Consider the following 69352-nt stretch of genomic DNA (forward strand, 5'->3'; position numbering starts at 1 on the left):
GCGTGTGCGTGTGTGTGTGTGTGTCTGTCTGTGTCTGTGTGTGTGTGTGTGTGTGTGTCTGTGTGTGTGTGTGTGTGTGTGTGTGTGTGTGTGTGTGTGTGTGTCTGTCTGTGTGTGTGAGTCTTTGGTTTGATTCCGACCTGTTTTTCCTGTCAGAGCTGCAGAGGAGGGAGGAGGAGGAGAACAGGGCCATGGAGGAGGAGACGCTGCCTCTGGTGGAAGAGCTGAAGAAGGAGATCCAGAAACTGCAGGAGAGGAGACAGGAGGAGGAGGATGGGGGGGGCAAGAGGATGAAGAGTGGGGAGTGTGAGGCAGTGATGAAGCAGAGAGACACTCAGGTAAGTCAGCCTCAAAAAGTACAAGAGAAGAAGAAATGCTGACGGGTTTTCACGAAGGAGCGTTCTGCTTTATGTTTTTACTTTTCTTTCAGGACCTTCGAGACTCTCCTCTTAGGTCCAACATGGCCGCCAGGAAGAAAACTCCCAGAACCACGGGGAGGAAGAGGAAGAGCTGCGAGCTGGAGGTAGGGCGGAGCCTATTTAAGCCTATCGCTGTGGTTGTGTGAATAATTAAGATTTTAACCCGTCACTGCATCCCGGGTTAAAATCACCACGTGTTAGACTTTTATCGTCTTCTGAAGCGCGGCCTCATCTCGCCTCACTGTGCCAGACTGGCAGGTTCTCGCCGCCAGCAGCCTTCTCAGCACGGAGGAGTCTAAGGGCGCCGGTATACTCAGTCTATCCGTTATACAGCAGGAAGCCGCCACAGTATTCTCCTGAACGACAGGTGCCGCCACCAGCATCACCTCGACAAGCTGACGCTCCGTTCTTCTTCTTTCCTTTCGTATAAATCACCAGAGGGTGGAGCCGCCTCCCAGAGTGTGTTTGTTTGTGTGTGTCTCAGGCGCTCTGACATGTGTGTGCTGTTGTGTTTCAGGTTTTGGTGCACAGTGAAAACAAGAGGAACAAACCGAGGGGAAACGCCCGTTGCGTTCAGGTGAGCCGTCCCAGCCGACAGGTAGATGAACTCACGCGTCCTCAGAGCCCTCACCTTAAACCTCCTTCTTCTTCTGTGGTGCAGGAGAGAGGATGCGCTCTGCAGAAGATTGAAGAGGCGATCCACACCTCAACGTGCGTCCTGGGCAGCAAAGGTCAGCCACACCTCGACCACCCAGCGCCAGCAGGGGGCAGCGCTGAGCTGCCACCGTGTCTGATTTTATGTTACAACAGAAAGTTTAGCTGAAGTGTTTCTAACAGGCTCGTCAGGCCCTGCGGCTCCAGAGCGAACTCACCGTCCCGTCCTCTCTGCAGATAAAAACATAAGCTCGGTGGAGAAGGAGGCGGTAACCGTGGCAACCAAACCCCGGCGAGGCCGCAGGAAGCTTTACAATATGGACCCGTGGGCGCCGATGGTGGACTCGCCACACACGGTGAGACGGAGTCTGACTCTGAGGCGCGAAGCGGAGTCGGCTGTTTGTTTCTAAATATGAATGCGTCTTTGTTTGTCCCGTCAGACGCCCGGAGCAGCGGCGGAGGATCGGGAGAGCGACCACAGCATCATGAAGAGGAAGCTACGCTCTCAAACCTGCAGGAAGTGACATCATGATCGATCTTTAATGTGCGGCGTTCTTCGTCTGTCATCAGTTTGTTGGTTTGTTTGTTTTTAATGTTTGGACCTTTAAAAAAAAAACAGAAACCCACCAGTTCACCTTTGTGAGGCTTTAAATTTAAGGTGGAATTGTTTAAGGTGGATCTCTGTGACTGCTGTGATGTAAATAAAGGTGAGCTGAATCATGTCCAGGTGAAGCTTCTTTCAGCCGCACTCACGTGAGGTCGTCGACATAAAGACAAAGTAAATGTCTCGGTGAGCGGTGTTCGGTCCGTCCCTGCAGCGGGCGGAGGCCGGGGCGCCTCCTCGGTACGTTTGTGCTCGAGCTCAGAGTCTGTCTGCAGTGCCTCAAAGGGATTCATGCTGTAAATAAAGTTTTACTGTAGCTTCCTCAGTGTGTGACTTCACTTCCTGTCTGGTGCTGAAATGTGGAGATGTCACATGAAGGTTCAGACTCCAGTGTTTGAGGGAGTACCTGAGGCGGCTGTAGCTCAGGAGACGGAGCCGAAGGTTGCTCCACTCTGTCCCTGGGCAACACGCTGACCTCTGAGTCGCTGCTGACGTGTTCACGCTGACGTGTCGGGGTGGGCGTGTCAGATAAAGTGGCTTCAGAGGTCTTACCTGAGCCACCTGGGGCTCCTTCAATGACATAACCTCTGCTGGCAGCGAGGACTCGAGGTGAGCCGCAGAATCAGGATGAAGCTGCTGATTCCTCAGCTCAAGCTCTGACACCAGCAGCTTCTCCTTGCGCTGGCTGACCTGCTGGGTGCAGGAGGGCGGAGCAAAGTTGTCCTCGCTGTTTATTTCAGGGTAAAGCTAACGTGAGCTGGACGACCGCAGAGCTCCAGCTGATCCATGAAGAAAACGCAGGAGGCACAAACTGAGGCAAAGCTTTTATTTTCCTGTAACACGTTACAAACATCAGCATCACTCAGACTGTGACATCACGCTCTCCACCAATCAGCAGCGTTTTCAGCCCCGCTGCTCACACGCTGACATCTACCAGTACCTGTCTCAGGTACAGGTAACCTGAGTTACACCTGAAGATGATTCTGGTCCATTCACACACTCTCTCACACATAATGAGGCAGCTCAGACAGGAAGCTGTGAGTTTCTTCAACATTAAAACAAAATCATTCGTTTTCATTTTCAGCAGACTAAAAAGATTTCACTTCCTGTGAAGTCATCGTTTGATTGACACCTGTCAGCCTGTTTAGCCGTCTGCTTGGTTTTGGTGTCGAGGAATCTGATTGGTAGGCTGCGTTCACGCTGCAGGCGAAAGCATCAAATCTGACTTTTGTGACCCTGTGCGACCATCTATCCGATCATGGTGTGACAGTGTGAACGGCACAAATCCGATATCTTCACATCCGATCTGGGTCACTCTCGTATGTGGTCCTGAGTCCGATACATATCTGATGTTTTAGAAAGCTGCTGTTTGATGGTCACGTCGCATTAAATCCGTCTTTTACGTCACTGACACGAGACAGACGCCAATTATCAGCGCCGGAGAAGACATGGCGAACGCTTCCTGACCATCCAGTGAAACTGCTGGGAAGACAATGTTGGAGAAACAACAGCAATAAGGATCATTGTTTGGCCAAATGTAAATAACCAAACAACTTTACAACTTAAAGGAAAATTGGGAAACGTAAGGTCGGAAACAAGTCTTTACATTAAGGCCATCAGTCACACATACTGTTTGGTCTGGGTGTAAACAGAGCGCGTTGTGTGTGGCGTCTTCTTTTGCGCACGCGGCCGCTCTGAGCGTTCACACTAGAGCGCGTTTGCTGTAGAGATGGACCGATCCGATATTACATATCGGTATCGGTCCGATACTGACCTAAATTACTGGATCGGATATCGGAGAAAAATAAAAAAATGTAATCCGATCCATTAAATATCACGAAAGCACCTCACAAAACTTGCAACACGCCGTAATTCACCTCAGAACGTTAGCACGTCGGAGCAGTATGCATCACGTGATAGAGCGGCTGTGGCATGCGGGACCTGTCGGTGGTCTGGATAGCATGTGGAGCTTCGCTAGCAACCTGGCATTTCATCTCCGACAAAGTTATCCCGAGAGAAGTAAAGCAAGTGTGTAAGTCCATCTCTGAATGTTTGTAAAGCATTCCTGTGTTAAGCTTAACAAGCGACTGCCTCTCGCTCTCCGGCTGCTACTTCAATCGTGAAACTGATCAATGATCAGCTGATCGGGTTTTCTGTCGCGAGTCCGTCTCTCTTGTTTGTTTTTGGTCCACTTTGCGCCAGAAAGAGCAAACCAGCGGCTGAACAACAGCAGCACGTTTAAGCTTGATCAGCTGTTGTTACAATTTATTTAATATTACTTTCTACACCAGGATCTTTTTCAACGTAGCTGACGCTGGTAACTGTGCAGGGGCGGATCTAGCAAAGTTTAGCCAGGGGGGCCGATAGGGCATTAACAGGGAAAAGGGGGCACAAAGACATACTTTTCTTTCTTATTCTCATTTAAAATGTCTAGCTTTTAATAAATAATTATCTGACACCCAAAGTTTTAATTTGGTGTAAAATGAATAGAAGTCAATTACTGTATATAGTGACTATAAAGTCTAATATATATATACCCTAGTAAGCTATAGTACTTTTTACTTTGGGAAGGTACCATCTGTGCAGTCTGCAATTTTGTTGAAGAAAGATGTTGAATCTATTTAATATTTCTTGAAAAATAACTGATTTCTGTGCATTTTCTTTCACACTGCATCAAATTAAGGTTGATTATGTCGATTAAGCATCATGAGGTGGCGCGTGAGGGGTGGTTCCCTATTTTTTATTTATTTATTTATGTTGTTGCTGGGAGTTGGAACCCTGTTAGTTAGGTTGCTTAATATTTACGCTAAGTACTCTTTAAAATACCAGAATAGGGAGGATGGTGTAGGTTTAAGTTTATTAGATTGATCAGTATTGCTGAACTATGAAATATTTTTTTTGTATACAGGTATAACAGAATAGCTTTAGTGTAGTTGTTGTTTTAAACTTGAGTATGAACTTGCAGACTTGCAAAATGCAGCAAGATATTTTAAAAAACAGTTTTGTTGATTAAAAAACACTATATCGGATTCATATCGGTATCGGCAGATATCCAAATTTATGATATCGGTATCGGTATCGGACATAAAAAAGTGGTATCGTGCCATCTCTAGTTTGCTGTCGCATTTTATTTGTAGTGTGAACGACCAGACAAAACAATCAGATTTGATCAAAAAATCTGAACTGAGCATCAAGACCTGCAGAGCGAACGCAGCCTGAGGGCTGTGAGGTAACACCTTCCTGTTGAAGGTGACGAAACCACCTGATTGGTCAGACAGGCTGAGGTGGAGGGGCTCGGGTTCCCTGATGACAGTTTTCAGAAGATTGCAGCAGCACCGAATCTGATCGATGGCGGCAATGGCGAATTCCAGTGACGGCGGAAAGAATGACCGCGCTGGCCAGCAGAGCGGCGCCGCTGAGGAGGAAAGTGGCTGTGTAACTTCCTGTAACATCAACCAGCCAGCCTGCAGAAAGAGAAGAAGAGTTTCAGGTGTGACATCATCAGCAGGCGATGTCAGAGTGATGTCATCAGATTTCAAATATCCAATGACGTTTGTGAGGACAATCAGAATCAGAATCAGAATACTTTTACTACAATTAGACGCACGGTCTTTAAACACATATTTAAAATTTAGGTGGATTTAAAGTTTTTTCTCTTTTAAAGATGGATGAAGCAGGAGGGTGGAGCTGTTTCCCTCACCTCCAATGGGCGGGCTGACCAGGTAAGGTATGGCGTGGAGGAAGTAGACAACGCCCAGAGCTGAGGACAGATACGTAGTTCCGACCACATCAGACGTCACCACTGGGATCAGAGCCACGTAGGCGCCGTCGAAGTAGCCGTAGAGCATGGCAAAGGGCACGAGGAGCGGGAACGAACAAAGTAATGGCGTGAAGAGGCAGCAGAGACCCTCCATCCCCACCGAGAAGACGTAACAGGCCAGGCGGTGCGGCTTCAAACACCTGAGAGACAAACAGGACGCCCGACGGCATCAGCACTCGAATGTCAGCCATGTTTGTGTGAACTGTCCCTTTAAAAAGAAAGCGTTCTGCTGCAAAGTCGAGTGGGCGTCTCCATCGCTATCACCTGCAAACATCGTGACGCTCGCTGTGATGCTGAAGTCACGCCTGCACGAGCTCGAAGGCGCCGAGCAGCACCAATAAAGGTCAAAATCCTAAACACAGAGCGACACGCCGGACGTGTGCTTTGAATTCTCGCAAACGTATCAAAGATGAAGTAAAATCGAACATGGAGGAGACGACTCGCAGCTTGGGTCAGGTAAATGGACTGATTCTCATTTAACACTTTTCTACTCACGCGGAGTACTCGGAGCGCTCAGTCACCCAATCACTGCCATTCACACAAGCACTTTCCAACTACATCCACACTCCGAGAGCAACCTGGGGTCAGTATCTTGCCCAAGAATACTTGGCATGCCAGGGATCGAACCACCGACCTTCTGATCGGTGACCTGCTCTACCTCCTGAGCTACAGGAACCCCAAAGCACCTAGTTGAAGCACCTTTGGCAGCAGGTACAGCCTCAGGTCTTTAAGCGTCACGTGTGGACGGAGTTCATCCTCCACCAGGACAATGACCTGGTGGAGGATGAACCTTCACCCTAGTCTGAGGTCCAGAGCAGTGGAAGCAGGAAGCACCTGCGCTGAGCCCCGAGAGTCACAGGAAGGCTAATAAACGTGCTCGCGCTCGCTGTGGGTGTCGAATGTTCCCCTCTGGAACGAGGCTGTAACGTGTGGAACAGGCCAGCGTCAGTGTTCGTCCTCGCGCACACTCGCCTTACCTTCTGTCCGTCAGCCAACCGAAGGTGATGTTCCCCACGATGTCGATGACCCCCAGGATGGACATGAGGAAGGCGGCGTGCTGGTGGCTGATGCCGGCACTCAGGGCGTAGGGCACCAGGTAAACGAAGGGGAGGCTGCAGCCGCTGGCCAGAAACAGGAAGGACACGGCCAGACCCAGAAAGTCAGGCAGCAGCAGGAAGCGGTACTCCCCACAGGACAGGAGGCGCCACATCCTCCTCAGCCTGGGGGCGGAGCTTTCAGGTGGAGGAGGCGGAGCTAGGAGGTCCACAGAGTCTTTGGGAGGTTTCTCCACGTCCTGCTGTGAGATGTCACCTGCACCAGAACGCACAGGTGAGTCTGATTCTGATTGGCCCGCTGAGGGAACATGTGATTGATGAGAACACCTACCACACTGCTCCTCCTGCAGTGCTATTGGTCGGAGCAGCGCTCCACAGACGCACAGGTTTGCAACGAAGGCGCTGAGGACGAGCAGTGCCCCCCTCCACGAGTACAACTCGATGAGCATCTGCACCACCGGAGCCAGCACGAAGGTCCCGATCCCGCTGCCCGACATGGCGACACCGTACGCCAGCGCCTTCCTCCGCTGGAAGTAACAGCCCACCAGGGCGATGGCGGGGGTGTAGCAGAGGGCGAAGCCCAGACCTGCGGACAGATTTTACGTGTCAGCATGATAAAGAGCACGCCGCTGTAAGATGGGGAGGACATGTCTGAGTCTGACCTGTCAGGATCCCGGCGCTGAAGTAAAGCATCTCCAGGCTGGTGGCGAAGGAGCTGAGCAGGAGGCCGCAGGAGGCCAGAAGGCCCCCCGCCACCACCGCCGCCCGGCCGGAGCAGCGGCTCCCCACCAGGCTGCCGACGGGAGCTGCACATACAGACACGCTCAGCCTCACGTGACCACAAGAACCACTCTGTGATGTCTGATTGGCGGTACTCACCACACAGCATGGTGCTGCAGTCCAGCAGGCTGTGGATCCAGGCGGTGGCGGCGTAGTCGGCCCCGAAGTGAGCCTGGAACTCCACGAAGAAGATGGAGACACACCTGCAGACACAAGAGAGGGTTAACACTGACCCCACCTTTGACGCTCGGCTGCAAAGACACACCATGACTGTCCCTGAAAAAAGTTTCAGTGCACTACAGTACCCATCATTCTTTGCTGCTGCTCAGATTTAAATAGAATTTCTTCATCTTTTGCAGTCAGCTGACTTTGTAAGTAAGTAAGTTTATTTATTAAGCGCTTTTCACAGACAGGCAGTCAAAGCGCTGCACACAAAGATTTGTAGCTCACTGATTGGATGTTTCTTGCCTAAATGCATCTTGGGAATTGTAGTTCTCCCCCCAAAACAGACTGTACATAAAGATGGACGTAAAGTTAAGTCTTCAACGTGCATTCTCCCTAATGCTGATTAGAGTCAGAACAGGAAGTAGGGAGGGTTTAAGGCGGCACTTCCTGTAAACAAAGCATAGTCAGGGCAGGCGTGTGTGTGTGTTATGTAACGTGTGCCAGTCACACATAACTTCAGGATTAATGTGTCGTTGTATAACTGCAGTGAGAAACATGGGGGACGGGCCTGCTCTCTCGCCTCACTGTGAGGACATAACACACGCACAGACGCACAAACACACTCTTTCACAGCGAGCTGATGGAGGGGAGGCGGAGCTTTGAACACATGTTCATGTTCCACAACAAAGACTTTAACTGAACAAACACACACATCCACACATGTGCAATAATACTAAGTGCAATAATCTTTTCTGGCATCGTTGTATTTTTACTCAGTTGTATATAGCATTCGTATTCTATTTTTATCTTATTGTATATTTTTATTCTATTTTATTCTACTGTATATAGTATTTTATTTTATTCTATTCTGTACAGCTGTGTACTGTATTTATTCTTATTGTATTCTAATTTTTGCCTCATAACTTTTGCACTGTCCACTTCCTGCTGTGACAAAACAAATTTCCCACGTGTGGGACTAATAAAGGTTATCTTATCTTATCTTATCTTATCTTATCTTATCTTATCTTATGTTTCTGAGAAGTTTTCCAGCTGCAGCAGCAGTCGCGCTGGTCTCCGGTCGGAGCAGGAAATGTGGGTCAAAGGTCACAGGAGGAGGCCGCGTGTCTCTGTGTTTAACCCATTCAGCCCCGGGGGCCAGGCCGCAGCAGGGCGGACCCGGCGCCTCCGGTAAACTTCCTGTTTGGAAGAAAGGAATAGCATAGACGATCCGGTCACTGCGGGCACCGAGGACTCCTCCGTCAGACGCGTCCACCCGGGAAGCACAGCTGAGTGTCACTAATTACTGGATGGAAGCAGGTTTCCTTTGGCTGACAGCAGTGTCAGGGCGTTTCTGAAATGTCAACCGCTCTGCCTACCTCAGGGGGCGGAGTCTTTAACGACAACATCACAGATGCGGCTGGTGGTGCAGCGGTGCAGGTGTTTGGTGTAGGGGGTGTGGGGCTGTAAATCCCCCGAGCGCAGAGCGAGCAGCAGAGCTCCAGAGTCTTTGAGCTGCACGTGTCTTTCACATACAAAGACGCTCTCCTGCTGGAGAGCTCTGCTTTTAGCTTGGAACGACGTTCTGAGGGTAGAAGGTGAGCAAACACCGGCGAGGCTGTTCGGAGACGATCTCAGAGGGAAAACCGGTCACGCAGCTTACTCCTTACGAGGAAAAAGTAATCTGAGTACTAAGATTAACTGAACCTGAAACAAGCAGCCTGCACGCACTGTGGAGCCAATGCCAGCTCAGCCTCCCCCACCCATTAAAACCAGTTCACCCCGACACACAGCCCCATCTCCCAGTGAGACCAGCTACACGCACACACATAATTAGATGTTGACTGCTCTCAGATCAGTGTCACGTGCTGAGAAACGGTGTGTTTTTGAATCTGTGTGTTCTGGTTTCTGCCTGGTCTGACTGGTGCTCTGCAGGCCTGCGGTAAACATGCTTACATGCATGCTTACATAACATATTCTTAAATATTTTATTAATAATCTTAATCTGCAGAATAACGAGGAACTACAGTGTAAAATAGTGCACACCCCATGCCCCCCTGTAGACACACCCCTGTATGTGCTGAAAATACCTGTGAGGTGTTTTTCCTGTTATTATTCCCCGACCTGCAGAGTGTAATACTTCATCATAAACACGTAGCACTAGCTGGTGTGATGGTACTTATAGTGCTTTTTTACTCAGTCTGTTTTCACACACTTCATTCAAACGAGATGTCCCACCGATGACCCACTCTAACAAACAAGCCACAGGTGCCCAATATAATTATAAGTTACTTCTACTGAGCATGCTCCTAATGCAGGGCGTTCAGACTGATGGTGTGGATGTGATGGTGAATGAGGCGGAGCAGAAGTCGCATCTTTTTGTGCAGAGGGATGAATTCTGTAGACCTCGTCAGGCATGTTTGAGGCTCATACTCTTTAAAACTTTGGATGCTAAGTACCAGCAACAAACACCATCCACAAACCTGCAGCAGCTCTCTGTGCGCTCTCACTTCTGTGCAGAATTGTGAATCAGTGATTCTGAGAGGCGGTTGAACTCTGGCCCACACATCCTCTGGCTAAGTGCTGAACTCCACCCAGCTTCACGCTAGGGCTGGGTGATATGACCTAAAATCCATATCGCGGTATAATTTGAAGCACGTGTGGTAACGATATATATATATATCGCGATATATTCTTTTCTTCTGTATAACGTGTTTTCCACACTTAAAATCCTTTAATGTTCTCAAAAATCGAGAGTGTGCCTTATGTATGACTTCTGGTTGTGCTTACTGATCTCGAACCCATTTTGGCTGCAGAAATCTGTTAAAAATGTTTTGATGGATTGTCAGAGCATTACGGCTGCCGTAGGGAGGAGCTTCACGGAGTAATCTGGGTCCAAAACTCCGTCAGCTTCACGTCCCAAAGTCAAACGAACACTGAGAGTTAAAAACAGTCTAAATTCTTTCATCTTTAATTAAATCATCAGCGTTGCTGCTTTACCAGGTGTAACAATTAAGTTTAACATCCATGAAAACAGAATTTATTAAATTTAATGGAGTTAGAAGTTAGCAGGAAGTTAGCTCGCTAGTTTCCACCTAAACATGACATAGCATGTTCTGACTGAGAGATTTCTGAAGCTAATTAAAACGTACAGCTCTGCTGTCACTTCCAACATAAATGAAGACAGAAAACTAAACAGCAGTGGGCCAAACTTCACGGGCCAAAGTTCAGTCAGGAGAACAACTGAGATCATTCATCCACAATACGAGGTTAGTTATTGATATACGGCAACAACATGGGAACAAAGCAGCTGCGAGAGAATTCAACATTAATGAATCAATGTTACGGAAGCGCAGTTTTTGGCTTTCCCCATATTTCAAAAGTGCTTCATCTCTTTGCTGTGACTGTCGCCCGCCATAATTTGCAGATGATAATGGTTTTAGCCGCTGCGACGCTTTCGACTAAAACAGGCGCAGCTTGATGACATCATCAACATGCGCTATCACGATATAGTCAAAATCTCTGTCGTTGGCCAAATTTATATCGTTTCTATCATATATTGTTTATATCGCCAACCCCTACTTCACGCCACCCAGCTTCAGGCCTCAGACGCTTTTTCACACGCAGCCACGTCACTAATTAATTAGGGATGGGTATCGTTTAGGTTTTATCCGATACCAGTATCAAACCGGTACTTTTGAAACGGTGCCGGTGCTCAAACGGTGCTCGAACCGGTGCTTAAAGAATGGAGAACACAAACTTTGTCCAAAAACCTCTCATGTTCAGCTGTTTTTTTGTAAAAAGATAACAATGTTAGCCTTTTCTGCAGCTATGGGGCATATATGGCATCACTCTTGGCTGGAAGCAGTGCTTAAACAATGGAAAAAACACAAACTTTGTCCTAAACCTCTCATGTTTAAGTGTTTTCCACTTTTTCTTTGGTCATTTTAGCCTTTTTGACCAGGGTGAAGGGAGTATCTGCCATCAAACAAGAGGACAGCCGCATGTAGCTATGATGGTGTTTGCTAGTTCACCTTACATGCATTAATGTAATAACATGGTTAGCCTACTCAATGTAAATTACACACGAACAACATTAAGCTCCTCACGCAGAGAAGAACGGCTGCTGCTGCATCATCATCCTCATCATTTCTGCTACACTGGCAGGGCTAGGGGCCAGGACTCTATTCTTCGGGTTTTTGGGGGATGTTGCTAACTCCGGGTCTGATAACAGGCACCACACCCGCAGTAGATGCGCACCGGTGTGAGGTCTCGCAGCAAGCTATCAAATACGGCGCATTTCTCGGCTTTTAAAAAAAACTCTATGCGTCGCCAGGTGTTTCATCAGATTCGCGGTGTTACCTCCTTTGACAGTATCACAGTATCAGCTTAAAGCACTTGTTGCTGCTGAGTTTGCATATTTTGCTGTGGAGTACAGCCAGACTTTGCCTTGGGCATTTTTAATCTGTAGCTCTGCTCTAAAAGAACGTACGTGCCTGGACCCGCCTACTATCCTCGGAAACGTAAAATGATTGGCTAGAATCCAAAGTGTATCACAGCTCAGGAAAAAAAATAAATGTGCGCTGCTTTTCGGTCTGGTTACTACCCTTTATGTCAGAACCGGTGCCATGATACCGGGACCCATCCCTATAATTAACCTCAGTAATTGGCAGATGTTTCTCCAGCAGGTTTTTTTAAAAGTAGTACACAATGTTCCTTTTTTGTTGCATGTGTAACAAAGAGAAACATGCTGCTGTGTCACAGTGAGAAGACTGGTTTTAATTTTAGGGCAGATCTCTGGACCGTCTTCTGTTGAATGGTTAAAGGCTGTTTGGCAATCGCTCTAATTGGCCTGAAGTCCTCGTTACTGAGTCATGTCACAGGAATGTTGTCTGCATGTCTTTGATTCTTCTTTCACTGAAGATTTTGTCTCTGAAAATGTTTTGATCTCTTTAAACATGTCCACATACACGCTCAGGTGCCTCTTTAAAGGTGTATCAGGGCCATAATGAACCCAAAGTGACCTCAAAATGCAAAACAACAGAAGCGATTCTTGCCCGTCTCTTTTATGTTTGCACAAATCAGTAAACTCTGATATAACAGCCAGTCTAACAGACACCATCATCTGTAGCTACACTAACACGGCTGTGTGCAGTGTTGGTGTGGACGTCCACGATCCCTCACTCTGTGCACCAAGACTGTAAGGGTCCTCACACAGCTATAAAGACCAGTATATGGATGTGCGTGTGTGCGTTACCTGGTCACTGCACGTGTGCACACCGTCACCATGAAGCAGCATCCAACAATCACCCACCCCCACCCGCCATCCGGCGGCGTCCCCCGGCTGTCCCGCTGCTTTCCAGCAGCCATCGCTGCAGCTTCACCACGGTGGCTGACCCTGGAGCTTCTGGTGCAAACCTGAAGCTGGTCAGCTGCTTCACAACAGCAAAACAAAGGTAAAAGTGTGGCTTGGACCGCAGGTGATCAGGTATCCAGGGGCACTCAGCCCTCCCCCAATGAGGGGTGGAGATCGGCCAGGTGAAGCTGGGTGGCAGAAGGACAGAAGAAGGAAAGGAAGACGCTCAGATTGTCTCCAGCAGATTAAAAGTCTCCTTCAACTTCCTCTGAGTCGAACCCAGTAGAGTCCCAGTGGAGTGACAGTGGAGTGACAGTGAAGTCCCGCCACCCTAATTCTGTCTGTGGGTCTAAAAGTTCCTGCGGTCAATGAGTGACACCCCCCCACCCCCACCCCCCCTCAATCATTAACCACACTGTGTGAACGCTGAGGCCCCCAGCCCGGACCTGATGAGGGCAGAGTCAGCAAAGAGTACTGCTGCGAAGGGAGCGCTTAGTTCTCCACACCCTACCTCCCCCCAGGGCCAGGGGTGGGTGGGGCTGACTGAAGGGAGGATGTCTCAGGTGTCGGGTGACGCAAACAAGCATTTCCAGTCAGACAGACCAGAGAGACCACAGTGTGTTCCACAGCAACCAGTGTGTGTCACACCCGAGGGGTGTGCTATACACCAGGACCAGAACAAAGACTGGGACCAGAACAAAGACTGGGACCAGGACCAGAACAAAGACTGGGACCAGAACAAAGACTGGGACCACGTCCAAACTTTAAAGGAATATGTAGAGATCTGAGACAGACACGACCGTCTGCGGTGTTCTTTAATAGAGCATGAAGGTTGAATAAAACCAGTATTTTCACCATTTTTGTGACTAAACACATTGAAATGAAAACAATGGCCTGCTGGACTCTGTGTGGTTTTTTAAAGTCCTCCGATATTTCTGTCTGTCTCAAATTTCAGATTCTTTCTTTTTTCATGATAAATAAGATCAAACAAATTTAAAGGCTTTTATATTTAATATAAATTTAATATAAATATTTATTATAAATAATATAACTCTTCAAAAACCGGCAGATCTGAGACAGAAGGACCGAAATGTGTTTGATGAGAAACTGAATGTGTCGTGATAATCAAATATACAAAGTTCATTAATTCACTGGTTTCCACACAAATAACATTTCAGACAACAGCAAATGTTCTGGTGCGTTTAGTGTTATCACTCTGAGACAGATGGCCAGCAGGTGGAGCCCTCCACCAATTAGCACGCTGAGTGTGATCACCTGTGAAACACCTGGTGCATGAGCCATGTGTGCACCATCAGACCAGCGTCACCAAGCTTGGAGTGAAAGTTGACACAGCTGATGCAGGTAATGATGCAGGTTATGTCGGTGTGATCAGGCCTCACTGTGACGCTTACAGATGGCCCAGGATGCTGCTGCTCGCCTGCTGACAGGGACAAACACTTGTTGCTTGTTTATCTTAGAGTTCATCTAAAAATGTTATGTTTGCTTTTAAAGATTCGAATGGCCGAGCTCCTACGTACCTGGCAGGCCTTCTGCACCTGCGCACTCCACAGAGGTGTATGTTACTGTGTTTTACTGGAAAGAACTTTGTGCTTCGATTTTATAAATAAAGTTGGATTGGATGTGTGCAAACTGCAAAGACAGCCCACATCTGGATCCGTGTGCATTTGTACACGTGTGACTGCACTTTACTGCAAACTGTGTACGCACAATAGGAACGTGTTTTCCTGGATAACGTCAGTGTCTGCTGCTCTTTCTGTTTCTCAGTCAGAGCTGTAAAGAAATAAAGAGGACCGGCCTCCACCTTCGCTGGAGGATGTGAGCCGGGGTGTTGTGATCCGGCTTTCCAGGTTTAGATCAGTGATTCAGTCAGCGCACGATAAGGCTGAAGGATAAACACGAGTTAGAAAAACTGGGCCAAGTTCAAAACGTGACATTTCCACAGACACGTGCCGGCTGTGTCTGATTACGACTGCAGCAACTCGGCCCTTTGGACGCCTTACTGCTGGTCGTGTGGCTCCTCCTCAGTTAATGTTAACAGTGTCAGGCCTCCTGCTGTGAAAGAGCCAGAGCCATCATCGCTATCCTTTTACTTTGTCGTGCTGTTTGGACCGTGCACAACCACATTTCAGTGACTGATTAACAACGCGTGGGCTGCGGGGTTGTGCAGTGTCGTGTATGCAGACATATTATTGGAGCAGTTTGAGCCCTTTGACTGTTAGTTGTGTATAAATGTGTGTGTCCAAAAGCTGCTGCATCCTGTTTGAGTGAGGTTAAAGGTCAAAGGGTTTAAGGACAGGTTCGTCCCACCACTGCAAACGTTCCCGGTGTCTCCGGTGAATGACCAGACATGATCGTGGTTTTGTCCTGATCCGGTTTCTTTTGTGACTCCACTGATAAAATGAAGGGAATCCTGAGAAGGATGAACAAAAGTCCGCTGGTCTGAGATCAGCTGATTCATCACAATGTGATGATTCGTGTCTGTGGCAGGTTCACCCAGCGCGGCGATGCTACCCTGCAGCGGCCATGAATGCTGTTGCTAATAAAATCACACCTGGATGGATGGAGGGGTTAATTGGCTGGTTTACCTTAAAGTTCACGTTAACCAGGTGACTGTAACAAGCAAAGGTAAGTAACTAATGATGCGTGACAGGAGAGTGAGCCAGCTAGCATGTACCTGCTCACAGTAGCTTTACACGGCCAAGGTTTTATCTCGAGGGTTAACTGTTCTCAGTCTAGTCTGAGTAACGAGCACCAAACTGTCCTCCATGTCCTCCTGCAGCACATCCACCCGCACACTTTACACGACTTTAATGTCTTACTGGCAGCTCTGACCTTTGAACTTTGTTCAGACAATACAGATTATGATTTTACAGCTTCACAGAAGGAAGAAGATGTTTTTCCTGTGAAATAATTTGATTGTGGTTGTTTCCTGGTGTTTCCACAATTCAGACTATGAAAACAGAGAAAAGCAGCAGAAACTCAGGATCTGAATCAAATCTGAAGACCTGAAGATGAGACACGTCGTAGTTTTACTGGGTGAGTTTTCTGCTCTGCACTGATGATAAACCTGTTAAAAACAATCTTTAGATTAGAACAAACAACTCATGATCATCGCTTCACTCTCATGGTGTGTTTAGACCAAACACAAATCCCTCTTTTCCCATGATTACATATAGAGATACAAAATTTGAGCCTCAGTCATCTTTATGGACCGCCAGCCCTGTATCATTCAGCTTTGATATGGAGACAGAAAAAAATAGGAAGGGAAAAGTTTGTAAAATCAAAATTCATTCTATATCTCACAAATGTTCATTTCTGTGCAGATTGTACCTTCTTATTTTCCTTTGGCTTTGCTAAAAAATAACGTCTTATTGCAGATTATATTCTGCCACTGAGAACCTCATAAGCTCTTTTATAAAAAGGTACTTTAATTTAGCAATACACACAAACAAACAAACAAAAAAAAAGAAAACAAACAAACAAACAAAGATACTACGCACTAACAATAACATAATGGCACAGTGAAACCCGCAGATCTGCTCGGCCTAGGGGAGCTCCCCTCCACCTCTTTACAGGTCCCATGTCGTTAGGTTTTTACTACTGTCCACTCAGCACTTTGCAGTCCATCCCTGATCATATTCGGAAGGGTATTTCCAGTCTCTTTTATAAACTACCTTAAAAAAAAGTTTAAAAACTATTTTCATCGTTACAAACATAAACTTACCTTTGTGGTGTTACGGGGACCTGCTCTTAAGGACTCACTGAGGACAGGGAGACTCGTCAGGTCCCCACAATGCAAACATCAAACTTTCCTCGAGGTTTTGGGATTATTCAGAAATGTCATAAACTTTTATCTGTAATTGTTTGAAGATCTGAGTTTATTTTTTTAACTTTGCATTTGAATAATAAGGGAATAAAATGATTACATTTAGTAACGTAATGATATGAACCGTTACAAATTATTTAACTTAAAAATCTTAATTAATGTTAAACTTTAGAATAAAAGAGAAAATCTGAAGACTTTTGTCCTAAACTGAGTTTAACTACTTAAAGACCATCTTTTAGTGTTTTAACTTATATGAAAATATTTGGTCTGAATAAATATGCAATAATTCTGGTTATTTATTTTCTCCTAACTGAAAACCCAAGGCTGTGTCCATAAAAGTCTAAATCTGTGTGTGTCCAGCTGTTTTGTGGGTGTGTGACGGCGTTAAGTTCGGTCAGCTGTGCAGCAGTAACCCGAGCAACAGCCGGAGGACGTCGGACAGATGGGGACAGGGACAGTACGGAGCCGGACGGTACTCAGAGATCACGTTTTTGTTGTAAGGCTGGTGTGGACGATGTGGCACAGCTGCTCACAGCTGGATGTCTGCTGGTTACAGGGGGACCAGACTCCACCAAGGGCTGGACATCAAGTGCAGCGACGGCGCCGCTGTCTACGCTCCGTTTGACGTGACTCTTAACGGGAAACTGACCGTCTACACCGACCCCAGTAAGGCAGCCATCAACGAGGGCATCAACCTGTCAGGACAGGGTGGGTCATCACGCGCAGCCAGCACTAACAGAGTTACTGATCCTGGTACTGATTCACTGATCGAGGCGTTGCGTTTGCGTCCTGCAGGTCTTTGTTTCAAGCTGTTCTACGTGAGGCCGGACCGAACCTCAGGAACGGTGAGGAAGGGGCAGAGGATCGGCACCATTTACCACAGCTTTTTTCTGCTTCCCTGTCTTTGTCATGGGGCGATCGTGGTTCAAGAGTTGGGAGTTCTCCTTGTAATTGGAAGGTTGCCGGTTCGAGTCCCGGCTTGGACAGTCTCGGTCGTTGTGTCCTTGGGCGAGACACTTGACCTGTTGCCTACTGGTGGTGGTCAGAGGGCCCGGTGGCGCCAGTGTCCGGCAGCCTCGCCTCTGTCAGTGCGCCCCAGGGTGGCTGTGGCTACGATGTAGCTGCCATCACCAGTGTGTGAATGTGTGGATGTGTAAAGCACTTTGGGTCCTTAGGGACGAGTAAAGCGCTGTATAAATACAGACCATTTACCATCTTTGCTTTTTTATTGAGTGAAAGAAAAACGAGTGCTGCTGTGTTTTTAAACTGAGAATACGAACAAGTTGACACGTTTGATCAGAATCACATAATAAACTGAACAATAAAGTAAATAAAATTTCACTTTACTTTGTGTTGTATAATAATAAACAGAGCAACTGGGGTCAGAGACAATCATCAGTGTCCAACGTTCTCAACTAAAATTGTATTGAAGATTAAAGTTTGTATTATTGAGACTGTGCAGCTGTCAGTAGCCTGATATTGTAAAACCTGGTGCATGACTCCACCCACCAAACGCCCTGACGGTAGAACTGCACGACGAATTACAGGCCAAAGCCGTGAAAACAGTCAAGAGAAAAATGTCGTAAAATATCTGTGCTTTATATCCAAGTTCTTATTATTCATCCTGACTCTTCAATAAAGAGCTGAGGGAGCAGCTGGTCCACCACAGGTCTGTCGCATGGCGCCCTCTGCTGGCCGGTCACTGCCATTACAACCGACGTCAGCTTCTCAGACACATGAAGGAAGAGCTCAGCTGTAAAATCCTGCTCCTCACATACAAGGTCTTAAATAATCAGGCCCCATCTTATCTTAATGACCTTGTAGTACCGTATCACCCTATTAGAGCACTTGGCTCTCGCTCTGCAGGCCTACTTGTTGTTCCTAGAGTATTTAGAAGTAGAATGGGAGGCAGAGCCTTCAGTTTTCAGGCCCCTCTTCTGTGGATGGATCCACAGCCGTGCATCATTATAGCCCCGTGTCCATTAGTACCTACTCTGCTCGACTCAGAGAATCCAGTGACATCATTAGTATGCAACACGACAACAACAAAGGTGGACGTTGAGGCGATGATGTACCTGCTGCTCAGTCTGTGGCTTTTCGTCTCACTCAGGGACCACAGTTTTGTTTTTAGAGTTATTTCCTTTGTTGTCGGGTTCCAAAAATGGCAGTTTTCATTTTCCTGAATGAGAAGCTCTCACAACTCATCGAGTGACGCCACTGACCAGCCAATCGGTGGCATGCAGTCGGACGACATCACATTTTGGTGCCTGCTCGGATCACTTGGAACCCGGCCGAGCAGGTACTAAAATAGTAGCAGATACTGTGACCTAATGGGAAACTGAAAACTGTGGCAAACCGTGCCGAATCGATTCTAGTAGGTACTAATGGAAGGGGCGTATGTATTCCTTTGACCTGCCTCCTTCTGCCCTCCTCCCCTCGCCTTCACAGATGGCTGCCCCACCCTGATCAGCTCTGGGGGTCGTGTGATTGTTGGGTTTTCTCCTGTAGAGTTTATCTTGCACTATAACGCCCCTCCAGGTGACTGTTGTTGTCATTTGGTGCTTTATAATAAACATGAATCTGCCAGTTCTCCCTGTGCTGACTCAGTCTGCAGTTCTGCTTCTTGAAGTTTCTGTGCTTTTGTCTTCAGTTTGTTGTCCTGATTGTCCAGCCTTACTGTGTCCCTGACATTTTGCTTGATTTTGTGTGTGCAAGCTTCAAACTGCTGCAGTGCCTTTTTATTTCCTGCGTTTCTTCCCAAAGCTTTAATTCATCCATGACTCCTTCCTCTGGAGTCTTGCTGTCGTCCGGCTGCTTTGGCTTAAAGCAAACGGTCTCTGTCTCTGATGTGCTTCCTGTTCACGACTGCCGATACAACACGTGGACTTCCAGAAAGTACATGAAGGTGTTTCCTACAAACATTACCAGGAATGACTTCACCTGATAACAGCGCTTTGGCGGGATGATAACACTCACCGCGGGTGGCCCAGATTCTACAAACTGCACGTGTCAGGAAGTTTGTTTCTGGGCCAGAGGCTGGACCATCAGCCCCACGTGGTCTGCAGTCATGCACTGATCTGTTCCCTTACAGTTATCACACAGTACAAAACATTACAGATAACGTAGTGTGAAACTGAAAGTAAGGCCTGCGCCTGACAGCACACGTGTTCTGGGTGCTGTTTTTCTGTTTTTCAGTGGTTTACTTTCCACTCAGACCTTCATGTGTTTATTTGTGTTTTTCACTTTAATCCCAGTTACTGCAAACCACAACAGCTTCAGCTTTAGGAAAGAGTCTGGTGTTCCACATTCACAATACATTAATGACTACCAACCAACCAACCAATCAATCAATCAATCAATCAATCAATCAATCAATCAATCAATCAATCAATCAATCAATCAACCAACCAACCAACCAACCAATCAACCAATCAACCAATCAATCAACCAACCAACCAACCAATGAGTCAGTGTTTGTGCTGCTATAATAACCTGCAGTGTCCACACACTCCCTCTTTAAAGACTCTGGTCTGAGCTGTTTGTGTCAGTAACTCAGTACTAATTCTGACTTTATGGCTGATTGTTGTAGTTTTATAGCAGCGCTCAAGGAAGTACAAACGTGTTTTTGTTGGACCGATAGAAGAAAAACACAAACATTATCTTCTGGTCTAGAACGTGTTTACAGATTGTAAAGCTCTGCGTGTGTGATCAATCATTCTGATAATTTATTCCCATGTTTCTTGCTTCTGTCCGACATACTGACAGGGTTTTGGCTGATCTGAAGGACAGTGGATATCCAGAGGCTGTGCTAATGTGCCAGAATAATTAATCTAACTCAAAGCTCAAGTTTGACAATAAGTCAAAGTCCTCAAGGACCATGTCAGAGCTAATAAGGGTTATAAATCACATACAGTCATCTTACCCAGATTGAACCACACAGAGCGGATCAGTTAATTATTAATCTTTCCACATAAAAAGCCCAGACTTGAGGTTTTTCATCAGATCGTTTCAGCAGAACGATGACGATGAAGGTGAGCTCAGAACTTCAAACATCTGAAACATTCACCAGTAATTTGATATTTGATTAGATTAAAAATCAAAATCTTCTTTTTTTATTCTTTTCTTTAAATTGTTGATCTTCACCATGTTTTCATAAAATCGGAGAACGTTGGCTCTGAGGTTGAGTTTGCACTGCTGCTGAGTGACAGTCAGAAATGCAGCAGCTCTACATGATGCTGGAATAACATGCGAATGTCTGTTCCAGCTGCTGTCAGTCCTCCTCCTGTTGCCTCTGCTGAGCAGCTGTGCTCCTCTCGTGCTCCCGCTGGACTGCAGCGACATCTACAACGAAGACAGCAGCCGACCCAGCGGCGTGTACACCATCTATCCCATCGGAGCCACGTCTGCTGTCCAGGTAAACTGGAGCTCACTGGAACTGACCTGCTGCACCTCCTGAGCTACAGCCACACCACAAATTCACCAGCTTGTCAAAATATGGGAATTTTCATAATTAAACTACGTTCTAGTGAGACAATAGAGTAAAATATACTTGTTTTAGTTTAAATGTACATGAAATCTTGTTTTTTATATGAAACAAAGCACATTCACATGTGCCTAATAATATGGCCAAATACGGTTCTGATAATCAAACTTCTACTTTTATTCCATAATTAATATAATAATGATAAACCACCCAGAATTAAACACTAGCTTTAGTTTGTATAATAATCCCATAATACTGCAGTAATACAACATTACCACGTTTCACTTTGTCATATTAGTTCTTAAATATTTAAAAGTCTGCTCTGCTGTGAGAGCACTTTATCACTTTAAAACTACACATTAATTAATTCCAGTTTAGTTGTATCGGCATGGCACAAAATCCTAATAAAATCCTAATCCTGACGAGGTTTGTTTTACAGCCAGAACTCTTAAACTAACAACACACTTACTTCCTGTCCCGGAACAACGCAACAGAAAATGTAAGACAGCCAACACAACAGTTTTCTCTTCAAAGGGCTACAAAACAGGAATAAAATGAAAAACATCCAACAATTAAGGGTGACAAGAATAAAGACTCATTGACTCTGTGGAGTCCCAAAGAGTGACGCAGATTTAACTCTGTCTGTGAAACTGGATTTAACAAATAAGAGCTTAACTTTAACAAGTCAAGGTTAGCCTAGAGTCACACTAAAGCAGCTAAAGATGTTTGGACTAGAGATGGCACGATACCACTTTTTTATGTCCGATACTGATATGAATCCGATATAGTGTTTTTTAATCAATAAAATTGTTTTTTTTAAAATATCTTGCTGCGTTTTGTACAAGTTCAAACTCAAGTTTAAAAACAAACACAATTGAAAGCATATGTGTATTGTTTATGTATTTATACAAAAGCACTCATATATATTCAAATAATTTAAAAAATATGTTCATTTACCTGTTACTACCACACACCAAATCCGGTCGATGGTACTTGCTGGCTTGTGTAGCCCCGAGGTAACAAAAGCTCAACACTGCCCCCTAGCATCCTGGAGCACTTCTGTTGTGTTTTGTACGTGCTTTGTCTGTAGAGGCCACCGTAAATGTACTTTTATTTATTCTCTCAACATAAAATGTAATAAATAAATCATATAATACAAAAACCAATTATTCACATTTCAACTTTTAACCATTTAAATTTTCAGCTTTTTCCTTTTAAACAAATTTAAAGTGAAACAACACAAAACACAGCAAACAACAACACAATGAAATATAAATTATAATATAAAACAAAAAGAAGATTCTCTGTCATATGGACCTGCATGAATAAACTTTCTGAATCCTTTATCATCTGCAGCTGAAAATAGTTGTGGATGATTACTATACCTTTCTAATGTGACGATGCTGTCCCTGCTCTCTCTCTCCCTCCCGCTCTGTTCCTGTGCTACTGAGTGTAATTATCGCCCCTCCCCCCTCTGCTCATCGTTCACGTCAAAGACCCGGCTCTAAGAGCCGTTTCGTTCGTGATCGACACATCACTAGACGGCACAGATGGTACCTTCCCAAAGGAAAAAGTACTACAGCTTACTAGGGTATATTAGACTTAATAGTTACTATATGCAGTGATGGACTTCTATACATCAGATTAAAACTTTGGGTGTAAGATTCAGATAATTATTTATTAAAAGCTCGACATTTTAAATGAGAATAAGAAAGAAGAGTATGTCTTTGTGCCCCAATACGTAATTCCCATGTTATTACGCTGTATCCATAGAGATGGCCCACCCTGTAGAAAAATTGTTTGAGTTTGAGTTCATGAAAAATGGGGGCAAAAACAAAACAAAAGTTGTGTTTATATTTTTGTTCAGTGTATTTAAAATAATATTTTAATATTCTGTGAAATGTAAATGAAATAGTTTTTAATAAAATACTTTTACAGTTTAATGATACTAATTTATTTATAAAGTCTGAGCTGAGCACTCAGTAGGAGGTTAAACTGTGACCAGTTACAACCAGTTCCTGCTGATACTTCTAATCAAACTGATATCAGTATTACACACTGAGATGTTTCACTAATGTGTGTGTGTGTGTGTGTGTGTGTAGGTGTACTGTGACATGGACTCACTAAATGGACGCTGGACTGTGAGTATTTGAACTCCCAGCTTATTTTCATTTTGTGTGTAAAATTCAGTTTTATTTATGAACCAAATCACAACAACAGTCGCTTCAATGTGCTTTGTATTGTAAGGTAGACTCTCTGTATGTACAATAATACATACAGAGAGAAACCCAACAATCATTTGACCCCCTATGAGCAGCACTTTGGCGACAGTGGGAAGGAAAAACTTCCTTTTAACAGGAATGACTTAAAATGAAATGAAAATGACTCCAAGGTTCCTCACAGCGTTACTGGAGGCCAAGGTAATGCCATCCAGAGTAAGAATCTGCTTAGATACCATATTTCTAAGCTTTTCAGGGCCGAGTACAATAACCTCAGTTTGATCTGAATGAAGAAGCAGAAAGTTAGCGGCCATCCAGGTCTTTATGTCTTTAAGACATTCCTGCAGTTTAACTCATTGGTGTGTGTTATCTGGCTTCATGGACAGATAGAGCTGGGTGTCATCAGCATAGCAGTGTAAATGTATGCTATGTCTTCTAATGACATCCCTAAGGCAGGGGTTGGCAACCTTTAACACTCAAAGTTGCTGGTGGAATTTTATTTATGCAAAGAAAACATTCTGAACTCTGTAAAAAGACACCGTGAGTTGAAGGTCTCCCTCAAATGAAATAAAAAGCAAAGTTAAAATAAACATGCAGCAAACCACTGTTTTGATGGACACGTGCAGTCTGCATAACTGTCTCTCCTAACAAGACCAGGTTTCCTCCAGAAAGTTTCCCAATTACCTGTGAAGCCCACATCTTTGGTGATCACAGTGGTCGTACACAGGAAGGCAGATGATTACGGTAGCAGGTGAATGAGGTGGAACTCCTACTAGGACAAGCTGAGGCAACTGATGTGAACAGCAGTCTCCCTGAATGTCTCCTCCTGAGGAACGAGGAGGTCAGGTGGTGCAGGAGCAGGATGGGCGGTGACCAGCTCAGTAACAGGAACAGCACTGACCCTGGTGTTGAGCACAACAAGCTCATGATGACCTGACGGTGGAGAACATGAGGTGGTCGTGTGTGGAGAAAGGATACATTGCTGTAGAAACAGTTAAAGTGTGTAAAAGACTGTGAATGTACGGTTTGCTGTCATCTGAGAGAAAACCAGAGTTTCTCTGTAATAAGCAGAGAGGAGCAGCGGTGTGGGGAAAACCTGCAAACAGGCGTCTGGCTGCACTGCTGCAGGCTTCCAGATACTCACTGTTGGAGGCTACAAGGAATCAGCCCAGCTGTCTGCACGATGTCCAAACTAAAGTCGCAGGGCGTTAGTGGTACCTGTCTGTGGTTCTGACTAATCTTGAATGCCGTGTATGTCCAGCTGGTTACCCACCTTCTCGTCCCCAGGTGTTCCAGAGGAGGACGGACGGCTCGGTGAACTTCTACAGACCCTGGAGTCAATACAAGATGGGCTTCGGTAACCCTGCCAGAGAGTACTGGCTCGGTGAGCAAAGTGCAAAGCTGAAACTCTGATGTGACTTTGTGGACACATGTTGAACCAGAGAAGCTTCACATATCAGAGACTTGTGCATGTTTCTGGTTGTTTATAGGCCTCGAGAGTCTCTTCCACCTCACTCTGAGGAAAAGGTACGAGCTGCTGGTCGACATGGAGGACTTCAGTGGAAACGTGGCGTTTGCCCGTTACTCCTCGTTCTCCATCAATCCAGAGTCCGATGGATACAGACTGCACGTGTCCGGATTCATTAACGGAGGGGCAGGTGGGGAAGTATTCTGCTCTGACTCTGAAAGATGAATAAGTGTCAGGTCTTACATCTGGTTCCTCGTTTAAGCTTAGTTTGAAACCTCCAACAAGTTTAGTTCCAGAGATGTTCCAGCTGTTCCATTTACTGATGATGTCATCACAGCATCATGTGACCTTCGTGCTGTGCAAACAGGAGTCGCTCACCGAGGGCTCTGCTGACTGTTTCCATGGAAACAGATAAAAAGGTTGGAGCTGTATCCCACCACAGATCAGGTGGTGCGGAGACATACAGGATCAGCAGGGAGCTGAACTTGCTTTGAGTCCAGTCTGGGTTGTGGTCCACTGAGAACACTCCCAGTACACCTGCTAACCAGTCTGACTGGGATTAGTGGTAATGTTGGGCTCATTCATCTGTGTTTCTGCAGGAGATGCCCTGAGTACTCACAACGGACAGAAGTTCTCCACATTTGACAAAGACCAGGACAGCTGGCCAGGGAACTGTGCAAAATCATTTCTGGGGGCGTTCTGGTACAACGCCTGTCACCATGCAAACCCTAACGGGGTTTATCGTTGGGGGGCTGATGATACTATCTATGCTGTTGGTGTGGACTGGTACCAGTGGAAAGGTCATGACTACTCCCTGAAGACCATCAGCATGAAGATCCGTCCTGTGCAGTAAATCCGCAGAACAAACACAGAGGCATTTATTAAATATATAACTATAAATCTTTTACACACGACTTTTCAAATTTGTACTTTGTTCATTTGATGCATTAACATTTTGTGTGTTTTGTATGAAACTTAAACCAAATAAATCTATATGAAGGCTGTTCAAACTGTACTACAGCAGCACACAATATGAAGCAGTTACAGTAAAACGTGAGACTGTTGCAGATTTTTAATGTGTGTTTTCACAGTTTAACAGTGTAACCTGTTTATCCATACATGACATACTGTGTGCATGTTGGATTTACTTCATTCAACAGTGGACATTGGTTGCACACAGATGTTCTGTGTTGGCAGGACCTTAAACAGTTGAGTTAAATTAACACAAGTGATTCATATTCAATAAACTTGAGCATTTAGTGTTGATTAAATGTGACTGAAACATGTTTTGATGAAGTCATTTGAGCTTCTGGAATATTTGAATCCATCACAATTTTCTCACTTTGCTCCAACACTGTTCAATAACTTTTACCCCAATGCTACTTGGTCACTGAAATACTCCGTGTTATCTTCATATTACATGTTGGTATCATATTCCAGTATCAAATACACAATTTTCCAATGGAGGCCTTATAACAGATTGTAGATGGTTGCCAGGATCCACCAGTAACCTTTCAAAATAAAATGTCTGATTTCACTGCAGTGACAGCAGGTAAAGAACTGACCTGACATCACTGCTCTACTAAAACATAAACCAGCAGTAATGTACCTAGACCCGGTTTGTAGAGTACGCTTGGGGAGTGTGATCGTGTGTACAGCGTCTCTTTATGTCTGTCTCCACGTTGGTTGAGTGTGGAGTGAGTGCATATGAGGGTGGGAATGGATGTTTGTGTCTGTGTGTGCCTGTATGTCTGTGTCTATATGTCAGGTTGGGTATCAGACGCCACCTCTCTGGGGACATCTCAGGCCCTCCAAGGTTTGGAGGCCTATCTCCCCCCACCACCACTTCCCCTGCCGGTGGCGGACTCCCTCAGGTGTCGGTGTGTTGGTGGTTCTTTGTGTCTGGGGGTGGGCGTCCGGGTACACACCGGCTCACTCCTTGGCGGCCGCTTGTCGGGGCCTGGGGCCTGGGGCTCGCTCGGGCCCCTTTGGAGGTGGGGTGCCCCCGGCCTCTCGGCCTGGGGCTCGGTCACTCAGGCGCAGCTGGGGGCCGGCGGAGCTCACGGGCGCGTCACTGCAACTCCCCCTGACTTCTGCTCCGCGGCTGCTGGGCGAGCCCTCATCTGGGACTCTCCTCAGCTCTTACTGGAACAGTGGCGCGGCTGCCCCTCTGTTGGTCTTCCTTGGTCTCTTGTGTTCTGGGGGCCTCTGGATGTCTGGAGTTTTGATCTCCTCCATACCCGCTTCACACCCTGGAGGACGGGGCTGTGGCCCCCCCACACTCCCTAGCAGATCATTACATGGAGAAACCTTTGGAATGCAAGCATGCTGATCCACACAGGTATGCACACATGGGTATTCACAGACGCGGACTAAAGCTTTCTTGGCTGCTGCCTCAAAGCACACTGTGCGCTGTCTATCTTGCGTGCTGCACAATATCGTTTATTATTTAGTAAATATTGATATCTATGACTAGCTAGTTTATTGTGATGGTGCTTCGTTTTCTCTATTATTATGTTGCTCTTTGTTGTTTGCTGTCTCCTCTGTTTGTTTTTTTTGTTTGTTTTTTTTTCTCCATACAGGTGACCCAGGAGTTTTTTTTTTCTCTCTCTTCCCCCCCCTTCTCACCGTCTCTTCTCCCCTTTGGTTTTCTTTCTTTCTCTCCCCCTCTCTCTCTCATTCATTCCCCCTGTCCTATTTATTAAAAAAAAAAATGACAAAGGATGAACTGAAGCTCTGCCATCACGTAATGTCGCATACTGCTGTTTCTGATGTCATTTAGAAAAAAAAAAGACTGTGAGTGTGTTTGATGAAGCTCTGATACCTGATATGAATCATTATCAGATGCATGCTGATAATAAATGAGAAGTGAACGTCTCTTGTTGTCTCCTGTGTCATTCCTTGCTGCCCTCTAGTGGTCACAGTAACAAACTACAGCTCCACCTTCTTCAGGGGCAAAAATGCAAATATTAAGTTTCCAGATTAATTTAATATCTATTATCAATAATAAATCTATTACCCATGACTTCTCATAATTGCACTCTAGTATTAATGCGATGAATATACACAATGCTCATGGCTCCACTCCAGCTAGAAACCCTGCCCTCAGTGTTATGCTGCGTGAGCCACAGATACTCCAGCACCAGGGGAGCACCAGGCGCCTTAAACAGAAATAAACTGATCTTTTCAACATAGTTACTCAGCAGAGTGAGGTGGATCTCCTGAGTGCAATGTGTGATGTTGTTGAGTCATGTGCCATTCAGAGCAGCAGCAGTTGGGTGAGGGGAACCAGTGGGACCCCCAGCTTTTGGGCAAGGGTCTCATCCAGAAAACTCAGCTCTGCTCTGGAGTCAATGTGTCACAATCTGGCTATGAAGCTGAACATGGAGACCTGGCATACATAGAAGAACCTGGAAACATGACATGAACATAGCAGACGACCCAGTTCAAGACCTTCTACATTATCTTCTGTGGATCCAGCTGTGCATGTTCCTTGTTCAAGTTTGCTTATTTCTTTCCAAACTGTTGCTCTACCTGAGCTAGAGAAGCTCGAGTCAAATGCTAAACCATGTGGCTCTCCAAACAACGACATTCCTCCATGTTTTCTTAAAGAGGTGTTTCCTCCCGTTGGACCACATGCTCTGAACTTAATCAGTACCAGCCTCTTGTCAGGTCAAGTACTGAGTGAGTTTAAGCATGCAGTTCCCCGCATCCCTTCAATTATGACAAACTGTAGACCCATCTCTAAGCTTTCTTTTCTGAGTAAGATCCTGGAAAAGATTGTTCACACCCAGCTGATGGACTATCTAAATGTTTTTCAAACTCCAGAAGCTCTTCAGTCCGGTTTGAGCCGTTTCACAGCACGGAGACAGCTCTCATAAAGGTTATGAATGTCATTTTGTTAGCGACTGGTAAACATGCAGTGCTTGTTTTGTTGGACATGACTGCTGCATTTGACACAGTGGATCATGACCTGCTGATCTCTCGACTACAGCATTGTGTAGGAATTTCCAGCTTGGCACTTTCATGGATAAAATCATGTCTCTCTAACAGGAGCTTCTGTGTTGAGTTGGGTTCGGCTTCATCCTCTGTGGCCCCTCTGCCATGGGGTGTACCGCAGGGATCTATTATTACGCCATTACTGTTTCATCTCCTGCCACTGAGTGCGATCTTAAGAAAACAAAAAGTTTCATTTCATCTATATGCTGACGATTGCCAGCTTCATCTACCTTTCAGTCACTCTGATAGCTCCCCGATTGGACTCCAGCTTGATTGTCTTAGCGAAGTTAAGTCATGGATCGCCCTAAATTTTTTACATTTTAATGAACGTGAAAAAGAGGCAATTTTATTCCGTCCCAATTGTTCCCCTGGTACCTCAGATGTTGACTTTGCTGCTCTGACCCCTCACCTGAAGAACTCGATTACTAATCTTGGGGTAAAAATCGACACTGCACTAAGGCCACGTATATGGGGTGGTGAAATCTTCATCCTATCACCTCAGACGTCTGTCGAAGGTTAAGCCTTTTCTTTCCAGGTGTGATTTGGAAACTGTCATTCATTTCTTTTTACAACACAAAATTAAAATGTAACAGTTCTTCTAAACAACAAATATTTGTGACATTATTTTAAACTGTTCCAAAGAAAGTAAATCATGTTTACTCACAGGTACAGTTACACATACACTGAACAAAAATATAAACTCAACACTTTGGATTTTGCTCCCATTTTTCATGAGTGTTAGGTATTTTAGTACCATGGTAGCATTTACTGGATATTGTTTTATAGTGACATTATGCAGGAAAACTCTGTCATTCAATAAGGCCCCTTTGTTTTAGTTATTTTTCTCTTTGACCCAAGAATTGATGTGTGAGAATCACAGGCTGGTACAAGGTTGAAATACCACAGAGATCACTCCCTCAGCTACATTAGTTTCTAAATCTTTTAGACGCCTGTTGAAGGCCAAATGGTTTGTTTCAGATTTCACTAATGTAAGAACTCTTCGTTTTGTGCCTTGAAAATATGTCGCTGAGATAATCACAATTGTAGCTGAACTAATAAACTACACAAAGGGTGCTTCTTCACCCAAGGGCAGGAAGACGCTGCCTTATCTTGGTCTGTACTGGTTTAAACTGATAATCTGCTGTCTCATGAATTTTACCCTCTATATAAACTGTTGTACTTGTGAATAAAGTTGAGTCACTTTGGGAAGACAACCTGAAGCAGTCTCTGTTTTCTTGTTCTCCCAAGCTGCTCCCGAGCTCGTATTAACACGCTGAATGGCATGCTTGAATATTACTTGAGAATATATTTGACTGTGTTACAGACTAAGGGACATTCTCTGCTGATAGGTGAAGGTACATTCTCTGCTGATAGACGTCCACGCCTCGGAGGAAGCCGATCCACGGAGTAGGCCCTGGAAACAGTTTCCTTCAATGAGCTCAACTCAAACATCTGAAAAATTTTCTACATACACAAAAGACCCATGAATCTGAAATATTGTTCTTAAATCTGTCTAAATCTGTGTTAGTGAGAAGTTGTTGTCAGGATAATCCATCCCTCCTCACAGGTGTGCCTTAGACTGCCCATAATAAAAAGCCACTCTGAAGTACGCAGTTTGATCACACAGCACAGTGCTGCAGATGTTGCAGCTTTTGAGGGAGCGTGCAGTTGGCATGCTGACTGCAGGAACATTTACCAGAGCCATTGCCTGTGAAATGAAAGTTCATTTCTCTGCCATAAGCCGTCTTCAGGCGTTTCAGAGGATTTGGCAGTACATTGAACCGGCCTCACAATTGCAGACCACATGTAACCACACCAGCCCAGGACCTCCACACCCAGCATGTTCACCTCCAGGATGGTTGACCAGGTGGAGACCAGCCTCCCGGACAGCTGCAGCAACAATTAGTTTGCATAACCAAAGAATTTCTGCAAAAACTGTCAGAAACCGTCTCAGGGAAGCTCATCTGCATGCTCGTGGTCCTCATCGGGGTCTGGACCTGACTGCAGTTCGTCATCGTAACCGACTCGAGTGGGCAAACGCTCACATTCGATGGCGTCTGGCATGTTGGAGAGGTGTCCTGTTCACAGATGATTTTACTGTTCAGGGCAGATGGCAGACAGCTTGTGTTGCATCAGCGTATACGACAGTGAGTTCCAGTTCCTGCCAATATTCAGCAACTTTGCACAAGTATTGAAGAGGAGTGGACCCACAGCCCACAATCAACAACCTGATCAACTCTATGCAACGGAGATGTGTTGCCCTGTGTGAGGCAAATGGTGGCCACACCAGATACTGACTGCTTTTCTGCCCCCACCTTAAAGCAAAACCTGTGAGGAGGGATGGATGATCTTGGTAAAGGAAAAGTTCTCACTAACACAGATTTATAAAGATTTGAGATTCATGGGTCTTTTGTGTATCTACAGGGTGGGCCATTTCTATGGATACACTGTAATAACATGGGAATGGTTGGTGATATTAAAGTCCTGTTTGTGGCACATTAGTATATGTGAGGGGGCAAACTCCTCAAGATGGGTGGTGACCATGGTGGCCATTTAGAAGTCGGCCATCTTGGATACAACTTTTGTTTTTCAATAGGAAGAGGGTCATGTGACACATCAAACTTATTGGTAATGTCACAAGAAAAACAATGATGTGCTTGGTTTCAACGTAACTTTATTCTTTCATGAGTTATTTACAAGTTTCTCTTTGTTCACAACCATCGACATGTCGAAGAGGTTAACACGTGAGGAACGGATCGAAATCGTTAACAGCGTGTTGGGACTCTGGGATGGATTCTGGGTCATGGTGGGAAGATGTTCTGACACACTACCCAGAGCTTTCCCGAGCGGCACATATTGATTATTTTAGGACAAAGAAATCAGAAAAATATAATGCACTTAAATGATTATGACAGTGATTTGGTTCAACGGTTGAATAAGGCATCTGCACTCAGGGAGCATCTTGATTCGAGATATTTTCTTGGCTCACAGAAAGGACTCAGACTCCTGTTGCCTCATCATCGACCTCGATCTGCCAGTGTTAGCATCTAAATGTACATTACACATGTTACTGTTAATAAGAACCCAGCAAACACTGAACCAAGTAAGAGAAACTGAAACCATCACATCAGGAATCCACCCCCAGCAACATTTTTTTAAAAGACTGCTCGTGCTAAGTGTGTTACTCATACCCAGCGTCCCCATAACGATAACAGCAGTTTTAATAAGAGAAAACAAGTATTTAATTATGACGTATTAGAGTAAATATAAGATTCCCTCAGTAACACCTGTTATAATGCGATTACACTGAATTATCCATAAAAGCCCTTAATAATGATTTCATGCTATGTGAGTCATAAAGCTGTGATAAAGACCAAGAACAGTATAACAGTTCACTATCATTCTAGAAAAAATAACATATACAGCAGCGAGATAAACTCAGACTAATGACAGTCCACATTTCTTTTTCATTACGTGGCCAGCAGGGTACATGTTTGGGGTTTTCTTCTGTAAGTGATGCCCTGTGAGAACAAGACAATCAGCAGGCTGAAAGGAGCTGCTGAGGTTAGGCCACCGGGTACCACAGAGGACCTTCTGAGGTCTGGTAGAGTTCAGGGACGGGAGGAAGCTGCTGTTACCGGGCAGACCGGCAGCATGGTAGGCAGGGTTTATCTCGCTGGTGCGTGAAATAATATCCCAGCACCAAAGATGTAAATGTTTGCTTGATAGAATGAAGCTAAAGGTATTTTTCGAAAGCATGATACTAAATGTTTCTAACTCTGTGTGACTGACTCTGCTGCTCTAATTAAACTGGGCGTAGGGCAGCATAGTTGGTTTTGTAATAGACATAGAGGCCTGGGTACACAGCCTCTGTGAAGGTGGTGCGGAAGGTGTGGAAGTGACTCAGTGTGTTATGGGAGACTTTGTAGAAAGACAGAGTGCCAGCAGGCCAGTCAAGAAACACTCCGACTTTGCTGCAGCCGGTACTGGGAAGACTTTCGCTCCACACTTTACCATTATGCCAAGCACTGAGCTCTTGCTCGTACACACCAAAATACCAGGATTTGGTATTACAACCGAGCCCTGCATCGTCACTCTTCCCCTTCCTTACAATGCTTTGGTACGTAACAGCTACACCAACGTTATTACTAGAACCAGTACTCCACTCCACTTCCCAGTAATGGCACCCAGTCAGCCCCTCCCTGCACAAAACCTGAGTCTTTGTATCAAACCTCTCAGGACAATCAGAATAAGTCTGCCATGCTCCACACGTTGCCTTCTTGTTGCCCTCAGACAGAATCAGGTAGTTGTTTGCAGTGTTTGGGTCCAAGGTGAGATCACAGGCGTCTGAATGATAGAAAAAGAGTCACTTACTAATCATTATTATCCACTTTAGAACACCAGACTCACATACAATAATGTCAGCATGCACATTAAGCCTTTAATAATTCTAATCAGCATGCTAATTAGGAGTAAAAATTATATTATTGCTGAAAGATGACACAAGTGGATTAAAGTGGACTTACACCAGATTAGATTTTGTCTGTCTTTAATGTTTTCCACATCAGCGACAGCAGGCTTTGAAAACTCTTCAGTGACCCGACGGCCCTTCCTGTAGTGGTAGATGGTTGCTCCTTTGTATTTCTTATTTGTTTCTGATGCCACAATGAAGCTAAACCTGCTGCTGCTCTTCAGGCCTTTGGCGATGCTGCAGAACTCTTCAGCTTTCTGTCTCAGGTTGGCTACCACTTCAGCTGAGAAGAACCAGTGGTCTTTTGTTGGTGGAGTGAAACTGTCATGACAACGCAAGTATTTGTACATCTGGTCCAGGTAGGGGTCGTCGGTTTCCACAGAGGTGAAAACAAAGCTCAGGACATCGTCTACATCCTGAGCAAGAACCGCTCTGTCGAACTCGGACTCATCTTTAGTGATTTCTATCCCCTTCATTGCTTCCACACAGGACCTGATGACGTTGATTTCTCTCTCTGTATTATCTAACCACTTGTCTAAGTTCTCCAGACTGAATGGTGACTTCTCCTGGTCGTCTAAGAGTTTCTCCAGTGAACTGTCTTCTTTACCCTCAAGAATGGAAGGGAATGTCTCCATCATAGCCTGTCTCAGCTTTTTTCCACTATCTTCACAGAGGTTTTGGAAACGCTTCAACTTTATGTGAATCTGTGGAAAACTCTGAACCACGTCTTCATCCAGAGAGTCATTGCATCTCATTTCCATTTCTTTGATGATTTCTAGAGCATTCTCAGCTTTCCTCAGTAACCCGACACAAATCTCTCCCTTCATCTCTTCAGCGGTTGGGTCCAGTTTCTTCAGCGGTGTCAGCCACACTTTGACAGGAACTGTTTTCTCTCCATTTCCTCCAAGGAGCTTTGGAAGCTGTGAGTAGGTCTTCACTGCATCTTCAAATGTTGAAGGGTTGCTGTCGAGAATGAAGTCTCCGTAGAATTTGCAGGAGAATTTATCAGTCACAGCTTTTTCTTCTTTACTCTGCTTGACGTCAACCTTTGCCTCAGAACTATATACAATGATCATCTTAACTGCTGCCTGCATGTGGACCTTCGTCTCCTGAACACTGCTGCTCTCCAGCTTCTCGCTGTCAAACACAAAGAAAGCATGTGCCCCATATTGGATGCCTGTGACTACGTGTGTTGCGTTGCTTTTCTTAATGACGTCTTGTATTTGTGTGGTTTTTGCTTCAAGGTGAGTCATTGCCAGCCGTTCAAATGCAGTCGTAGCTTTGAACTGAAGCGTCACTCTGCTCTGGTTCTTGAACTTCTTGTTGTCATTCAGAAAGCTGCAGGACCCACTCTTTTCAGTCAGTCCACACAACCAACTAGTTTTAGAATATGTATCTACATCCAGCAGAGAAGACTTGGTCTCAATGGAGTCTGATGTAGTAATTTCGTAGGTGGTGCTGGCCTGATTCTGCCTAGTGCTGTACCTTTTAATTGTTTCTCTGTCCCACAGAGTGAAATCTACAGAAAACACAAAAAGGAAATGTTTTTGTGAAAAAATTATTAACATTTCTGTTGATTCAGTAGGAATAAAGCCGATGAGCCACACCATGCAGATATGGGAAAGAGTTTTTGGAGGTAGGGTAAGGAGTGAAGTGATGCTCAGTGAGCAGCGTTGTGACTTCATGCTGAAAAAGAGCTACAGATGGCCTGTGGCATTGACTTCCCAAGTCATGCACCAGTACCCCGGAAAGACTCCTCCTGCACCAGCTCTGACCCATCAGACCACATCAGGATCACCTTCAGTTTGCATACCAGCCCCGACTCTGCGCTGAGGCCACCATCATCTACCTGCTCAATCGTGCCTACACCCATCTGCTCCAGCACTGTGAGGGTCGTGTTTGACGTTTCCAGTGCTTTCAACAGTATCAGGCCGACCCTCCTGGGTGATCAGCTAACAGTGATGCAGGTGGATGCTGCTCTGGTGTCCTGGATTGTTGTTACCTGTTGTTACAGGAAGATCACAATATGTGCGTCTTCCACATAGCGTGTTTGACAAGGTGATCGGCACCACAGGGGACCGTCCTCTCCCCCTCCACCCTCTACACCACAGACTTCAGCCACTGCACACAGACCTCCATCATCAGTAGGGTTTCTGATGACTCTGCGGTGGTTGGATGCATCAGTGAGGGTGATGAGTCAGAGTCCTCATCACCCTCATTAGGGTCTGAGAGGTGAATGTTGTCCAAGATAAAGACAATACTGGACAATACCTCCCACCCACACCATGACATGCTGGGCAATCACAGGAGCACGCTCAGTAAGAAGCCGAGATTACCCATAATGCACCACAGAACGACCATTATCCTTGATCAATGGTCTTTGATCAGTGATCTTTGATTAGAGGTTGTTGATCAATGATCATGACAATTTGCATATTAATGATGAAGGAGCTGACCTTCCAGCCCATTGTTCCTTCAGTGGTTTCAGTCATTATACAAATGTCCTGTTTATAAGGTTGAAACCTGCAGTCAGCTGAGACTGAAGACGTCACCTGATGATGATGATGCGTTTCTCCCACTGAAAATATCCAGATGAACAGAATCAAGCTTTTGGGTCATCTCACAGTTCTTGTGTTTAGTGCTGACAGCTTCTGACAAGAAATTCTCCTTTCTGCTGTTCAATACTGAAGAAATGTAAACTTTTTAAAATGATGCCAAACTGCAAAACTCTTAGCTGTGTCTCTAATCAAACCTCTGTCACCTCAGCAGCATCAGGTAATGCTCACCTGCTGATTCATGGTTTTCTTAGTTTTTGTTCTACTGCAGAATATTTTCAAGGTTATCTGCTATAAAAAGTGAGGACAAGAGAATCTCCTTCATGTTTTTCTGTGTTTTATCCTCAGTTACTTTGACACAGAGGCCTCTGCTGTGATGCTCACACCTCTGATGAAGTCTCACAGTGTCAGCTTTGGTTTATACGTATCCACATTTTTATATCTATGTGATATTTCTGTCTGAGTCAAAACCAAATCAACTCACGACTCTGTGAATCTGACTCGAATCAGTTATAGAAATCGAAATCGATAGCCAGCCCTGTGATAGGGTGCCAAGAAAGGAACTGCAGTACCAATGGAAGCTTGTATGGAGTTTTTAAAAGCCTGGTTTAAAAACAGGTTTAGATGTGATGTTATAATCCAGGGGTGGGGAACTCCAGGCCTCGAGGGCCGGTGTCCTGCAGGTTTTAGATCTCACCCTGGGTCAACACACATGAATCACATGATTCGTTCATTACCAGGCCTCTGGAGAACTTAAAGACATGTTGAGGAAGTCGTTTAGCCGTTTAAATCAGCTGTGTTGGATGAAAGACACATCTAAACCCTGCAGGACACCGGCCCTCGACACTGACAAAAGTTTTGTTTTTTAACTGTTTACTGAAGCATATTCCAATTATAGCTTTAAAATGGACATGGGCATAATGTGCAGACACTCAGTTTTACAGCACAGTACTGCAGCTTTCATTCCAGGATATCCACATTCAAACTGTCCTGGTGTGATGGTCCGGAGTCTGTGGACTCCGTGTTCCTGTTTACATTTATTAATATTCTGTGGTTTTGTTTATTTTGGGCTGTTTGTAATTATCCTTAGTGTTTTGTGTCCTCTGTGCTCTCCTGTTCCATGTTTCGTGTTCCTATGTTCTGTCTCCCCAATCTGTGTTAAGTTTGCGTGTTTAGAGTGTTGTCGGTGTGTTTCCTGTTTTATTTTGAAGGTCCGTTTCTCTTGTCAGTGTTTGTAGTTTTGCTTCCCCTTGTCTCGTTATGTCCAATTAATCCCAGTCGTGCCTCCCTCCTGTCTTCCCTGATTGCCCTGTGTGTATTTCAACCCTGTGTTTTCTCGTGTGCTCTGCAGGTTTGTTTGTGTATTTCCCTGAGTCTCCCTGCATCTCCTTTTCAGGGCTGTTGCTGTTAGTTTACTTCAGTTTAGGTTATCCTCGGGTTCTGTTTCATGCCTACTGCGTTTCTATTTATTTCACCTCCCTAATAAAACTCACTTGCATCTGAAAGCTGCCTGCATCTTGGGTCCTTCATTAAATTCCTCACAGCTTGCCCTGCTAGTCGGGACAGCTGGTGCCAGGTGTACTTGTGGACATCTTTAAGTTTGAACATATCCCAGGGTCTTGCTCTCAAGTGAGGGGAAAGGTGAGCGGGAAATGGACAGACGGATTGGTGCTGCGGCTGGAGTGATAAGGATGCTACACTGTCAGTGGTCCGAGAGAGCTGAGCGTTAAAGCGAAACTGACGATTTACCAGGTGATTCACATCCTTCCCCTCACCTACAATCAGGACTTTTGAGTAGTGACTGAAAGAACAAGATCGTGATTACAAGTTTAGAAGATACGCTTTCTGCCAAGGGTGGCTGGTCATTCGAGTAGAGCTGCTGCTCCTCCACATTGAAAGGAGACAGTCGAGGTACTTCGGGCATCTGCCCAGGATGCCTCCTGGGTGAGGTGTTCTGGGCATTTTTCTGGCCATGTCATATTTTGTTCAATTTAATTTGATTTATGTAGCACTAAATTCTAAATTCATGTATGTATTATTGTAGGGTCTCCCTTACACATAAAGCGCCTTCAGGCGACTGTTGGTGTGATTTGGACTGTATGATTAAAGCTGAGTTGAAATTGAATTGAATTGAATTGAATGTGTGTACTGTCCGGTGTTGGTCAAGTTACTTGAAAAAAGTAATTAGTTACTAATTACCGATTACTTCTCCAAGAGAGTAATCCCATTACTTTACTGATTACCTGATTATTTTGTTTTGCCTGTCCTGTTTGGTTCTTTTGCATCAGAATTATTGTCTAAAGGCAAAGAAAGATGCCCGACGGATTTACTTTACCAAATGGACCATCCCAGCCTTGCCGTAATGGTCCATTTGATTCACCTTTTATTGTTTATTTTATTTCTTTTTTTATTTTCACTTGCTAGATACGGGACAGACTTGAATGAGGAAAAGAAAAGGGAGAAAGGAAGACGGGGAAAAACAGCGGGGAAGAGGGACGGGGATAAAGGGCAAAAAAACAAAAACCAACTAAATAAGCAGACAAAAAATACATCTATCAATCACCTGGATCACCTGTTGAGAACGAAAAAAGAAAACTAGCAGAAGAAGACTACAGCAATAGAATAAACAACATCACAATGATATATGGGAATATGACAGTAAATACTAAATGTTAAACATTATTGTGCAGCACATAAGATCAACAGAACACAGTGTGCTTTGAGGTAGGAGCCAAAAAGGGTGTAGTTTGTGGGTGTGATCACCCGTGTGTACACCTGTGAGCATGGACGCGCTTGTTTTTTAAAGGTTCCTTCATGTAATGATCTGCTAGAGGGTGTGGGGGGGCCACAGCCCCGTCCTCCAGGGCGTGAAGCAGGTGTGGAGGAGATCAAAACTCCAGACATCCAGAGGCCCCCAGAACACAAGAGACCAAGGAAGACCAACAGAGGGGCAGCCGCGCCACTGTCCCAGTAAGAGCTGAGGAGAGTCCCAGATGAGGGCTCATTCAGCAGCCGCGGAGCAGAAGCCACGGGGGGTTGCAGTGACGCGCTCGTGAGCTCCGCAGGCAGCCAGCTGTGCCTGAGTGACCGAGCCCCAGGCCGAGAGGCCGGGGGCACCCCACCTCCGAAGTGGCCCGAGCGAGCCCCAGGCTCCAGGCCCCGATAAGCAGCCACCAAGGAGTGAGCCGGTGTGTACCTGGACGCCCATCCCCGGACACAAAGAACCACCAACGCACCGATGTCTGAGGGCATCTGCCACCGGCAGGGGGAGTGGTGGTGGGGGGATATAGGCCTCCATACCTTGGAGGGCCTGAGGTGTCCCCAGAGAGGTGGCGCCTGATACCCAACCTGACATATAGACACAGACATACAGGCACACACAGATACAAACATCCATTCCCACCCTCAGGCTCTCATATGCACTTACTCCACACTCAACCAACGTGGAGACAGACATAAAGAGACGCTGTACACACAATCACACTCCCCAAGCGTACTCTAAGCCCCGGGTCTAGGTACCCTTGCCCCTGGAGGGGGGAACTGCACCCAGACCCAGGTGGTGTTACCCTTTTCCCTGCGGTGGGGGGAGGCAGACCGCCCCGACTTCGCAGCAGCAGGGAGGCCCCACACTCCAGACCGCAGTCGGACAGCCAACTCCTCCTTCTAGCCCCCCCGCTCCAGCAGGTCGCAGAGAATGGGGGTGAGAGAAGACTCCAAACCTCCCTCCACCCGCTCATTGTAGTGTTGATGCATGTGTGTTCTAAGGTGCAATTAAAACCCAGGAGGGCATGGAGCTACCTGCCAGAGAGCAGCAGGTAAGCGCATGGTCCCTCCTGCTAGCCCTCAATGTCTACGTGTATTTAACATTGAGAGGTGGGCAACGATGCCAGGGGTGGGGTGTACACCCTGATGGTAATTTGGACTCCGTGTATAGTGCCCACCCCCAAGATCCTATATGTATGTGTAATGAGAGTGTGAGTAATGTGAATGTCTAAGTTGTGGGATAAAATTGAGGCAGAGGCAGCCAGAAGGGGACAGAGGGGGGGGGGGTAGCCTCCTCTGCACCCTGGTGACATACCCCTACTCCAAGGCCCTGCATGTGTGGGTGGTTGTGGTGGAGCGGGAAGAGGGAGGCAGCTGGAGATGGGGAGGGAAGGAAGGGAGGGGCAAGTGACCCCTCCCTGGGGCCAGCTCCCCCGCTGACCCCAGTAGGCACCCCCATACTCCGCGACCCGCCAGGGAAAGGGGGCCCAGGCCCATCCAGACCAGGGCCCAGTGCAGCAGCGCCTCCCGGCCCCACAGAGCCCGGGACAGTCCACCCAACCCCACCACAGAGAAAACTGCACCCACCCCACCATCCACTCATCTTCCAGACTACATAAGACAATAAACACCCAGGCTGAGATCTTCCTCCACCTCTCCTGTATCTCCCCCTCCTGCAGAGAGAGTTCCTGAGGAGAGGAAAGCTCCTGCAAGATGTGACAATCTCCCCCACCGGTCCAAGAACCCCCCAGGTGGCTCGATGCACTGGCGGCACCCTGCGCCAGGGCCAGGCCCCAGCCCAGAGACGGAGCGCCCCCAGAACCTCACGCCCATCCCGGACCCACCCAGGGGCAGCCAGGCTACCAGGTCAGTAACCCACGTCCGTCAGCACAGACCCTCCCCTAGCCCCGCTGCACGCAGCCGCGAGGAAACAGTCACCTGAGAGCCAACAGAGCCCTTAATACGCCATGACCGCTACCCCGGGTGAGCCCCCCAAGGAAGATGGTCATGGGGAACCCCCCGACGCCCCAAGCCTGTCCCTACCCCCACACCAATCACAACAGTGAAGGCGGGACCAAACTATGACCCCCCACCCCCACTAGGTGATGGAGCTGATCAAAGGAGCCCAGAGCAATTGATCTGATGTGGTGGCAGAGGCTGTATCAAGACTAATGTAATCTAATAGATAATTTCTATATTGGTTAGAATTAAGATTGTTTTTATTTTTCCAGTTCAAGAGGACAGTTTTCTTGGCTATGCATAGGGCAGTGAAAACCATATGGGCTATATTCTTTTCTGTAGTGACATTATCTAAGCTGCCCAACAAACACACTAAGGGGGAAGTTGGAATGTTACATTCAGACACTTCGATAAGTCTTCACATATCTCGCGCCAAAACTTCTGAACTGGTGGACAGAACCAAAGAGCGTGGATATAATTGTCCGGTGAATTGGTTTGACAGTGTGAGCAGTTGTTGGTAGACGTAAAGCCCATCTTGAACATCCGATGACCTGTATAGTGCACTCTATGTAGTATTTTGTATTGAATTAATTGAAGACTGGGATTTCTAATTAGATGAAAGGTTTTTAAGCAAATCTGAGACCAGAAGTTTAGGTCTAAGTTAACTGATAAATCCGCTTCCCATTTTGCAATAGGAAGTGATATTGATTCATCTGTTTTAGAAAGCATTCTGTATATTTTGGATAGTAATTTGGGGGGTTTAAGAGTAAGAAATTGAACCACACTTGGTGGTGTTTGTAGTTCAACTTGACCCGGTTTAAATTTCTTTTTTACTATGGATTTAATTTGTTGATATTCTAAAAATCTTTTCTTGTTGATCCCATATTGTGTAACTAGTCCGTCAAATGAAATAAATTCTGTTCCTTCTAGTATATGTTCTAAATATTTGATTCCTTTATCACTCCAATCTGAAAAGTTTATCATATTATTGTTTTGTAATATGTCAGGGTTGTTCCAGATAGGTGTACGTTTGCATGGGATTAATGAAGACGCTGTCAATTTTAGAAACTCCCACCATGCTGTCAGAGAAGAGCTGATGTTGATGCTTTTAAAGCATTCATGTCGTTGGATGTTTGAGCTGATAAATGGTAGGTCTGAGATCTCTAGATTATTGCAAAGTGCTTGTTCTACATCTAGCCAAGGTTCATCTAAGAGGGTATGTTTTAGCCATCCTGAGATAAACTGAAGCCTGTTGGCTAAGAAGTAGTGCTGAAAGTTAGGTAGATCTAATCCTCCTTTATCCTTGGTCTTTTGTAGTGTTTTTAAGCTTATACGTGGGGGTTTATTTTTCCAAAGGAATTTGGACATACATGAATCTAGAGATCTGAACCAATCTTGTGGCGGTTTAGTTGGGATCATTGAGAATAAATAATTTATTTTTGGTAAGACCATCATTTTTATAGCGGCAACCCTTCCTGTGAGTGATATGGGTAGACATTTCCATCTAGCCAGATCATCTTCTACCTTCTTTAAAAGTGGGATATGGTTTAATTTAGTTAGATCTGCAAGCTTGGGAGTTAGGGACTTAGTTACTTTTTAAAAACATTATATGCAACCTGAATACATAATAAAGTTACAGACCATCCATCCATCCATTCACTTCCGCTTATCCTTTTCAGGGGCGCTGGAGCCTATCCCAGCTGTCATAGGGCGAAAGGCGGGGTACACCCTGGACAGGTCGCCAGTCTGTCGCAGGGCCAACACACAGGGACAGACAACCATTCACACTCACATTCATACCTAGTGGCAATTTGGATTATCCAATTAACCTATCCCCACAAGTTACAGACCTTTCAGCCCAATTCTGGTTTTTGTGCATAATCCATCATATAAAATGTAATCAAATGAAAAAGTCTCTTTTTAAAACTTGTTTCATTAGTTTTAATCTTTTAACTTTATGCATCAAGCAAAAATGTAATTATATGCAACTGTCTTTGACTTGAAGAAATTCTTTAACATTTAAACCTGTTGTCTGCATATTCGGAGAGAAAATAAGAGAACGATCTTTTGAGTTTGCACTCTTTCAAATAGATGCAAGTCAAACACAGCAGGAAATAAATAAAATCAAAGACTCAGCAGGCTTACAGGAAAGTAACTGTAATCTAATTACTTTTTTGCAATAGTAATCCCTTACTTTACTTGTTATTTGAAAAACATAATTGGATTACCGTTTATTTACCGTACTGCCCTTCTCTGGTGCTGTCACAACTAATACCAGTAACAGCTCCAGTATGACAACACTGATGAAGAAATGTACCACAGAAGACGTGATTTCCAGAACCTTGAGCTGATTTTCCATCCTGCTATATTTATGACCGTGTGTCTGGATCCTGCCCAGACCTGCACTCTGCTGCATTTGATAAAGACTCTGTGACACAGCAGCTATTAAAACAACTGCTTCATTTATTCATTCAACAGGCTAAAGGAAGCCATCTGTGCCACTATTCAGAGTCAAGGTATAAAGACGCTCCTGCAGAAGTGATTCCAGTGAGTAATTCATTCATATTCACACTTACCTGTGTTCAGTTTATCTCTCCTTGCATCGTAGAGCATCCCCAAAGCAAAGGGACGACTCAAAGCAGCGACCGTCACCTGATCTGAGGCCATGTCTCCAACCTGAGAGAAACAATCCAGCAAAATGCATCAAAACCAAATATTTCTTTATTTATTTCCAAACTGGTCGTGCAGCACAGTTCATCGCATTCTTTTCAAATTAAAAACCATCTAGAGCAGCACACATTGATCCACATTCATGTTTTGAAAAACAATGGCGAAGTTCTGATCTTGGTGACATCACAGCACGATGGTTGCAGCCATGGTCCTGAAACAGGTTCCTGCATCAGTCAGTGTTTAAATCTTTAAATGGTTTTGATCTCATTAGACAAAATTTGCAGATCTCAGTGAATCTCTTGTGACTACAAAACACATTTTCCAAACTGATTCATATCTCCGGCACGTCCTCCAGGTCGTTCTTAAACACAGTGCATCAAAACTGCTCACTCGAGACTGATGAGATGAACCTGATATAATTCCAAGGATGATTCCTCAGGTAGATAAAGGAGGAGGAGGAAGATCACATGGACAATAAGATGCTTACATGTCTCAAAATATGATTTATTCATGTGAAAAGTGTCCTCTTCCTCTTTCTGCACACACAAAGTAATGTTTCCTTGATCCATTCCACCTGCTTTTGTCTTATTATTATTTTGATGGGAAACTATGATTTGAACATTTATTTTTAATACTGAATTTTGTGTTTAGAGTTGAGAGAAAGAAATACAAAACTCAATATTCAGGCTTAATTTAATTGTTCTCAGTTTTTTATTCGTTATTTTTAGCAGATTCCTTTTTCTTCCTCTCTGCCTCTCGGATCACTTCCATCATCACGTCATCGCCGAGTTTCAAGACTTACACCTGTAGTTGTGTTTCTGATTCATGTGTCACGAGTGAATCGCAGTAAAAACTTGTTAGTGAGTCAGAATTTGCAGAAAGTGGGATGAAACAATTTTCACAACCTGATTTACTAAAACACGATGAAACTATTTAGAACGTGAAGAGCATGTCAGAGTCAAATGAAATCATCTCATTGTACAGAAGACAGAGCGAGTGAGAGGAGAGCATCCCTGATTACCTGCTGTAGGTGTGCAGTCCTCAGTCTTCTTGGCTCGCAGCTGCAGAGTCCCGTCACACCTGCAGGTTATTTTATAGCTGATAACGAACGCCTCCCTCCTCAGACCCACCTGAACACGTCCACCTTTTTTTATCTTCAGTTTCTTATTCAACAGGTTCCTGTGCAGGGTGTGGTATTCTGGAGAAAGCCTCCTTTTCTTTGTGATTTTCGCACAGTTTGGAGTCTGTTAGTGATGCAATAATGATAAGTGGTGTAATAACAAGTGTTTCCTTTTTTTTCTTTTTCTTTTTTTTCGTGTCCCGTTTGGATCTTTAGCATCAGAATTGTTGTCTTAAGGCCAAGAAAGATGCCAAGCGGCTTTACTTTACCAAGTGGATCATCATGGCCTTGCCATATTGGTCCATTTGATTGACCTTTATTATAATTATGAATTTATTTGATTTGATTTTCGGTTCTTACAGACGGGACAGACATGACTGGGGGACAGGGAGAAAGAATGAAAGAAAGAGAGGGAGAGAAAGAAAACCAAAGGGGAGAAGAGACGGTGAGAAGGAGGGGAAGAAAGAAAAACAACAAAAAAACAAACAAACACCTGGATCACCTGTATGGAGAAAAAAAACAGAAGAGAAAGCAAACAACAAAGAGCAACATAATAAAAAAAACAGCACCATCACAATAAACTAGCTAGCAGTAGATATCAGTAGATACTAAATAATAAACGATATTGTGCAGCACACAAGATAGACAGCGCACAATGTGCTTTGAGGCAGCAGCCAAGAAAGCTGTAGTCTGCGTCTGTGAATACCCGTGTGTACACCTGTGTGCATACCTGTGTGGATCAGCATGCTTGTATTCCAAAGGTTTCTCCATGTAACGATCTGCTAGGGAGTGTGGGGGGGCCACAGCCCCGTCCTCCAGGGCATGAAGCAGGTATGGAGGAGGTCCAGGCCCCAGACATCAAGAGGCCCCAGAGTACGAGGACCCAAGAAGGACCACCAGGGGGGCAACTGTGCCACCCTCCTGGGAAGAGCTGAGGAGAGCCCCAAATGAGAGGTCACCCCGCAGCCACGGAGCAGAGGCCAGAGGGGGTTGCAGTGGTGTGCCTGCGGGCTCTGCCGGCAGCCAGCTGTGTCAGAGAGGACCGAGCCCCGGCTGGGCCCCTTCCCCACCCCCCGGAAGGGGCCCAGGCGCCAGGCGCCAGACCCCGCCAATCGGCCACCAGGAGTGAGTTGGTACATACATGAGCACCCAGCCCCAGACACCAAGAACCACCAACACACCAACGACTGAGTGCCCTCAGTCGTTGGTGTGTTGGTGGTTCTCCGGCAGGGAGTGTGGTGAGGGGAGATAGGCCTCCGTACTTTGGATGGCCTGAGATGTTCCCAGAGAGCCTTTTCCTTTTTTGTTTTCTTTAGGTCACGAGCAGTTGTCCAAGCATTTCACTACATATCGTACTGTGTATGACTGTGTACGTGACAAATAAAATTTGAATAAAATTTGAATTTGAGAGGTGGAGTCTAAGACCCAAGCTGACATATAGACACAGACGAACAGGCGCACGCGGACACAGACGTGCATTCCCACCCCATATACACAACCAAATACTCGGCACTCACCCAACGTGTAGACAGACACAAATAGACACTGTGCACACAGTCACACTCCCCAAACATACTCTATATCCCAGGTCCAGGTAACCCCGCCCTCAGAGGGGCAAGCCGCACCTAGACCCAGGAGATGTAACCCTTCTCTCTGGGGTGGAGGCAAGCGGACCACCTCCTTATCTGCAGTAGCAGGGAGGCCCCGCATCCCGGACCCCAATCTGACGGCCAGCACCTCCTCCCAGCCCCCCAGCTCCGATGGTTAACAGAATGGGGGTGAGTGAAGACCCCAAACCTCCCTCCGCCCGCTCATATATGTACCGGTTCACTCCCGGTGGCTGCTTGGCGGGGTCTGGCACCCGTGGCTTGTTCGGACCTCTTCCAGGGGGGTGGGGGGCCCTCGGCCTCTGGGCCTGGGGCTCGGTTCACTCTGGTGCTGCTGGCTGCTGGCAGAGCTCGCAGGCACGCCACTGCAACTGCCTCTGGCCTCTGCTCCATGGCTGCTGGGTGACTCGTCATCTGGATCTCTCCTCAGCTCATCCACACACTGTTCATAGACATAAACTACACCTTTCCTGGCTGCGACCTCAAAGCACACTGTGCGCTGTCGGTCCTGCGTGCTGCACAATAACATTCATTATTTAGTATTTACTGTTATTTACACTTAGCTGGATTAATGCAATGGTACTATGTTTATTATGCTGCTCTCTATTTTTTCTCTTTTTTCTCTTTTTTTCTCTCTCAACAGGTGATCCAGGAGATGTTTTTTCTTTTTAAGTGCCCTTTCTCACTGTCCCACTTCCTCTCTGTTTTTCTGTTCCTTCATCTTTCTTCCTCCCTTTCTTATCCCCCAGTCATGTCTGTCCTGTCTGTAACGACTGAAAATAAAATAAAATAAATAATAACAACAAAGGTCGATCAAATGGAACAATATGGCAAGGCCGTGATGATCCACTTGGTAAAGTAAATCCGTTGGTCATCTTTGTTGACCTTCAGACATAAATTCTGACGGCTAAAGAACCAAACGGGACAGGCAAAAACAAACAAACAAACAAAAAAAACAACATCTGCGTAAACAAGCTTGAACGTTTCAGGTTATGTTGTGAGTGTAAGAACACCTACAGTGTTCCCTGGAATAACGGCTGCTGTGCCACAGAAAGCAAATCAGCGGTAATCACTTCTCAGGAACTTTGCACTTGATGTTTTGGTCCCAGGCGTTCCCACAGTGCCCTGCAGCTCTGATTACATCACTCCCTCTGTGTCTGTTCACCTTTGAAGGAATGAAACCATAAAGCAAACATGGCAGAGCAACTAAAGAGTCAGTTTAAGGAAGGAGTGTTGTAATGTGTGTCGACTTGTGTGGTTATCATTGCTGAGAGATCTGATTTCTTCAGAAAACTTCCAGAAAGTGCTGCATGGAAATATCTCAGTAATGATCCTGATCCGTGCACATGCACGAGCAGATCAGAGTGCAGTCCCACACACCTCCGTGCAGCTCACCTCCTCCCGTCATCCTACAGAGACTGTAGGACACTGTGGGACACTGTGGGACACAGAGACCACCAAAAGAGTCAGTCTGTCTCTCTGGACATGCTGTACTCTGTACCACCCACTGTTATCATCTTCAGTGCCCTGTACCAACACAGAGCAGCTCACCTGAGCCGTCGTTTCTTTCCTGATCTTTTCCTGTCTTCTGTTATCAGACCTGAGATGTGACTGCTTTCTGCTGTTGCTGATGACCCCAGTTAAGTCTACAAGACATGCTGTGTAAGTAAATACAAACAACAACAGTTTGGTCTGCATTTATTCAAAAATCACATCCCACAGACTTAGAGGGTCCACACTGTCTGCACTGCATATAGTGAAGTCTGCAAGTCAGTGAAATTTGTTTTGTGCCCACATTATTCTGCAGATCGTCAGAGCGAAAGTTATTGTCCATGTTTGCATAGCCCTTTTTAAAAGCATGCTTTCATGACATTATTGTGTGTGGGGTGGTGGTCAGGGCTATCCACACTGACAAGTGGGACATTGAAAGTCACCTCTCCAGTGGGGAGGGAGCCTGAGTCTAAATTGGAGTGTGTTCTATAGTAAATGCTGAAAAATGTGTTTAAGGAAGGAAATAAGTTGGTTATCTAAAAATCTGATTGTTTGCCTGCAGCAGGAGAGATGAGCCCTCCGTCACAGATGGTTACTGGGTCCCTCATCTGGGGCTCTCCTCAGCTCTTCCCAGGAGGGTGGCACGGGTGCCCCTCCAGTGCTCCTCTTTGGGCTCTCACCCTCTGGGGCCTCTGGATGTCTGGAGCCTGGATCTCCTTTATGCCTGCTTCATGCCCTGGGGGACGGGGCTATGGCTCTCTACATCTTCTAGCAGACCGTTACATGGGGAAACCTTTTGAATACAAGTGCACTGATCCACACAGGTGTGCACACGGGTGTTCACTGTTCATAGACATAAACTACACCTCTATTGGTGCTATTTCCAAGCACATTGTGCGCTGTCTGTCCTGCGTGCTACACAACAACATTCAATATTCAGTATTTACTGCTGTTTACACTTAGCTAGATTAATGTGATGGTGTTGTGTTTAGTGTGTTGCTCTGGTTTTTTGCTTGTTTTCTCTTCTTTTTCTCTCAACAGGTGATCCAGGAGATTTTTTTCTCTTCTTTCTCTTTTTAAGTGCCCTTTCTCACTGTCCCTCTCCCCGTCAGTTTTTCTTTTCCTTCATCTTTCTTTCTCCCTTTCCTATTCCTCAGTCATGCCTGTCCCGTCTGTAACAACTGAAAATAAAATAAAATAAATAATAACAACAAAGGTCGATCAAATGGAACAATACGACAAGGCTGTGATGCTCCATTTGGCAAAGTAAATCGATTGGGTATTGTTAAATCCTCCCAATTCTTTCGATCTTTGGACTGGAGGAAGGACAATACTCGGTGTATAAATGCTCAATCAACAATCTTTTATTCCATACAATACAACACTTTATGAGCATAAACCATCCGGGTGGGGAGACATGCACGAAGAGGGTCACAGCAAATCTCAAACTGGTGGAGGGTTACTCAAACTCTTATAGCCTCTATTGGCCCCCACCTAGTCGTAAAAACCTAAACATTCACATTCTTTCTAACTCCTGACTTATGGCCTTGGCTCCCTATTTTGTCTGCCTTCAACAACGGTGGGGGTGATGTGCTCTCTGTCTCCTCTACTATCAGAAAAAGCAAAGTCCTGACTCTCTGCAAACAGTATTTCTTATAACTCAGCAGTATAATGCATCATAAACAATATCATTCATTCACACTGAATCAGCAATTTAATACAAATCAGTTTAATAACTGTAATAGTTATCACCTTCTTCTAATTCAGGAGAATACTACAAACTATCCATCCATCCATCCATCTTCATCCGCTTTATCCGGGGCCGGGTCGCGGGGGCAGCAGCCTAAGCAAAGAGGCCCAGACCTCCCTCTCCCCAGCCACCTCCTCCAGCTTATCCGGGGGAACACCAAGGCGTTCCCAGGCCAGCCGAGAGATATAATCTCTCCAGCATGTCCTGGGTCTTCCCCGGGGCCTCGTCCCGGTGGGACATGCCCGGAACACCTCACCCAGGAGGCATCCTTGCCAGATGTCCGAACCACCTCAGCTGGCTCCTTTCGATGTGGAGCAGCAGCTGCTCTACTCTGAGCCCCTCCCGGATGGCCGAACTTCTCACCCTATCTCTAAGGGAGAGGCCAGCCACCCTTCGGAGGAAGCTCATTTCTGCCGTTTGTATCCGCGATCTCGTTCTTTCGGTCACTACCCACAGCTCGTGGCCATAGGTGAGGGTAGGGACGTAGATCGACCGGTAAATTGAGAGCTTCGCTTTTACACTCAGCTCCCTCTTCACCACGACGGACCGGTGCAGCGTCCGCATTACTGCAGCTGCAGCCCCAATCCGTCTGTCGATCTCCGGCTCCCTTCTCCCATCACTCGCGAACAAGACCCCGAGATACTTGAACTCCTCCACTTGGGGCAGGAACTCCTCCCCGACCCGGAGTGGGCACTCCACCCTTTTCCGGCTGAGAACCATGGCCTCAGATTTGGAGGTGCTGATCCTCATTCCCGCTGCTTCACACTCGGCTGCGAACCGTTCCAGTGCGAGCTGGAGGCCCTCACCCGATGAAGCCAACAGAACCACATCATCTGCAAAAATCAGAGATGAGATTCTGAGGCCACCAAAGCGAAAGCCCTCCGCCACTTGGCTGCGCCTAGAAATCCTGTCCATAAAAATTATGAACAGAACCGGAGACAAAGGGCAGCCCTGGCGGAGCCCATCACCCACCGGGAACGAGTCCGACTTATTGCCGGCAATGCGAACCAAGCTCTTGCAACGGTTGTATAGGGATCGAATGGCCCGTAGCAATGGGCCAGACACCTCATACTCCCGCAACACCTCCCACAGGACACCCTGAGGGACACGGTCGAATGCCTTCTCCAAGTCCACAAAACACATGTAGACTGGTTGGGCAAACTCCCATGCACCCTCAAGTATCCTGGAGAGGATAAAGAGCTGGTCCAGTGTTCCACGGCCAGGACGAAAACCGCATTGTTCCTCCTGTATCCGAGGTTCGACTAACGGACGAACTCTCCTTTCCAGCACCCTGGCATAGACTCCACGCAACATTGCAGAGGTGTGTCAACCAGGACAGCCCTACAACGTCCAGAGCCTTCAGGAACTCAGGGCGGACCTCATCAACACCAGGGGCTCTGCCACCAAGGAGTTGTTTAACTGCCTCAGTGACCTCGCCCCCGGAAATTGGCGGGTCATTCCCCTCATCCCCAGACTCTGCTTCCTCCTCGGAAGACGTGTCAGTGGGATTAAGGATGTCAGCAGCGCTCCGCCAGCACTATACACAGTGCAGGTAGAGCACCGCTTTCCCCTCCTGAGACGCCTGACGGTTTGCCAGAATCTCTTCGAGGCAGTCTGAAAGTCTTTTTCCATGGCCTTTCCGAACTCTAAGAAGGCTAGGTACTCTGAACTGCCACTCGGCACATAAGCACAGATGACAGTCAGGACCCGTTCCCCGACCCTAAGGCGCAGGGAACAAACTCTCTCGTCCACCGGGAAAAACCCCAACGTACCGGCAGCAAGCCGAGGGGATATTAGAATACCCACCCCAGCCCGCCGCCTCTCACCAGGGGCAACTCCAGACTGAGACAGAGTCCAGCCCCTCTCCAGGAGACTGGTTCCAGAGCCCAAGCCATGCGTAGAGGTGAGCCCGACTATATCTAGCCGGTACGTCTCAACCTCACGCACTAACATAGGCTCCTTCCCCACCAGAGAGGTGACATTCCATGTCCCTATTGCCAGTCTTGGCAGCCGGGGGTCAGTCCGCCAGGGCCTCCGCTCCTGGCTGCCACCCGGCACACAATGCACCCGACCCATATGGCGCCTCCTGCGGGTGGTGGGCCTGCGGGAGGATGGGCCCATGTCTCCTCTTCGGGCTGTGCCCAAAGGCCCGGCCACCAGACGCTCGCCCTCGGGCACCCTCCCCGGGCCTGGCTCCAGGGCGGGGCCCCGGTAACCCTATCCCGGGAGGGGTAAACTGTTCCCTCGATGTTCTCTTCATAAGGGTCTTCTGAATTGCTCTTTGTCTGGTCCCTCACCCAGGACCAATTTGCCATGGGAGACCCTACCAGGGGACAAAGCCCCCAGACAACATAGCCCCTGGGATCCCTGGGACACACAAACCCCTCCACCACGATAAGGTAGCGATTCACGGAGAGGACTACAAACTAAAACTACATAATAATTTCACAATCTTTAATTAGGGGTATAACATGGCATAAGATAATATAATAATCTCACAGTATCCTTGTTGGTCTTCAGACAACAATTCTGATGGCTAAAGAACCAAATGGGACAGGCAAACAAACCCCCCAAAAAAACAAAACAAAAAACAAATGGTCAGTGAAGATGGTCAGGTTCAAGCTCACTGACTCTCCAACCCACATCCACTGCCACTGTGCTGAAGGGAAGTTAAAGACTTTCTTCTGCACTTACATTTGCATCACCTCGATCCATGACAGTCATTCAGGCAGTAATGCCTGGACTGGAAACAAGCCATCCTTCAAATATTACAACGTTCGAGCTCCTGTGTTGGAATGAAAAACAAATGTGTTGTTTAAACTAGAGACTGCACTTGTGACAGAACAATAAATATGTTTATATTGATGATATCAGTAACTATAAAACAACGTTGTGGTAGGCCTAAACGTAGTTTCAGAATAATTAAATCTGAGACTGTGTTTCATTGTGAGATTATAACAGTGATGGCAATATAACTGTTTGATGTTCTGATGTGTCTAGGATTCTGTTGTTCAGAGCCCACAGAAGATATTCAAAGTGTAAATTATGTTATTAGGCATCTACTTAAAAGACCTTTGTGTGTTTCTGCCAGAGTTTCGGTCGTTAAAAGTCAAAATGGAAATTGAGAAGAGGACAAAGACATGCTGTGGAAGAGAGACAGAGGTTAATAACAGATATGATTCAGTGCAGAGAGGTCTGTTAACACATAGTGAGTGAAGAAGAAACACCCAGTGCATCATGGGAATCCCCCGGCAGCCTACACCTATTGCAGCATAACTAAGGGAGGACTCAGGGTCGCCTGGTCCAGCCCTAACTATATGCTTTAGCAAAAAGGAAAGTTTGAAGCCTAATCTTGAAAGTAGAGATAGTGTCTGTCTCCCGAATCCAAACTGGAAGCTGGTTCCACAGAAGAGGGGCCTGAAAACTGAAGGCTCTGCCTCACATTCTACTTTTAAATACTCTAGGAACAACAAGTAGGCCTGCAGAGCGAGAGCGAAGTGCTCTAATAGGGTGACATGGTACTACAAGGTCATTGAGATAAGATGGGGCCTGATTATTTAAGACCTTGTATGTGAGGAGCAGGATTTTGAATTCTGGATTTAACAGGAAGCCAAAACAGGAGAAATATGCTCTCTCTTTCTAGTCCCTGTCAGGACTCTTGCTGCAGCATTTTGGATTAGCTGAAGGCTTTTCAGGGAGTTTTTAGGACTTCCTGATAATAATGAATTACAGTCGTCCAGCCTGGAAGTAATAAATGCATGAACTAGTTTTTCAGCGTCACTCTGAGACAGGATATTTCTAATTTTAGAGATGTTGCACAAATGGAAGAAAGCAGTCTTACATATTTGTTTAATATGTGCATTGAAGGACATGTCCTGGTCAAAGATGACTCATATTTGCATTCAGTGTTATATTAATATAAGTGTTATTCTAGAAATTTCAACAATGATAAAAAAAAAGTTACCACAAATTGTTTTTAGTTTAGTAGAACTTGAAATGTTTGTCAGTTTGTAAACAGTCAGATGCATCAAGTTATTCTTAGATATGCATACTTGTAATAAATAAACTGTCCTAACATAGTTCTCATAAGTAAGTTTAGCTTTGTTTTTTAGTTTTTAACCATCATATTCTAACGTGACATAACCCGTGTAAACAAGTTTGAACATCCCATGATGTGCGTGTGGGAACGCCTCAGTGTTCCCTGGAATAACGGCTGCTGTTCCACAGAAAGCACAGCAGAGGTAATGTTATGGTCCACCGACACTCCCACACTGCCCTGCAGCTCTGAGTTCACCGCGCTCTGTGTGTCTTACACCTGTGACATGTCTGCTTTATGGCTTCTGTCCTTCAGAGTAATTATGAGTGTTGATGAGGATCGTTTAGATTCCTCTGGTGTATAAACACATTTTTCATTCATGCTTTATTTTCTCCAACCTTTATGACAGCCCAGCTACAGACAGCTGCGACACCAAGTGATCTTTTGATGTGATTAACAAACGTGCAGAGCAGAAACCGTGAAACTCGTTAACAGCCTGTGCCGTGGCAGCGCATGCTCCAGCTGTTTTTACACTGCTGTATTTTCTGTTTATTGCATTTCCTTTGATTACAGACCTTATCTCTCAGTATAATATTACTGCTATAATGGCTGCAATCACAGCATGTAAGATGGTGACAGATGTACCCTTAGGCCCCTCCTCGATTCAGAGATGGTCTTTCCCTTTTCACGTAAATGGCCTCCTTGACTCCGCCCTCAAACCAGCGTTCCTCCCTGTCCAGGATGTTACATCCTCATCATTGAAAGAGTGTCCACTGGCCTGTGGGTGTAAATAGACTGCAGAGTCCTGGCCTGGTGAGGTAGCTCTTCTGTGTTGTGCCGTCCTCTTAGCCAGAGGTTGTTTGGTTTCCCCGATGTATAAATCCTGCCAACTCCTGCACTTAACAGCGTACACTCTGTTACTCTGTTTGTGTCGGGGGACCCGATCCTTGGGGTGGACCAGTTTTTGGCGCAGCGTGTTTTGGGGTTTAAAAGCCACAGAGACCTGGTGTTTAGAAAAAATGCGTCTCAGCTGCTCCAATACTCCTGACACGTACGGGATCACTACAGGTTTTCACTTGGGCAGCGGTTGTCCTTCTCTCCTGGATCGGAGCTTTCTTTAGGAGCCTTCCCAGCTTTGACAAAAGTCCAGCTGGGATAACCACATTTACTCAGGGCCTTCTTGATGTTCTTCTGCCTCCCTGGCTGCTGTGTCAGTGGGGATGGTGTTCGCTCTGTGTTGTAGCGTCCTGGTGACGCCCAGTTTGTGCTCCAGTGGATGATGAGAGTCAAACCTTAGATACTGATCCGTATGTGTAGGTTTACGGTACACGTCAGCTTTTAGATGTCCCCCATTACTGATGGAAATCTCACAGTCTAAGAAGGCTAACCTGCCACTGTTCATATCCTCCCTGGTGAATTTGATGTGTCGGTCCACCGAGTTAATGTGATCCATGAAATGTGGCACGTCCTGAGATTTGATTTTCAACCCAGGTGTCATCCACATACCTGAACCAATGGCTTGGTGGTGTTCCAGGGTAGGATAGCAAAGCCCTCTTTTCCACTTCTTCCATGTACAAATTGGCCACGATGGGTGAAACTGGGGAGCTCATGGCACCCATGTTTCTGCCTGTAGAACTGAGCCTTGTATGTGAAGTAGGTGGAATGAAGACACAGTTCAAACACACACTGTCGATGCTGAGAGCGGTCCTGCTGCTGAGGTTGGGGTCATCCTGTAATCTCTTACGAACTACCTCCAACGCTTCTGTGACTGGGATGCAAGTGAATGGATTGGATTTATATAGCGCTTTTCAAGGCACCCAAATCACTTTACAATACCACTATTCATTTACTCTCACATTCACACACTGGTGGAGGCAGCTATGGTTGTAGCCACAGCTGCCCTGGGGCAGACTGACAGAAGCGAGGCTGCCATATTGCGCCATCGGCCCCTCTGGCCATCACCAGTAGGCGGTAGGTGAAGTGTCTTGCCCAAGGACACAACGACCAGGACAGAGAGAGCTGGGGGAACGAACCGGCGACCTTCCGGTTAAAGAAGAGAGATGTAACGTCGTACGAGACCATGGTTTCATCTCCCTCCATAATGACATCTCTCACCTTCTCAACACAATCCAAAGAGTTCTGGATGTGGTGTTCAGAGCTGTCCACCAGCAGGTTGAGGATTGAAGCCAGAAACTTGGAGATGTTACAGGTAACGGAGTTGATCATGCAGACAATCGGTCTTAAAGGTGCTTCCTGGTTATGTATCTTCAGTAAACCATACAGACTTGGTGTAGACTCCCCTGGGTACAGCCTGTGCTATGAGGTCCGGTCAACAGCCTTGTCTCATTCTAACAGCTTCAGATGGTCTATCACCCTCTTCCTGTATATAATAGATATATGTTAGCTCCCTTGCAGTGTAAGGCTCGAGTAGTACCCCAGCTGTTATTACACGAGGAGCAGAAACGTGCTTTATTGAAAAATATTTGAGGTTCCATCTGCTGGGCCACATTAGACCTTTGGCAGGTCAGATGTGGGCTCCTGGCCCCATGTTGGACACCCTGTTATTTGAGGAGCTCACTGTGATATTGTCACGTTTACCTTTACATGAGCTTCAGCTGCTTCTAGCTATGACGGGATTAGGACTGAGGCGTGTTACCTCATGGCTCCCTGCTGCACCGGGTTCTGGTTCTGAGATCACTCAGGGTTCTGCAGAAGACCGTCTGTCCTACGAGCAGGTGAGCGATCCTCGAGCCGAGAGAAGTTGAACGGCTGTTTTCGAGGTGCTGAGAGATCAAACTCAAAGTATCAGTCTGATAACAGGTGGAACAAATTTATTGTCTTATTACCATCGAGGTTGTTTTTATCTGGAATCGCCGATCAGCATCTGTGATTTACCTTTGTGCTAACCTTTGGAGCTTTTTACCTGCAGACTCGTGTTTATCAGAGAGATAAGAGCTGAGCTGCTCTGAGCTGTCAGACTGTCAGAACAGACACTTTCTCAGAAGCTCCAACTCCAGGTGAGTCGTGTCTTTATGCTCGTCTCGCGCCTGAATGTGAGCGTTTGTCAGACGTGAGCTTGACGGAGACTCAGAGACGGTCACCTGCTTTAAAAGATAATAATCATTTTCATCTGCAACAAATAAATCAAAGAAATCATATAAAGTTTCCTTCCATGTGTAGCTGGAAACATTTGTGAACTCTTTTCTATATTTCCCCAAAAAGCAGAAAAAGAGAAACAAAGTAAACAAACAGAAGGAAAATTGATTGATTGATTGATTTAATGAGCAAAATGATCCGAAGTGTCTGATCTGTGAAACCTCGCTGCTGGTTTCTACTCGTGGACGGACTCTGGCTGTCTGACCTTTAATGGAAAAACCTGATGAAGGTCTGAGGCAGATTTATGGAGTCTGGTCTTTAGCCTGATGAGCATCAACCACTCTGAAGTCATCAGACAGACGGATTGTTGTTCCCATGATTCATTTCTTCAAACATGTTGAGAAGATCCGACTCTGAAATTCTTCTTCTTGTATTATCGTGTTTTTGATGATATGAAGCTCTGAAAGGTGAAATCATTTCAGTGTGTTTCCTACAGACAGAATGGGAAGCAGGAAGTCGCTGTGCTGTGGGTTTTCAGCTCTGGAAGTGACGCTCGGCGTCATCTTCGTCGTTATGACCGGCGTGTGCATCTCGCTGGTTGTACTGTACGTTACCAGGGAAACGCACGCAGGTGAGAAACTGCTCGATAAAACCTCAGATGTTCATGCTGTCGTGTACTCGGAGCTTTGTCGACTTTGTTCCGACAGCGTGTTTGGAGGACGGACGTCCTTGGTTCTGGTCGTCCGTTTGTCTGTTAGCAGTCTAGCGTCCTCAGTTTTCAAGATAAAATGTAAAAATTTTGTGTGATGGTAGATACCAACAACAGCTCGAGCTGATTTCACTGTGGTGATATTGAGTCAGGGTCAAAGGTCACAGCAAATATGAAAATGAGTAAAAACTGTGTTACCCACAATCTTTTAAGAATTGTCTTCAATCTTCACCACAACGGTCCCGGGGACACGAGTGCCCACGCTGGTCAAACATTTGACCTTCATTGTTAGTGTCGAAGGTCAAAACTGACCTGGAAAAACCTTGAGAACCATATGGAGTCAATGTCGTATGAAAGGGCGTTGAGATAGCTGACCAGCACTTTTTATTGTTTTAATGTGACATCATAATCGCACACTGCATGAATATATCTTAAAACCTCAAGTTTGTGCAGTTTATAGAAGCCAAAGATAAAATGCACCATTTTAGTCACAAGGTCACAGGTCAAAGGTTAGGGTCAGGTCAGAGCGGAGCTGTCCTCTGAGTGCTTGTTAATGCTAATCAACATAACAGTTAATAGGAAACTTTGTTCGTGCATAAATGTCTGTTTTATGTTTCAGCAGCTATGATTCAAATTTCAGGAGCAAAAAACATTTGCAGGAAAAACTGACCATCCAACGGCTCGACACGCCTGACCAACTGTTACTATGGGGACGATCCTAAACACCCATGTTTACAGACCGGCACCTTTAAGAGCGCCACATGAACACAGATGTGCAATTTACTTCCTGATTGAGCTTCTGCTTTTATGTGATTGGTCAGATTCAGTGATTTGTGGCACAAACTGCTGTCTGATTATAAAACACTGAATCAGGTTCATTCTCAGTGTTGTCACAGCAGATCTAAAGTATGAAAATATTACCAACATCTGAGGTCGTAATGAATTCAAATCTGTCGTCCTGTCAGATCCAGAGACTCCGCCCCCTCAGCACACACCTTACCTGATTGGCGTGGGCCGAGCCGACTGCACCGGACCGCCGGCTGATGTCCCTATGGTCAGTACCACAAACTCACTCATGCTGCCTTCAGGGACTCGTGCTGCGTTTAACATGAAGTCACCCATATGTGCACAGAACTGTGCAAAAGTCTTGAGCCACAGCTCAGTTCTTTATGCTTTGCTTCTACAGAGGCAGACCTTGTGGTTATTTTTAAAGTGCTGTTGAGCAACAGTTCTCCGGGCTCCTGCAGGTGGGTCACAGCTGTTCTCTGGAGTTCTTCTTCAGAACTTCAGAGAACAGCTGGGGAAGTAACAGTTAGCCAAGTTACTGTTCATTTTTTTCCACGTTAACAATATACGAGCACAACTTCTCGTTCTGAAGAGATGATCTCAGTGTCAGCACACATCCAGCTGGTGGCACTCATAGTCAGTAGTTGCTGCTGCCTCTGTAAGCCGCTTTGCAGCCCACCTCCACCCGATCTCTGCCATTTAAACTATTTCTGATTCCAGCAGCATCAGAGCTGCTCACTGGAAGCTGCACCCGGGACCTTCACAACTGAATGACATTCCTCAACTTCAACCAACCACAGGCGATGGGAATTGGGCGGATCCAGCCGTAAACATTTCTGAACTTCCTGTCAAGCAGACCCAGAACTCTGACATGTAAATGAGTGCAGATGAAAACAGCAGCAGAGGACCTGCAGAGAACAAACTCCAAAGTCTGCCGCTCCGGTTCGACTGGGTGTGCTTGGACTGATAATCTTTATGGTCTAAGTGCCGAACGCTGAGCGGTCATAAAAACATTAGTGAATAGGAACATATAGAGTCTGTTGGAAGCAGCAGGATTATCGTCTGTAAAACCTTGTCTGTAATCTGGGTTCTGGCATGAAACACATCCTATAGCCAGCATGACTTACATCGTCGTAGAAGGCAAAGACACACAGATCACACTCTGTGTGAGAATGTGTGTGTGTTCAGGTACCACAGTCACATTTGTGTGAACGTCTGTGATCCTGCAGACGCGAGCTGCCCACTCACACTTTAACAGGAACATAAACAACTGTGAAATCACTGTGAAACTTCATTAATCTCACCTGCTGAGAAGGTTTTAATGTGTGTGTTTAGATGGGCTATGCAAACCCTCAGCAGACGGCTGCAGGCATACACACCCGTTTGTACAGCAGAGCCTTCATCGTCGATGACGGCAAGCGCAGGGTGGTGTTCGTCACGGCAGACATAGGAATGGTTTCACAGAGGCTCCGACTCGAGGTGACCACACACACACACACACACACACACACACACACACACACACACACACACACACACACACACACACACACACACACACACACACACACTCTATTCAAAGTTTTACTTTCTGGGCTGAAGCGGGTCTCCTCAGCAGATCATCTGCCTCCACTTCCTCCTATCCCAGCATCCTCCTCTCTCTCACCCACCGTCTGAATGTCCTCCTTCACTACATCCATCTCCTCTGAGGTCTTCCTCTCCTCATCCTGCCTCCATCCTCCACCCTCCCTCCTCTGCACGTGCTCAGACCATGTCAGCCTCTCTGACTCTGAGCGGTCCCTCTGATGGACTTCTTCTTTATGACCTGCATGTTTATCAGAGATTTTACACTGAATCTCTTCCTGATACAATCTTTCCCATTTATCTGGGTCTGGGATCAGCGCTGGGAGCCCCCGCCCCTGCTGGGTGTTACCTCAGCTAACCTCACGCTGTAGTTTCACCACTGTTCTTATTGTTCTCAAGGATGACGCATCGACATCATCAGAGAGTCTTAAAGGTCTCACAAATGTGTGGAGACATTATCCTCTGATCGCTGCTGTGTGTGCTTGACTTGTACATCTGTCTTTGTGGGGACCAGTGTGTCTCATGTTAGAGGTCTTCACAAAGCACACAAAGCAGTACGTGTGTGTGTGTGTGTGTGCAGGTTCTGCAGGCACTGCAGGTGAAGTACGGGGATCTATACCGGCAGGACAACGTTGTTCTGAGTGGGACTCACACTCACTGTGGACTCGGTGGATATTTCCAGTACACGCTGTTCATGATCACAGGCGGTTACATGAAGGCTGCCATCGAGCCGTTGGTCAACGGCATTGTTAAGGTGTGTGTGTGTGTTTTTTGATGGACCACAGTAAACTCCCACACATTCCTATGTGTTCCTAATCAGTTCTTATTCTTCTACCCAGCAAAGACACACTGGGTAGTTCAGGGGGGATGGAGAATGCACTTTTACATGATTACTTTTATTAGAAATGTTTATCTGTCAGGGTAAGGTCGTACCGATGAACTGTGTACTCATAATTGAAACCCTGATTCCAGAGTATAGACATAGCCCACAATAACATGAAGCCCGGCAGGGTCTACAGGAACAGAGGAGAGCTGGACGACAGCAGCCTGAACAGAAGTCCTCACTCGTACCTGAACAACCCCGAGGAGGAGAGGCGCAGGTAGATAATAATGAATGATTTATCGGTTTGTTTCTATCAGTACATCCCTGCAGCTCTGCTGTCGCTTCTATAGATCAGCTCCACAGCATAAGGAGAGCCGTTCTAGGCTTTACAGCCTGAAGACATGCTCTCCTCTGTAAAGCTCAAAGCTTCGTAAACTCTCACAGAGACAGGCTGCTGGAAACATCTGTAGATCTTCACCTGCACTGCTGCCACGCGATTGGCTGATTTGATCAGGTGTTCGTGTTATTGATCTTTCAGGTATAAGTGGAACACCGACAAACAGGTGCTGGTGCTGAAGTTCACCGATCAGGATGGAGACGGCATCGGTATGATCAGGTACAAACGCACACAGCACTCCTTCAATAATGCTGCCATCGTTTGTTACCATCATTATTCTCACTGAGCTTTGCTGCTGACAGCTGGTTTGCTGTCCACGCGGTGAGCATGAACTACACCAACCGCATGGTGAGCAGCGACAACATGGGCTACGCCTCCTACCTGTTGGAGCAGGACAAGAACCCCGGAGGGCTACCTGGACAGGTAACCTGAAGAGGTTGCATCAAAGCCCGACCACAGTCTCAGAGTTTGTGATTTTTAACATAAACTCAGTAAAAACCAGAAACCAGAAGATAAAACAAGCTAATTATTTTTTGCATTTTTGGTCATTTTGGTAACAAAGTGTTTGAAAGACGAGTTTCCAGCTGAACATTTACTCGTTATGGTTTATTTGGGTATATAATTAAAGTGTTTCTTTGTGTGTGTGTGTGTGTGTGTGTGTGTGTGTGTGTGTGTGTGTGTGTGTGTGTGTGTGTGTGTGTGTTTCAGGGAAGTTTCGTTGCTGGTTTCTCCTCCAGTAACCTCGGTGACGTCACTCCGAACACCAGAGGACCGTACTGTGTGAACACTGGGCTGCCCTGTGACTACCTGAACAGCTCCTGTCCCATAGGAGGGGTAAATACACAACACACACACACACACAGACTCGTTAAGATAGTTAATAAATCGCAGAAGGAAACCGATAAATGTGTGTCTGCCAGACTACAATGTGTCTGGCGTCCGGACCTGGAGAAGACATGTTTGAGAGCACTCGGATCATCGGACACAACGTCTACCTGAAAGCCAAGGTACGTGTGCCTCGTTTCAGAAAACAACACAGCGTCACGTAATGATAAAAAAATCTGACAAGCTTTGTGCTTGTATTCACTGCCATATCGGGACGTGTGTCGGTTAGGAGCTTTGTGGGGACTCACTGCTTATGGGGACAAAAGTCAGACCCTCCAAAGATTCATTGTTTCTCTGTCTTGACTTTGTCTTTGCTTCATGAATGTTCCTTTAAACCTGAAAGGAATCCCATTAGCATCCCCACGAGTGACAAAGTCACGACTGTGTGCTTGTTGCGCTGCCCCCTGCAGGAGCTGTATGCAAATGCAGTCGAGGAGGTGACCGGCTTTATTCATCATGCTCATCAGTGGGTCAACATGACTGATGTCACTGTTCAGATCAATGAGACACACACGGTCAGCACGCACACACACACACACACACACACACACACACACACACACACACACACACACACACACACACACACACACAGATTAAGAAATTTAGATTAGAAATTTTATTCATAATAATTAAAATTTGATGTCATGTTTCCCAGGAACAAATTTTTAATCGTTTCTTCATTCATTCATTTTACAGACATGTTTTCTCTTGTTCTGCGATGTGTGGGACAAACAGCAGCTCCTAACAGATAACTCAGCTTCTTTTAATGTGTTAGTTTCTTTTTAATGTGAACACAGGGTAAAAACGCCTCACAGAGAAAAGCTGTGGCAGCACGTTCCTGCTTCTGTTTCACATAGAAGCTACGCTGTCTGTGTTTCAGGCGAGCACATGTAAACCAGCTCTGGGTCACAGCTTTGCAGCAGGAACAACAGATGGAGGCGGAGGCCTGAACTTCACCCAAGGTGATTCTGTCCCTCAGCTCACATTGGGCTGCAAGCCTGCTGAGACGGGCTGTGATAACCTGACTGCGTATCTCTGTGCATGTAGGCGCTGTGGAAGGAGACCCCTTCTGGGATGGGATCAGAGACGCTTTGCTTGGCCCACCGTCCAATCAGACGAAGGAATGTCATCATCCCAAACCAATCCTGTTCAGCACAGGGGAGGTGAGGCGAGGCTCACACGTACAAAATACAGTCTGTGATGAACATGGATCCAACATTTATGCTATCGCGTCAGACAATGACCCACAGTCAGTGTATCACTACAGTCTGACACTAACACAGGTTATGATGCTTCATCCAGCTCCCCACAGGCTTGACTTTAAGTTTCAGGAAAGAACCTGGACTGTAAATCTGGACTGTGAGGTCCAACTAGCTCAAACCCTAAAGAAAGTTGGGCTTAAAGAGAACAGGGCTCAGAACAAATCTACTAGAAGCAGGTAAAACCTGAGAGGTGGATTGAATAAAATAAAACGGGTAAAGAGGCTGTCGTGGTGTGTTTGTCTGTGCAGATGAACTGGCCTCTGCCCTGGCATCCTCAGATCGTCGACGTTCAGATGATCACCATCGGCTCTGTGGCTGTCGTAGCTGTTCCTGGAGAAATGACGTAACGACGTTTTACCGACAGCTGTTAATGCAGCCAATGATAACACAGCTGCTTATAACACAGTAATAACACTCTGCTGCATATATGTGTGTTTTTCTTCAACAGCACCATGTCAGGGCGGAGGTTACGAGAAGCTATCAAAGGGGTGAGAAACGACACATCAACACTTCATATGAAAACAGTTCTTATTACCGAATCTTCACAGGTCACATCACTATGTTGTTATCGTGTTATAACCAGTGTTGGTCAAGTTACTTGAAAAAAGTAATCAGTAACTAATTAGTTTAGCGAGTTTCTCTGTGAGTTTCCCATTACGTTGTTGCGCACTCGGTGCTTACTTACTGATTACCTATTTTCAAAAGTAATTAGTTACTTAGTAACTTTTTAAAAACACGATTTACAACCTGAGTAGATGATAAAGCGATAGATCTTTCAGCCCAATTCTACTTTTTCTGCATAATCCATCATACAAAATGTAATCAAATGGAAAAGTCTCTTTTTAAAACTTGTTTTATTAGTTTTAATCTTTTAACTTTATGCATCAAGCAAATATTAAATTATCTGCAACATTCTCTGACTGGAAGAAATTAGTTTAACATTTAAACCTATTTTCTGCACGTTCCAGCTCATAAAATAAAATATTTTGTGTGTTTACACTCAGTCTTTCAAATAGATGCAAGTAAAACACAGCAGAAAATAAATAAAGTCAAAGACTCAGCGGTCCTGTTGCTCTATTTTCACCTGTAAAGCAGGAGTGGGGTAGGCGGAGGTTTACCCTGGTGCAGGTGTGCCGCGGTCAGTGGAAGAATCCGCGAGTTTCTCTGTGAGTTTCCCATTACGTCGTAGCTACTCGGTGCTTGTTGGAAGTTTAGGGGTTTTTTTCGCTGTAAAAAGAAGTTTTCTTCCCACGCACAGCGGACACTAATGTTTTTGTCACTTTTTATGGAATCAAACTCAAAGTAAGGTCAGTACTTCCACGCTTTAAACGCTGCACGCTCATACTCTCTCTGCACTCGATATGTGATCCACTGTTAATCTGCACACAGCTGTTGTCACGAACGTCGCACTCGCTTACGTCACTGTCGTGAGACATTCTCGCAAAAAATCACGGTTTCAGTAACGCAGTAACGCAGCGTTCCTACGGGAAAGTAACGGTAATCGAATTACCGTTTTTGCAATAGTAATCCCTTACTTTACTCGTTACTTGAAAAAAGTAATCGGATTACAGTAACGCTGCCCATCTCGGATTATAACTGTGTGTTTACTGTGTTGTTGTTACTGTGAGCCAGGAGCTGGAGTCAGAGGGAACTCTAAAGGACATGGAGGTGGTGATTGCCGGCCTCAGTAACGTGTACACTCATTACATCACCACCTATGAAGAGTACCAGGTACACATCTGCTGAACTTCATAGGATTTGTAGTTTTTAGAGTCATTTGCTAAATTGTAAAATCCAAATCAGTGTTTAAATAAGATCAACTGGACATAAAACAGTCAGATTTGGAGAAAGTACTCAGTTACTTAAATGAAATATCAGAGTAAAATTAGTAAGACGGTGGAAAGCAAACCTGTGTAAATGATTACAAACTTTTAAAGGTGTCCCTGTGGTGGTTACACTGTTCCTGTGATGCCAACAGATTATCATCACATCTAAACATGAGTTTCATAGCAGGGAGGGAAGTAACGATTATTTTCATTCTTCATTAATCTGTTCGTAGATTTTTAATCAATTTTTAATCAATTGTCTAATTAATAGACACAGACAACCATTCACACCTATGAGCAGTTTCTATTTAGCCTGTCCCCACAAACTGCATGTCTTTGGACTGTGGGAGGAAGCCGGAGTACCTGAAGAGAAACCCACTTAAACACGGGGAGAACATGCAAACTCCACACAGAAAGAGCCTGGCCTGCCCGTGGAATTGAACTCAGGACCTTCTTGCTGTGAGGCAACAGTGCTAACCAGCCTCCCGGACAGCTGCAGCAACAATCGGTTTGCATAACCAAAGAATTTCTGCAAAAACTGTCAGAAACCGTCTCAGGGAAGCTCATCTGCATGCTCGTGGTCCTCATCGGGGTCCGGACCTGACTGCAGTTCGTCATCGTAACCGACTCGAGTGTCGCTCACATTCGATGACGTCTGGCACATTGGAGAGGTGTCCTGTTCACAGATGATTTTACTGCTCAGGGCAGATGGCAGACAGCTTGTGTTGCCTCGTGTGGATGAGCGGTCTGCTGACGTCAACGTTGTGGATTGAGTGGCCCGTGGTGGCGGTGGATCCTGAGGACCATTGTTGTGACATTTATCCGTGACCATCACCTCATGTTACAGCGTGATAATGCACGGCCCCATATTGCCAGGATCTGGACATCTGGAAGCTGAAAACATCCCAGTTCTTGCATGGCCGGCATACTCACCCATTGAGCATGTTTGGGGCGCTCAGCGTATACGACAGCGAGTTCCAGTTCCTGCCAATATTCAGCAACTTTGCACAAGTGTTGAAGAGGAGTGGACCCACAGCCCACAATCAACAACCCGATCAACTCCATGCCCATTGCACACCTTTTGCCTCACGCAGGCAACACATCTCCATTAGATGTGTTGCCTGCGTGAGGCAAATGGAGGCCACACCAGATACTGACTGGTTTTGCTACATCTGTGTGATCAAACTGCATATTTCAGAGTGGCCTGTTATTGTGGGCAGTCTCAGGCGCACCTGTGCAATATTCATGCTGTCTAATCAGCACCTTGACACACCTGTGAGGAGGGATGGATGATCTCAGCAAAGGAGAAGTTCTCACTCACACAGATTTAGACAGATCTGTGAACAACATTTGAGAGTCATGGCTCCTTTGTGTTTGTAGAAAATGTTTCAGATCTTTGAGTTCAGCTCATGAAAAATGGGAGCAAAAACAAAAGTGCTGTTTATATTTTTGTTCAGTGTATATGTGTGTGTGTATATATTAATGGACATTTAGCAGGGTGGAAACTTAGTCTGATTGTCTATTTTTCAGGTGCAGCGGTATGAAGGCGCTTCAACCATATACGGCCCGCACACGCTCAGTGCCTACCTGCAGAAGTATCGAGGCCTGGCCCGAGCCATTGCTCAGGTGGGAATGGATGGATTACACCTTTCATCAGCATTCATGAGCACATTGGAAACACGGGGTCACGTTTCCCTCAGAACAGTTAGTGAAAGAAAACGAGGTCAGCCCACAGAGCTCAGTTTAAACAGCAGATTTTTCACCAGTTTATCTGAAACGAGCTGCAGTGTGAGACCGACTCTCTCTCTCTGCCAGAGAAACACGAGCAGAAGAATATTTCATCACAGGAATTATTCTGTAACGTTGCTTACATGTTACTTACTCTAGACAAAAGAAAATCACAGGAAAATCTTTTCCAAATATAAAGATGATGGAGATAAAACATGAAACTGACCCAAAGTCAGACGGCTAAACGTCCGTCAAACTCATATTCTGAACATGTTTTACTTCATGTGAGGTGGAAACAGATGAAACAGTGAAAAGGTTCCATCAGTCAGGACACATTTCGCTGCGTGTTGTACTCGCATGTGACACATAAAGACTCCTGAATGAATGAATGAGGTTGCAGCAGAAATATTTCATAAAGCCAGGGCCAGTCGGATGCAAACAGTCAACAGCAGACCCTCACTGCAGTGTGAAGCCAATCCTATGTAACACTGCTTGCTGACATTAATCGTGTTTCCAGGACAGAGTCTCAGAGCTGCCAGCCGGCCCTCAGCCTCCCTTCTTCACAGAGAACCTCTTTAATTTTGTGCCCCTGGCGCTCTTTGACAGAAAACCTGAGAATATGAGCTTTGGAGACGTCCTGGAGCAGGTTTACCCCGTTTATAGACAGGTAGGAAACACTCTTACTGTGTTCCTCAGGGTCCACGCTGATGACGCCGCTCTGTGTGCATGTGAGTCTTAACTATTTAATGTGGTTTTCAGGGTGATGTTGTGACTGTCACGTTTGTAGCAGGAAACCCGAGAAACTCTGGAGATATTGTAAGAACTCTTCTTCTTCATCCACCTGTATCCTAGTGTTTCAGCCACTGTTAGCTTAGCATTGTTAGGATACTTGAAACGTCTTTCTGACCTCTTCCTCTCGTTTGTTGCAGAGGGATAAAACTTTTGTCACTGTTGAGATTTTTGACAACAGAACAGAAACCTGGGAGGTTGTCCACAACGATGCATCATGGGAGACCAGGTAGATTAATGTGTAGCTGTGCATCTCAAAAATCTGATCAGGATTTTAAAAACAACAAAAAAACCTTCTTCTGTAATTTTATTTTAAAAAAAGGTCGACAGCTCATGAAATTCAGCAGAAACCTGATTTTTAGAATATTTCCTTTGGTCAAAAAAGGATTTATACACTCAGTACTTGGTTTGAGTACCTCGTCAGCCTGCGGTGCTGCTGACGGGTTACTGAAGCTCGGGTTGCTTTGGTTGGAGCTGGTCGAGTGTTTCTCGTCCACGCCAGACTTTCTGATTGTGTCTGCAGGGTTCAGGTCAGGTGAGTTTCCTGACCAATCAGAAACACTAACAATATCATCAAGCTATTTGATAGTATTGGGCACTGTGAGAAGGTGGAATCGGCAACCAGTACCAATACCAGCAGATGACCCGGCACCTTTGTCTACCTGTAGGTTAAGTGTCCTCTCTGAAAGAACACAAAGTCTAAATTTTCTGGAACCTGGATTTCTGATTTTCACGAGCTGTAATCACAAAACATACAAACAGAAACTAAAGTCAGGTTGCAGACGTTCCTCTTTTAACTCAGGGTCCTTTGAGGAGTTAAAGTCGCTTGTCTTGCTGCAGGTTTCACTGGCTGAAGGGGTCAAACCGGGAGAGCAACGCCACAGTGGAGTGGCAGATTCCCCCGACGGCCTCGGCGGGCTCCTACAGGATCAAACACTTTGGCCACTACAAAGAGCTGAAAGGCCTGCAGCCGGTCATAACGCCGTACGAAGGCTCGTCGGACGTCTTCGCGGTCACCGCCAGCTTCTACTACGAGTGAAGCGGTTTGAGACGACACGGCCGACCACCATCCAGCGCCAAGTCCTCCAGGACTCATCAGATTTTAAGAGGCTGCATGTGCCGAAAAATAACTCAGACTATATGTGAAATCCAAATAAAGCGTTTAAACGTTCTGTGTGAAGGTTTGCATCACTCTGTGAGAGACAAAGAGAAACCGACACAAACATTTGGAGTCGCGTTGGTAGCAAAAATATTTATTCAGTATTTGTCTTTATAGATGCTTTTCAACCAGGACTGCACAACACGGGACAGAGTTGATGACCACAGCAGAGCCTGTGTGTCTAACGTGCACTCAGCGTTCAGAGCGGGAGGTTCAACCTCAGCCGGCTTTAAGATTCAAACGACAACATTAACACGATTCACCAGAGACGTCGGGGAAACACAGAACATCTCACGTTTCAGGAGAAGTGTTTGGAAAGGCTGGATTCTGCTCTGAATACTGACCTTAAATCCCGGGAACGCCGCCGACACACTGAGAGTGTAACGTGCAAAACATCAGGAAGCTTTTCGCTCGGTTGTTCTGAGAGTTTCCTCAAACGCACACGGCGGGGTTTCTTCTGATGTTAAAGAGCGCTGCAGTTTTCAGCTACTTGCCCTGCAGGCTCTCTTTTCTAAAGGAGCTCCGCCTGCACCGCCTGCATGCGCCTGCACCGCCTGCACCACCTGCATGCGCCTGCACCGCCTGCATGCGCCTGCACCGCCTGCATGCGCCTGCACGCGCCTGTACCGCCGGCACGCGCCTGTACCGCCTGCACGCGCCTGTACCGCCTGCACGCGCCTGCATGCGCCTGCACGCGCCTGTACCGCCTGCACGCGCCTGTACCGCCTGCATGCGCCTGCACGTACCTGCTTGCACCTGCACCGCCTGCATGCGCCTGCACGCGCCTGTACCGCCTGCACGCGCCTGTACCGCCTGCATGCGCCTGCATGCGCCTGCACCGCGACAGACTCCAGCAGCAACCCGTCGCTACAACAGCAACCTGAAAAAACTTAAATGTCCTTTTTCAGCATAAATCGCTCTGACTTAAATACATCTGCACCGGCACGAGTGACGCCTGAACGTCCCACTTCAGTGACGCAAACGCTTCATTTCCTCCGTCTCCACGGCAACACACAC

The 69352-nt window shown here is 46.0% G+C and overlaps 7 protein-coding genes across 11 annotated transcripts in view; 4 read left to right on the forward strand and 3 right to left on the reverse strand.

Annotated features, from left to right (window-relative positions):
* Positions 1-1795, forward strand: part of LOC113027921 (kinesin-like protein KIF20B) — a 16644-nt gene extending 14849 nt beyond the window's left edge. For 2 of the 3 annotated variants that reach the window (XM_026177755.1, XM_026177756.1), the window contains exons 27-32: positions 157-338; positions 431-523; positions 937-996; positions 1081-1150; positions 1257-1429; positions 1514-1795. In XM_026177755.1, the coding sequence (XP_026033540.1) occupies positions 157-338; positions 431-523; positions 937-996; positions 1081-1150; positions 1257-1429; positions 1514-1597 (662 nt within the window). In that variant the 3' untranslated portion in view covers positions 1598-1795. The remainder of the gene's footprint in view (positions 1-156; positions 339-430; positions 524-936; positions 997-1080; positions 1151-1256; positions 1430-1513) is intronic. The other variant, XM_026177757.1, reaches the window with a different exon arrangement.
* A 3033-nt stretch (positions 1796-4828) lies between these two features.
* On the reverse strand, positions 4829-13233 carry LOC113027922 (monocarboxylate transporter 12-B-like). The gene is made up of 7 exons (XM_026177758.1): positions 12752-13233; positions 7432-7535; positions 7215-7358; positions 6884-7138; positions 6475-6808; positions 5378-5637; positions 4829-5141 (listed from the first exon to the last, which is right to left on the reverse strand). Exons 1-7 carry the CDS (start codon positions 12862-12864, stop codon positions 4948-4950), a joined length of 1404 nt encoding a protein of 467 aa, XP_026033543.1. The 5' UTR covers positions 12865-13233; the 3' UTR covers positions 4829-4947.
* Positions 13234-15867: 2634 nt separating this feature from the next.
* Positions 15868-19360, forward strand: LOC113028342 (leukocyte cell-derived chemotaxin-2-like). The gene is made up of 5 exons (XM_026178539.1): positions 15868-15907; positions 17058-17169; positions 17254-17405; positions 17493-17628; positions 19348-19360. Exons 1-5 carry the CDS (start codon positions 15883-15885, stop codon positions 19358-19360), a joined length of 438 nt encoding a protein of 145 aa, XP_026034324.1. The 5' UTR covers positions 15868-15882.
* A 1332-nt stretch (positions 19361-20692) lies between these two features.
* Positions 20693-25774, forward strand: LOC113027851 (microfibril-associated glycoprotein 4-like). The gene is made up of 6 exons (XM_026177678.1): positions 20693-20728; positions 20962-21111; positions 23283-23321; positions 24687-24783; positions 24890-25057; positions 25467-25774. The coding sequence occupies exons 1-6, from the start codon at positions 20717-20719 to the stop codon at positions 25718-25720; spliced, it is 720 nt and encodes a 239-aa protein (XP_026033463.1). The 5' UTR covers positions 20693-20716; the 3' UTR covers positions 25721-25774.
* Positions 25775-32671: 6897 nt separating this feature from the next.
* LOC113028016 (stonustoxin subunit beta-like) lies at positions 32672-44333 on the reverse strand. Its single transcript, XM_026177937.1, has 4 exons — positions 44306-44333; positions 43191-43290; positions 33393-34856; positions 32672-33213 (listed from the first exon to the last, which is right to left on the reverse strand). The coding sequence occupies exons 2-4, from the start codon at positions 43279-43281 to the stop codon at positions 32672-32674; spliced, it is 2097 nt and encodes a 698-aa protein (XP_026033722.1). The 5' UTR covers positions 43282-43290; positions 44306-44333.
* A 12547-nt stretch (positions 44334-56880) lies between these two features.
* asah2 (N-acylsphingosine amidohydrolase 2) lies at positions 56881-68908 on the forward strand. Its single transcript, XM_026177759.1, has 20 exons — positions 56881-57015; positions 58059-58147; positions 59215-59358; positions 60044-60217; positions 60436-60563; positions 60825-60902; positions 60986-61106; positions 61392-61517; positions 61604-61690; positions 61979-62083; positions 62452-62533; positions 62619-62734; positions 63082-63176; positions 63282-63321; positions 64466-64564; positions 66190-66285; positions 66905-67054; positions 67147-67203; positions 67317-67405; positions 68017-68908. Exons 1-20 carry the CDS (start codon positions 56886-56888, stop codon positions 68213-68215), a joined length of 2205 nt encoding a protein of 734 aa, XP_026033544.1. The 5' UTR covers positions 56881-56885; the 3' UTR covers positions 68216-68908.
* Positions 68909-68913: 5 nt separating this feature from the next.
* The window catches only part of LOC113027925 (protein FAM13C-like), an 11611-nt gene continuing 11172 nt past the window's right edge, over positions 68914-69352 (reverse strand). For all 3 annotated transcript variants that reach the window (XM_026177765.1, XM_026177764.1, XM_026177766.1), the window contains one exon: positions 68914-69352. This exon is cut by the window's right edge and continues 889 nt beyond it. The gene's annotated coding sequence lies outside the window, so the exon portion shown is untranslated.

Source organism: Astatotilapia calliptera, chromosome 8, assembly GCF_900246225.1.
Source record: "Astatotilapia calliptera chromosome 8, fAstCal1.2, whole genome shotgun sequence".
NCBI classification, from domain to species: Eukaryota; Metazoa; Chordata; class Actinopteri; order Cichliformes; family Cichlidae; genus Astatotilapia; species Astatotilapia calliptera.

Bases quoted from the DNA above. Each gene is read 5' to 3' on its own strand.
- LOC113027851 (XM_026177678.1), top strand. The intron at 23,322-24,686 runs GTGAGTATTTGA...TCTCGTCCCCAG, and splicing joins CACTAAATGGACGCTGGACT to GTGTTCCAGAGGAGGACGGA. The intron at 25,058-25,466 runs GTGGGGAAGTAT...GTGTTTCTGCAG, and splicing joins ATTCATTAACGGAGGGGCAG to GAGATGCCCTGAGTACTCAC.
- LOC113028016 (XM_026177937.1), bottom strand. From the start codon at position 43,281: ATGGCCTCAGATCAGGTGACGGTCGCTGCTTTGAGTCGTCCCTTTGCT. The intron at 34,857-43,190 runs GTAAGTGTGAAT...TGTTTTCTGTAG, and splicing joins GAGAGATAAACTGAACACAG to ATTTCACTCTGTGGGACAGA. The intron at 33,214-33,392 runs GTAAGTCCACTT...TCTATCATTCAG, and splicing joins CAGACAAAATCTAATCTGGT to ACGCCTGTGATCTCACCTTG.
- LOC113028342 (XM_026178539.1), top strand. From the start codon at position 15,883: ATGAGACACGTCGTAGTTTTACTGG. The intron at 15,908-17,057 runs GTGAGTTTTCTG...GTGTGTGTCCAG, and splicing joins ACACGTCGTAGTTTTACTGG to CTGTTTTGTGGGTGTGTGAC. The intron at 17,170-17,253 runs GTACTCAGAGAT...TGCTGGTTACAG, and splicing joins GGACAGTACGGAGCCGGACG to GGGGACCAGACTCCACCAAG.
- asah2 (XM_026177759.1), top strand. From the start codon at position 56,886: ATGGGAAGCAGGAAGTCGCTGTGCTGTGGGTTTTCAGCTCTGGAAGTG. The intron at 62,084-62,451 runs GTCAGCACGCAC...TCTGTGTTTCAG, and splicing joins AGATCAATGAGACACACACG to GCGAGCACATGTAAACCAGC. The intron at 67,055-67,146 runs GTAGGAAACACT...TGTGGTTTTCAG, and splicing joins TTTACCCCGTTTATAGACAG to GGTGATGTTGTGACTGTCAC.
- LOC113027922 (XM_026177758.1), bottom strand. From the start codon at position 12,864: ATGGCTGCTGGAAAGCAGCGGGACAGCCGGGGGACGCCGCCGGATGGC. The intron at 7,536-12,751 runs GTAACGCACACA...TTGTGTCTGCAG, and splicing joins TGCACACGTGCAGTGACCAG to GTGTGTCTCCATCTTCTTCG. The intron at 5,142-5,377 runs GTGAGGGAAACA...CTCTTTCTGCAG, and splicing joins GGTCAGCCCGCCCATTGGAG to GCTGGCTGGTTGATGTTACA.